The sequence below is a fragment of the Mauremys reevesii genome, linkage group 2 (assembly GCF_016161935.1).
Source record: "Mauremys reevesii isolate NIE-2019 linkage group 2, ASM1616193v1, whole genome shotgun sequence".
NCBI classification, from domain to species: domain Eukaryota; kingdom Metazoa; phylum Chordata; order Testudines; family Geoemydidae; genus Mauremys; species Mauremys reevesii.
In genome coordinates this window covers 212280719-212341666 of record NC_052624.1, presented here as the reverse complement: position 1 = coordinate 212341666, position 60948 = coordinate 212280719, and the positions used below count along the sequence as shown (strand labels likewise).

Here is a 60948-nt window from a genome sequence, read left to right as displayed (position 1 = left end):
AATAAAATAGGTCATTTCAATTTTTCTGACTGAAAATCCAAACATTTTGGCATAATTGAATTTTTTTTACAGAAAATTTTGCTGAAACTGTGTTTTTTGTCAAAAGACATTTTGACTGAAAATTCCTGACCAGAACTTCTTAAAAAAGCATGACCTATTGTAAATGGATATTTGTCTCTATCTTATTATTTCTGTGCCATTCATTGGCTATTACAAGTAAAATTTGGTTTAAACATATAAGAGAAATGATGCTGTTTGGGAATCAGGGCTGGCTCCAGACCCCAGCGCGCCAAGCGCGCGCGTGCGGGCGGCATTTTAACTGGAGGGCGGCAGGCGGGTCCGGCGGACCTTCCGCAGTCATGCCTGCGGGAGGTCCAACGGAGCCACGGGACAACCGGACCTCCCTGCTTGGGGCGGCGGAATTCGTAGAGCTGCCCCTGTTGGGAATTCATTAGCAGAAAGTATTTCAAGAGTATGGTTATACTATCTCAGACAAAACAGGAAGACTCTCTAATGATATACTTCACTTTTAAACTGTAAGCATGAGTCTTCTTGAGTTACAAATAATGGGCCCTATCTTACTCCCAATATTAAAAATTCTATTTATTCCAAAAGAAGCAGGAATGAGACCAAAGAGTTAAATCCTGCAGTTCCAAGGCAGGTAGTGCTCCAGTTGAAGTAACCAGGCCAGATCCTCTGCTGGTGTAAATTTGAATAGCTCCAGTGACTTTAATGGCATTACACCATTTATACCAGTTGAGGATTTAGCTCATACTCTGTAAAATTGCAGGATCAGGCTTAAATATAAAAGCTGTGGACCTGCTTCTCCAAGCCCTTCACACTTTAATGGGAATATTTTGTGGGAATGGCTTGCAGCAGGATTGAAATCTATATATTCGCATTCAGTTTTGCCCTTCTAACTTGAACAGCACTTACGTTGCATATAAAACGACATTATTAAACAACCAAGGCAGAAACCACACTTTTATACAATAATTGAAGGAAAGCAAAATTAAACTAAATATCTCTTAATGAGGATTAAACTATATGCCATTACCAGCAATAATAAGTCTAGCAAAAGTGTTTGTACAGAATTTTTAATAAACTGAATAATTTCTTACATTTCCAAATGCATTTTTGTTCTAGAATTTGTAGTCACCTAAAGACTTCCATATCTTACTAACAAAACTTTAAAAAAAAACTGAAATTACACAGCAAGAGAAATTAATATTCAGAAATGCATTGGAAGTGCAGTTTGAAAGCAAATAATGTTGTTGCTACTTGATCCATGAGAAATCAAGTGTTAAAAAACTACACTAGGATATTCTTTCATGACACTTCCCTAAACATCAAACTACTGTTCTTTAGAAAGAGTTGGCAGAAATTATTACTAACAAAGAAAGGCAACTACCATATAATCAAAATAGATCCAGGTTTTTTAACATTTTCCCCTTTTTTTAAAACCATTTCTATTCCTAGACATGCAAGAGACTATAGCTAGTTCAAACACTGATACATCATACAACATTCCTGTTCAACAGGGTAAAAAAAAGAATACAACAAGTGTTTCTGAAACCTAATTTTACAACTAGTGAATATCATGGGGGGAAGAATATTTTTGATTTGCATAAGATGATTAGAGAAATGCTTACACAACACTGATATTTTGCAAAAAATCCTTTTTTATATCAAAGTCATTTTTGTTAATAAAAGCTTTTTGATTAGTGAAAAAGGCAACATTTGATTTTTGTACTGAACTTGATAGTTTGCAATACTCAGTCATGAAACCATAAGCCTGTGTACAGTAGTAACCTGTTTTCCTTCTTCAATGAACAATCCTGCAATCCTTACTCACACTACATAGGACTTACTGTTGAGAAAAATTTCATTTAAGTCAATAAAACCTAAGTGATACTCAACTTGAGTGAGGATTGCAGAATCAGGTCATAAGAGACTGTACACCAGCATTAATGTGTAGAATATGTAGCACAACAAATGGCTTTATAAGAGGTTTGAAGCTGGATACAATACCATGGGAGAACTGTTTTGTGACGCAGCCTTGGGCTTTATGATAAACTTCAGGAAGCCACTGGTATCTGTAGCTGTAATGTCAGTGCAGAAGGCACTGCACATTGTCTTTGACAATGGGCCAATTTGCATTTCAGAAAGCATATTTTAGAAAAGCCTTTAAATGACATCAGGCTCAGAAACTCTTTATCCAGATCTTTCTTATGAGATAAATCAATCTAGGTAGGTGACTAAGTCTCCTCCATTTTAACCCATGGGAAGTGATGTCAGAGATCGATCCAGTGATTATCCTAAAACAACTCTCGTAAACTCCTCAATAACTTACCCATCAGCATTGAAGGAGCAAAGCAAGAGGGAAAAGAAATACAGATTTTGTAGTTTAGTGACAAAACAAGCCTCATGAATAATTTTATTGTATTTACACTAAAGTATTGTTGTGTACACTACAGTTACTATACTTTACATATGGTACAGAATTGAAACAAGGTAGCTACTATATTTCAGTATTTTGTTCATTCAGCTTCATGTATTCTATGATGTATATATGCAGTTAGTAAGCTATCCACAGAGGCACTAAGCAATGGATAAAAGATTTCCAACTTTTTGTTAAGTATCAGCTGAAATTTGGGGCCAAATTTTTACTGTTTGTATTTATTTAGTATCAAGTAAATAGAGATTTTGGCTGAGCTGGCATCTTGTGGAAAAATAAGAACCAAGCACCCAATTTCATTTAGATGATAAAATCCATAAGGACTTCCATGTAGTTTTCCCATTTAACATATTCAAATTCACTTTTGAAATACAATGCAAAGTACAGACATGATATGAAATATCTAGTCTCTGTACTGTGTGCTAGCAAAACTATGTTTTCCCAAGTAATCTTTTCTTCTCCTGAAAGACTTCTATGGCCAAGATCAGAATTGACACTGACTAAACTGCAATTGTACCCACAGAACACGAAGCTAAGATGATCTTTCCTTGTGATTTGTTAGTGCAGAGAACTAGTAAGATATAATATAATACTCAGAAATTGGAGACTATCTTCTAGTTAATAGATGGCAACAAGCCTGACTAAGAACCTCTGAGTCACCGAGGATAGCAATCATGGCTGATTAGACTATGGTAGTAAGTTTAGTGGAGCCATAGATGTGACTAATAGTTTCATACCCTTACCAGATCAGATGGACTAGCTGTGGTGTGTTTTGAGTCAAACCCTTCAGGATGGAAGCCTTGGCATTTACTGAGAGGTGTGGTGAGTAATGAGAATATACTGTATTTTTATGCTTGTAACTATTTCTATACATTGTATTATGTTAGTGGCAAGGGAATAATTTATAAGTAACTTCTTGTAAAACATATAGTGACAACATGCAATGTAAATTTGATGCATTTGAAAGTGATTAGTTAAACATTGTGTTGACAAGTAATGACCCTTTCCCGAGACAGCACTGCACTACTGCCATGCTACATTGGGGGCAGTTAATCAGTAAAAGGCCTTTAATCCCAGTTTAAATAAAGGCCAACGATATCATGACAGGTCATAATAGGATAAAATATCTCAGCATGGGCACCATGTGAAATTCAGGCAGCTCAATACTATATACATACAGTGAACCCTTCTCACTGACACATTCTGATACTAAGCTCTTTCTCCTGGACCAATTTTAAGCTCATTTTACCTTAGCTGAGTAGGTATTGGAAATGGATTTCCAATATGAAATTTTTGCTCTGGATAGACTCTGCATAAGTCAGTCAGTCCTGAACCAAAGGAACTGTTCAAATTGATCCTAAATATTTAAACACAGCTCCAGTGCTGTTCCATTTTCATATTGCCTGAGAAATATGGCTGGGAAACAGAGAGCAAGCTGACTAATCTATATTAGGAGGGTAATCTTTTGAATGAACAATACTCTCACTCTTAACACTGACAATATGCAAAAGGCCACGTTGTGGAAGAGGAGTCACCATCTGTTTTTAGCACTGCATTTGTAATAATAAAAGAAAATATTTAAAGTTGCTTACCTGAACTTTCCCCCATTGACAGTGTTTCTGTGTTTCACTTTGAAACTGGAGAGCTTTACGAGATTCTTACTCAGACAAGAATCACAAGAATTTTAGTACTATTTGCTAGTTATAAATAATAAAAATATACTTTGGTATATTTAGTGAGAGTTAAAAATTTCAATGTAAATCATGATCTCTGCAGAAAAATGTACTGATAGAAGCCTTACTGATTAGCATACTGTATTGTGCTGTATTTTGTTACCCTTCTTCGAGATGTACCAGGGGAGACGGAGCCAACTGTCTGGCTAAGATGAGTGTCAGCGCTAAGCAATTGACCAGTCATGCTGCTCACGCCCCCCATGCTGCTCATGCCCCCCATGCCTCCCATGCCCCCCATGCCGCCCACGCCCCCCATGCCGCCCATGCCAGGCCCAGACACTACTCTCTCTGTAACAACTACATTATGTGCATTTGATAGCTCAGAAGGAATAGTTAAATTGCCTGGCAGACCAGAGGCAGGTCTAATCACCCGTTCTGTCACCACTACATTTGATGCATCTGCAAGATCAGGGATACTCAAAGAAGGGGGTAGCCTTGAACCAGGTGCAATTACCCTTTCTGTGACTACAACATTTGCCCCATCTGTTAGATCAGGAATATCTAGAATGCCGCGCAAATCAGAGGCAGAGGCAGGAGCAAGCACCCTTTCTGTTACAACAACATTTGATGCACGAAGAGGATCGACACTTAGTGTGGGTGGTTGAAAAGTTGAGCCGGATGTGTAGGTCTCAGTCACCATTACATTACCATGGAGCAAAGGATCAGGTTTAGGCCTTGCAGGCTGTAGGGTAGAACCAGATGTGTAAGTGTTTTCGGTAACAATTGTTGTACTACCAACAGGGGGAGGCATAGATGAAGATTCATTAACGATGATCGTAGTTCCAGGTGGTGGCAGCTTTAGATCACTTTCAATATTGGGAAAGGTAGCACTAACACCTGGAATGGGTTCGATGACTTTGCCTAAACAGATTTCTGCCAAGGTCTTAAATTTTGGTCCTAACGTATCTAAATAGGTGTCATCAATATCTTCTCCAATAAAACTGCAGCAGCCAATGGAACCAACAGGTGTACCTATTCCTTCATGATCATATATTAGTAGACAATCATTTGCTGGTCGGCCTTCATCTTCATCTGCATAGGCAAATGCTTTCTGAAGGAAAAAAGGGGAAATGAGAATTAGACTGACTTTTTTCACAAGGAATTTAATGGTTTAGTGTCAAAAACAGGAGGAAGAGATGTTGAATATCTGAGGCATAATTGGAGGGATCATTGTGATTTGCCTGTTAACAAGTAGGCCCCTGAACCTTTGGTCATGGTGCATTATCTTCCATCTATTGTGCCTATTGCAGAAGAGCTGCAGAGCTATGCCTCTGTAATATTTCAAGTGGGCCAGAACTGAGGCAGCTGATTTGTGCCCTGTGGGTCTTCATCTACCAATTATAGATTTCTGGCATGCATGAACTCCCAGGAAGAATGTGACCTACTGTGATAATACCGCAGAACACAGGTCACTACAACTACAAGTGGATAAAAGCAGTGAGAAAATGTAGTCATTAATATTTGTGTGAATTTTTAATAAAATGTCTACTTATCAGTATTTGTCACCCTTTTATGCTTGCTTTCTGTGAACATTTAACCTCTCAAGCTTTTGCTCAGGCAAGTACTTATAAAGAATGAAATTTGAGTTCAAATATCCACCAAAAATGAATTTTGATAGCATATTTGTTATAACATTTGAGACTCAAAGGTCATGTTGTTAGCTAACATAGTCCCATGATATTGTTTCTGTTCCACATTTAAATGACTTATGTAACTAATGAACATTGTGCAAACTGAATTTTACATTTGAATACACAATTTGCATTTCACACCATGTTGGTTAGTTACCTTAGTCATCCATTCAGGGAACAGAGACAATAAGAAAAGAATAAGACAGTGTGAAGTAATAATATTCACAATTCATGAACTATGCACTAACCATGCATTATTTGATGAAGAAATTCATGAGAAATTTTGAATATATATTCAAGAATTTAATGATCTATTCATAAATAATTTACAAACAGAAAAAAGGTGACATTCATCAAATACATGAATTGCTATGAGTTATTTGTCAGCTCTAATCCTAACCAAGGCAATGATAAATCATATTAATAACCAGTTTGACAATTAATGAAAATGTTCACTGTATCCCTTAACAAGGGGACTTTAATGCAAAATGCTATTGAGCATTCAGATTTATTATATCAACAACACATAAAGCAATTTCATTTATCATTCCTTTTTTTCTTATCAATGTACACAGTGGGCTTGATTGTCCTCTCAGATACACCATTTTATACTATGTAACTCTTTTGATTTCATTGAAGTTACTTGTCAGTTATACAGGTGTAAATCCAATTAGAATCTGACATTATATAGACAAATATATTAAAAATCAGGTAGATAAATTACCTCCGAGAAGTAGCTGTCTAAGAAAGCCATATTCACTCCTCCTTCTCTATATTCTCTTAATGTCCCTCCAATTGACTCTTTTTTCCCCATTGTTCCATAGGCAGTAGCTGCCCCATAGCCACTAGTTGTTCCATAACCTACAGCTGTTCCGAGCCCTGTAGTTTCTTCACGTCCTGAAGTTACCACTGCTCCTCCTCCTCCATATGTATTTGTATAAATGTCTGAAAATAGAAAACAATATTATCCTACAATACACGGTGAAGAAAACTTTCACTGAAATTAATTGCTTACCATTTCGTACTACAAACATTAAAAAAAAACCTAGTAAGCCATCAATTAAGGGCAGTTTGGGCTAGTGTCAATCACAGATTCACACAGGCATGTGCTATAGTGCTAAATAGTGGAATTGCAATAAAAATTAAATGCATGCAAATATACACTTACAATCTTCCTGATTTTCTGTAAAATTCTGGGGCTGTATTTGCATACACAATACAGAATGTGCTTGAAAAAATCCTTGATTTGCATATGCACATGATAGGTGACTATGTAGTCATGTGTGTGCATATATCAGGGACTTGCATGAGTATGTCTGATATTGTACTTTAATATATGGACATGCATAAGTGTGCACCTATAATCTTACTGAAAATCAGTCCTTAAGTTTACTGGATGTTAAGAATAGAAAGTCCCTTTTGTCTTTGCTGTGCATAATTGTTCAAAAGCAGTGTTTCTGGGGGGGGGGGGGGATAAAAGACAATAGCTAAAGTATATAAATATAGTATTCCTAATGCAAAATGAAAAACTCCTTTTAAAGTTCTGTATGTTGTATGGAATTTTCTTTTCTCCAGAAGTCTTTATATGAGATCAATCAATGAATTGGTCTCAAATGTCAACTTGTACTAAAACAATTAGTTGCTCAGTCACTATTGTCTTGACTATGATCGTGGTAAGTTATACACATAAATTTTGCTCTCATTTATACCCAGTCACCTTTGTTGATCTTAACTGATGCTCGAGTTTGGCCCATAGGCTCTTGCAAGAGGATTGAAGAGAAGGATTGGAATGAAGTTGCAAATGTCTTAATCCTATAGACATTATTCTGGTAAAGCTCCCCTTGACATCAATGAATAAAAGTTCCCATTCTCAGAACCATAAGATTTCATCTTTTGATTTATCTTGAGGGTAACAAAATTTTTGTCTATAAATGGCCATCATAGAATACGATTTGTGGAAGGGAATTCCTTGCTGGCATCAACCTAGTGGAGGTTGCTGCTGTGTCGGCCATCCTCACCTCATGCTTTGGCATAGGGAGAGTACTGGGGGAAGGAAGAGCCATGGTTAAACTGATTCTCCACTGGCATAAGATCTCTAAGGGAGAGGTGTAAATTAGAGCATCACAAAGGCTGCTCTAGCGGATGTTGTGTCTGGGCTGACAAAGGATAAGGGAGCAGAAGCTAGCTCCCTGGCAGCTCCACCCATCTTGGTACCAAACATTGCTTAAAGTCAGGAAAGATCTGAACTCTTTGACTATTACTGAGAATTACATTATTCCAATACTGAAAATGATTTTTGCTTATATTTCTTATGCTGTACCTGAAATAGTTAATATTGATGAGGAAAAAATAATTTGCTAACTGGAATGTTAAAGCAAGATGTATTTGGGCTTGAAAGCACTGGCAAAATTTCAAAAACAATTATTTCTTAAACACATAGCTAAGGCCCAAATCTACCTGTATCTAAGGCTTAAACCTTACTCACACAAATAGCCCTTTACTCACATGACAAATTCCACTGACTTCAATGAGACTATTTGTATGAGTAAATGTTCCAGGATTGGGCCCTTGCTTGGAAAAGGAAACCTTTTAAATCAGATAATGGCCTTTTATATCAAAAGGACATTCCATGCTGAAAGATGGCTCTCTGCATTACAAAATTTAGAGAAATTGAGTGTCTACTTACCAGAGGGGTCAACAAAGTCACCTGCAGTGGCAACTGGATGTGGTGCACTGATGCCTGTGATAGCCTGGAAAATAATAATTCAGCTATTTAAATATTCACTAAGATCACCATTTGGGGTGAATTTCCATTTTTTTCTCTTTGTTTTTCTCTTGTTCATTTTTTAAATTTGTAATTTACAAGAAGGGAAGGTCAGCTGTAACACTTTACAAATTCTGGGCCTGATCCCTGCAACTTTACTCAGGTATTCACTCAGGCATCTTAAGTCCTATGTAAGTCAATGAATAAACTTGCATGTGTAATGGTTTGCACTATCAATTCCTTTATTTAAAAAAAGACACAGCACCACAATCACTGTCCCAACTCTAGGCATTACAATAGAATTAATTCTAAGTACAAATAACTGTGTTTTTACAATCTATGAACTGACCATGTCTTCAGGATGTGCTCCTTCTATTCCCCATGAATGAATTGCTCCTTCTGTGCATTCAGGTACAGGCTCGAATCCAGCCCCAACTCCACCTGCAGGTCTTGCTCCATAACCACAACAGTCACTCATTGCCATCAAAATTGGAAACACTAATGGAGAAAGAAACAAAAATTATCTTTTTAAATGTATGTCCATTTCTGAGTATATATCTACATCTAGATCTAGTTCTTCAGATATCTTTTTCCTCAGAGGGCTGGTGATCAGCACTTTCTGAAAATCTGATTCCCTTAAGATGTTTCAAGTTGGGAACTCAAAAACTGGGACACTCAGAATCACTAGTGACTTTTTGAAAATGCACATATTATTTTGTCATCAGGAGAACTTCTGCTCCCACTTGCAATGGAGTAAATCTGGAGCAGAGTGGAGTTACTAATCCAATTTACTCCAGTATAACTGGGAACAGATTTTGGTCCATACAGCTATATCAGCTGTATGGACCATGGACTATGGTCCGTGGACTGTATGGACTATGGACTATGTTTAAAGTTATATAACACTTTAAAACCAAGCAGATGCAGGTTCAGGGTAACTTGAATCTACATGTATTAGCAGACATTTACCTCTGAAGTCACTGTCAGAGCCTAAGCAAAAAGAAATTAAGGTTGCCCTGGCAATATTAATTCAGACCTCTTATGTATATGCATTATGAGACAATCGTTAATTACATGATCACCTGCCTTATTCACCAAATGGGTATATCTGAATACATCACAAAGATTATGGAGAGGTGAGGTGGAAGTATTATCACCACTTTACAACTGGAAATACTAAGACAGAGAGAGAGAGATTAAGGTCAAAATATCCATTGCTTTTGGGTGCTCAACTTGAAGACCCCTCAGGCCTGATTTTTCAGAGTACGTAACAATTTTATATGTTCAAAGTATAGCTACAATTGACTCCAGAAACATGTAGGAACTCCATGGCAAAGATGGGGATATAATCCACTTCTCCAGGGCAGCATTCAACTGCCTTAACTATGAGGCCCTCTTTTCTCTTCTTAGAAGTTCCTGCCTCCTTCACTATATACCTTCCAACTTCTAAAATGCATAAGGCAAGAGTTCTACAGATAAGAGACTCATTCATGACACAACTGGTTACATGGATTGAGAACTGGTTAAAAGACAGGGAAAAAAAGGGTAGGAATTAATGGTAAATTCTCAGAATGGAGAGGGGTAACTAGTGGTGTTCCCCAAGGGTCAGTCCTCAGACCAATCCTATTCAATTTACTCATAAATTATCTGGAGAAAGGGGTAAACAGTGAGGTAGAAAAGTTTTCAGATGATACTAAACTGCTCAAGATAGTTAACACCAAAGCAGACTGTGAAGAACTTCAAAAAGATCTCACAAAACTAAGTGATTGGGCAACAAAATGACAAATGAAATTTAATGTGGATAAATGTAAAGTAATGCGTATTGGAAAAAATAACCCCAACTATACATACGATATGCTGGGGGCTAATTTAGCTACAACGAGTCAGAAAAAGATCTTGGAGTTATCATGGATAGTTCTCTGAAGATGTCTACGTAGTGTGCAGAGGCGGTCAAAAAAGCAAACAGGATGCTAAGAATCATTAAAAAGGGGATAGAGAATAAGAAGGAGAATATATTATTGCCCTTATATAAATCCATGGTACTCCCACATCTTGAATACTGCGTACAGATGTGGTCTCCTCACCTCTAAAAAGATATACTGGCACTAGAAAAGGTTCAGAAAAGGGCAACTAAAATGATTAGGGGTTTGGAGAGGGTCCCATGCAAGGAAAGATTAAAGAGGCTAGGACTCTTCAGCTTGGAAAGGAGGAGACTAAGGGGGGATATGATAGAGGTATATAAAATCATGAGTGATGTGGAGAAAGTGGATAAGGAAAAGTTATTTACTTATTCGCATAATACAAGAACTAGGGGTCACCAAATGAAATTAATAGGCAGCAGGTTTAAAACAAATAAAAGGAAGTTCTTCTTCACGCAGCGCACAGTCAACTTGTGGAACTCCTTACCTGAGGAGGTTGTGAAGGCTAGGACTATAACAATGTTTAAAAGGGAACTGGATAAATTCATGGTGGTTAAGTCCATAAATGGCTATTAGCCAGGATGGGTAAGGAATGGTGTCCCTAGCCTCTGTTTGTCAGAGGGTGGAGATGGATGGCAGGAGAGAGATCACTTGATCATTGCCTGTTAGGTTCACTCCCTCTGGGGCACCTGGCATTGACCACTGTCGGTAGACAGATACTGGGCTAGATGGACCTTTGGTCTGACCCGGTACGGCCATTCTTATGTTCTAACCCTGACAATCCTGTGCACTGAATAAGGCAGAAGTTCTGTGGATAAAGTAGTATGTGATCACATAATTAAAGATTGTAGCATAATGCATATGAACAAGAGGGCCAAATTAAATGTTCACAGGCAAACTTACTTCTGGCATTTCCTAAAGTCCGAGTTTGACTTTGCAACCTTAACATTCTTTTAATGCAGTTTTAAAAATGTTATTTCCTAGGTTTTTTAAAAAGCAAACTGAAAATTTCCATCATGTGGAACCATATGGTCCCCACATGAGACACCAATAGGGTAGAGACATTTACCACTTCAGACCACAGCGCATTCCTCTACCACTTGAGATAACAAAGTCAGTGGTTGCAGTGGTAGTCCTCTATGTGGACTAGTCACTAGAAGGGGATGACATACATACTTGCCAGTGGGTTTCACAGCTATTTGCTAGACACCATGTTGAGACTCAGGAATAATGGGTTCAGTTCCAGGTTCTGGAGGGGAGTGTGCTCTAGTGGTTATAAACCCTTCTACCCCTGTGCATCCAACATGTTCCTCTTCTTGCTCCAATTCACTTGGCACATGTCTGTCAATCTCTGCTCCTATATGCTCCTGCCTCTCTCCAGCTCCCTGGCTCCTGCTTCCTCCCTCTCTGTTCATCCTGCCACCATGCCTCCTTCCTTCAGCCCCTTCTGAACCTATCCACCTCCACCACTCAGCTCCTCCCTCATCTACTCCAGCTCCTCCCCCCTCTTTTCTTTTTCCCACTGCTCCTATTCTTCTTTTCTCCCCTCCATTGCGCCTCACCCCTCTACATTCCAGTCAGGTTGTTTCTTCCTTTTCCTCTTTGTTGCCTGAGCACCAGCATGGGATCACTGAGAGCAAAGGAGAGTTCCCGTGAAGCTGAACATAGTGGACTTCAGCTGCCAAGAGGTGAAACTGCAGGAAAAGTTCTGCTACGGGCTCTGCAGTCCTGGACTGAAACATGCCTAGCAGAGATGGAATCTGAAGAATTTAGCCACCAAACTCTTACAAGTCTCTACTGAGAAAGTGAGAAATGTGATTTTCAGGGGCTTATTACTTGGCTAAATTTGGTCTGATTTTCATGGGGACAACAAAGCATGGAAATGTAGAGCTTCTCAATCAAATAGTTATAAGAATATTTTAATATCTGCACAACAGTGTATTTCCTTTAACCTAATTCTCAGAAACAGCTGAATTGTTTTAGCTGAAACTTTCAATGACAACAAAAATAAATCAGCCTGAGGCAGAAATCTGGCATGGAAAATTTCAGCCTGAACAGATTAAGTTTGGCAAAATTATAGGCAGCGTCTTAAAATGGAAAAAAAAAAGTGTCAGACTACCTTAACTATAGGTGTTTCTATGGTGGGTCTTATAATTATAAATAGGCTCATCAGTGATTTGTATGCGAAATGTAGGCATTTGGGAAGACACATGAAAATCTCAAAACCTGGGGACCAAGATACATAAGATGTAGTCTATTTGGCCCCACATTTATGGCCTTCTCTTCCACTTTTGGTTCCCATTGATTTGTCCTGTTGGCCTAATGTTTGAATAGGATGGTTTTCAACATGTTTTTATTGTGCTTTACTGAATTATTGTACCCCAAGGATCTTGCTGAAAGAACACTTTATAAATAAATTGATTATACTGAAAACCACAACAAAGAAAATACATGTCCTGTTTGGGAAATTGAATGTTTAGAGCCAAGGAACAGACAAGTTAGGGATGGGGGATTTCTTTGGCCATTACCTACAAATAAATAACTTGTCATTTCTACTGACTTTAAGAGGAGTAGTAAAATGCAGGGGAGTGGGCTGTGGGTTATACAAAATGCCTTATAACAATGGGCCAATGCAGCTAGGTGATGCATGCAGGTCTGCCCATACATATCACATTACAGAATTAAGGCCATGGTTTACCCTGGCAGCTATTGATTATGGAGGTGGTTTTAGAAGGCAAAAATGGGGCAGCTAGGCACATAACTTTCACTGAAAGTGAATGGGTACCTAACAGCTATTTTTATCTTTGAAAATCTGCACCTATTTTTATTTGCCCAATTGTAATCAAAGATTTTAAAATAAAGTACTAAAATGGGAAACAAATTAATTTCCTACTGTAGATGTAACCAATATTTGTGAATCAGGCCATTTCAAAACGTTGTTAGAAGGACATTCAGAATACTCTTCATTTCTGACCAGCATGTTAAGAGTGGTCATACTGCTGAAGATTGTCATCTGTGATTCTGGCATTATGGGAGGTTATTTCTAAAGTTCATATACCACTTTTACTGCTGAAACACGACAGTGTGGATGGATTCATTCTTTTCCTCCCCAGACCACAACTTCCATTGTTTGAAAAATGAGGACATATTTAAATAAGTGATGTATTCTAGTTGTTCTCACAGAAAGTATTAATTTTCATCAGCATAATGATCACCAGCTCAGAAATTGACTTATACATTAGGGCCTTGATCTTGCTACCATTGAAGTCCAGGAAATTTTTTGTTCTGCCGTTACTGAAACAAGGATTGGGTTCTTATTAGTTTTTGGTTTATTTTCAGTTTAGCATTGACCGCTCTTTTTAGAAATGTTTTGAAATAAGGAGGCTCATTTATGTTACTGAGATAAATGCAAGTTGTGGTAAAGTTTTAGAGCCTACTTTTGCCCAGATTTTACTGACTCTTGATCCTAACCTCCACACTTCTTTCTGATTCTGCCTAAACTCCCACTGACTTCAGTGGGAGCAGAATAAGATCCTTATTCTGATAAGGGTAGTGTTCTAGGAAAAAACTATATATAAAAGGATAGAAAAAATAATTTCTGAATAAACTACATGCAAAAATTCATATTATTTAAAGGATGCTTCTTTTTTTCCCACAGTGACACTCTGTGCCTCTGTGTTTTAATGAAAAAAATAAAAAAATATTTTGAAAGAGTAAAACTGTACTCTTTGCACAGAGATATCATTAAATAGCATACCTTATTGAATACTTACACACAAATATTAAGCCTCCAAGAAACATCAGAGCAATAGCAGCACCACCAAGTGTAGTCGTTCCACTCTGCCGGCCGTCTACATAAGGGCCAGTATATCCATAATCATCAGTATAACCGATCCCAGTATAAGCAGATGTAACAATACTACCACCAATAGTGACCAGACCACCATCAATTGTCACATCATCCCTAACGTCTACGGGAAGTGGTTCTGTAGCACCACTAGTACAAATTAGGCGGCTATCACAAAGACAGGCTTGCAAAGGAATTCTCTGTGGTCGTTGACATATTCTGCCTTGGTTATCCATCACATGGACATAGACATCATAAATGAAAAACTCGATATTTTGAGTTCTCAGTTCTACAGAATAACCTTTTGAAAAAAAAAAGAATAAAAGAATTATTTAAATTAAGAATTCTGCTTTAAATTTGCTGTTTTCTACATCTTTTATGGCAATTCATTATTATGGTGTTTACAATACAGAATAAGAAGATTGAGAATAAAATGATATTCTCATGCTGAACCCGCCTGTGTTTCTGCCCTGGCTCTGCTGCAGACCTGATCTGTGATATTGGGCAAGTCACTTCACTTGTCTGTGTTTAAATGGATAAAACAGAAAAGGATAGGACAATGATTACTCTTACTATATATTTGTGTAATTTCTATTACATTGGGCCCTAGATCCCAGTTGGGGTTCTGGGTGCTATTGTACTATAAATAAAATAATGTATATTCAATTCAAAATTTAAACTGTGTTGTTTGGTGTAACATGATGGCAGGTTCTCCTATCAACCCACCTTCTTGGCAGGTTTTGACTCTGGGAGATGCTTAGTGAACCTTCTTGACTATGTTGCAAGTGTGGTTTATTAACTCCACCCTGGATATAAGGAGATGGGGCACTCCTCTGAAAGAGAAATCTAGGGAGTTGGGTATGGAGATTATTTTGAAGTGACTTGTTTATAAACACCCCCCTCCCCAGAAAGGGGGGGATTTGACCATATACAAAATATGTGGACTTGTATTTACAGCATGGTTGGAACACCACTTGCTAACAGTCACTCTTTAAGTCATGTGATATTGTTTCCAATCCCTGGTTGGATGTTTTACATAGCTAACTGAAAGAGTAATCTGTGACTATTACAACTTAAAATAGAATCTTAAAAGCACATTGTAATTTATGTAACTAATGTATTAAACTAATGTAGGGGACACTCCTTCCATTAAAGTCAGTGGCAAAAAACTTCAATGGGTTCAGGATTGTAGATTGTAATACAAATTGTATTTGCAATTCTAATATACTCATTTCATAAATCAAGTATTCTGTTGAGCAAGAAATTAATGGATATCATCATATAATTAATACATTTGGGATTTTCATGACATGTGCAGAACTCTTTGGGCAATTGACAAAACAAAATAATTACTAGATTAGCTTTAGACCCTCTTCAGCTATATACCCTGTACACCATAATTACAGTGCAGCAAAATAAAATCAAAAGCATAGCGGTTCCATGGAATCTTCATATAGGTTTATATTTTAAAGCTAATAATTTTAGATAAAATGCAAATAATGAGCCTCTTTCTCATCTTACACAGCTGAAAATCAGGAGCAACTCCAGTTAGTTGATGAACTATACCAATATAAAAACTATGCAAGTGAGATCACAATGAGGCCCAATAACTGTATAGTCAGGGGCGGCTCTAGAGCCCAGCGGGGCAAGCACCCGCCTGGGGCGGCCCTTTCCCAGGGGGGCGGCAGGCTGGGCCGGTGGACCTGCCGCAGTCATGCCTGCGGGAGGTCCACCGGAGCCCCGGGACGACCGGACCTGCCGCAGGCATGACTGCGGACGGTTCGCTGGTCCCGCGGCTCGGCTGGACCTCCCGCAGGCATGACTGCGGCAGCTCAACCGGAGCCGCCGGAGCAGCGAGCCGTCCGCAGCTGCGGGAGGTCCAGCTGAGCCGCGCGACCAGCGGACCCTCCGCAGTCATGCCCGCGGCAGGTCCGCTGCTCCCGCGGCTCGGGGGCGCCTCCCGGGCATGATTGCTTGGGGCGGCCAAATTTGTAGAGCCGCCGCTGTGTATAGTTCATCTTAATTTCTATTAGACGCTTGATTATCATTGTCATCAATCTTACACATAAACAAGCAAGCAAGAAAACCCTAAATGAGTTTTTATTTCTATGACTTACTATTTTATAAAAATTTAACTTTACTCACCATCTATTTGTCTAATACTCCATAAACTTCTTGCAGGCTGCTTAGCTATGGTAAATGTAAAGGGAGAACTATATGTATCACCATCCAGATCTTTTGCTGTGATAATAACTGTTGGAGAACTCATACATACTTTTCTCATTTCAGTACTAAGAGTTGGACAGTTATAATTGGAATCATCAACTACAAGCACAATGGTACCAGTGGAAGTTTTTGCAGGAACATCTGTCAACAATAATTGGTGTTAAAGTAGTATTCAAGGGATTGTAAATGCCTGTCAAAATGTGGACAACATTTATTTCTCTTTTATATCACAGTCTAAAATATTAATACAGCATGATAAATAACGCTAGCAATTTTCTTAAAATTACAATTCAAGAATCAAAATTTCTAACTCAACACAAGCCTAACTTTATTTGTTCACACATTGATGGTGTGCTAATTAAAGTGAAGGGGTCCAAATCTGCTCTCAGTTACACAGGTGTAAATCCAGAGTAGCACCATTGACTTCAATTGATTTAGTGCCCATTGAAGTCTCAATGAAATCAATGGGACTAGTTGCATGAATAAGTAAAGATTTGCAGGAATGGACGTCACTTTGGATTTCCATGGATGTAAGTGAAAACAGAATTTGGCTTCACAACTAAAGATGGTTGAATAATGGGAAAAATGCATGGGCATTTGTTTCTGATTATTTTTTTAATTATGGGAAATTTTCAACATTTTTCCAACTCATTGTTCTCAACTGACAAACACAGGCCACATTAATATCCCAAATCAAACTTATATTACAATTATTTGCTCCAGAAGCTAGAGCTTTGGGCTGTTCAGTAGTATATTTGGAAGACATCCACATTTTTTGCTGGTTCTAAATCTTTAAATGATGATGATTAACATTTATTATTTCAGAGCTCTCAAAACACTCATAAGAACATAAGAACATAAGAAAGGCCGTACCGGGTCAGACCAAAGGTCCATCTAGCCCAGTATCTGTCTACCGACAGTGGCCAATGCCAGGTGCCCCAGAGGGAGTGAACCTAACAGGCAATGATCAAGTGATCTCTCTCCTGCCATCCATCTCCATCCTCTGACAAACAGAGGCTAGGGACACCATTCTTACCCATTCTGGCTAATAGCCATTTATGGACTTAGCCACCATGAATTTATCCAGTCCCCTTTTAAACATTGTTATAGTCCTAGCCTTCACAACCTCCTCAGGTAAGGAGTTCCACAACTTGACTGTGCACTGCGTGAAGAAGAACTTCCTTTTATTTGTTTTAAACCTGCTGCCCATTAATTTCATTTGGTGACCCCTAGTTCTTGTATTATGCGAATAAGTAAATAACTTTTCCTTATCCACTTTCTCAACATCACTCATGATTTTATATACCTCTATCATGACCCCCTTAGTCTTCTCTTTTCCAAGCTGAAGAGTCCTAGCCTCTTTAATCTTTCCTCGTATGGGACCCATCTCTAAACCCCTAATCATTTTAGTTGCCCTTTTCTGAACCTTTTCTAGTGCTAGAATATCTTTTTTGAGGTGAGGAGACCACATCTGTACACAGTATTCGAGATGTGGGCGTACCATGGATTTATATAAGGGCAATAATATATTTATATATATAATATATATATATTTATATATATAATATATAATAATATATTTTCAGTCTTATTCTCTATCCCCTTTTTATTCCTAACATCCTGTTTGCTTTTTTGACCGCCTCTGCACACTGTGTGGACATCTTCAGAGAACTATCCACGATGATGCCAAGATCTTTTTCCTGACTCGTTGTAGCTAAATTAGCCCCCATCATGTTGTATGTATAGTTGGGGTTATCAGATCCTCTATGTCTTCAAAGGTGGCAGCCATAAGAATAAATAGCACTCTAGCCTTTGGGTGCAGTACTAGCTGAGTTTAGAAGGCCTGAGCTCAGGACTACTTAAGGCTGGTAGCGATTGATTCATATGTATTAGTCACGCTTGATCTCAACTAACACTTGGAGGAAAGGAAACTAGTTGCATAATTTTTAGAACAGCCTATGCCTGCTAATCTTACTCATGTGTGATCCCATTGAAGATACTCCAGTGAATAATGATTTACAGAATCAGACCTATATTAGGGCTACTTAAAATTTTTCATAAAAACTGATTTCATGGCTAATTGGGTTTTCAGCTAAAGAGTGGCTGCTTTCTGTGCAAAAATCTCAATTTTTCCATTAAATATTTCAGCCAAAAACTGAAACCTTATGGCTGAAAATGAGAGTTGCAGTGGCTTGGGGGAGTTGTAGTTTGCTCCTCATGCCCCATTCTTCTTTATGGGAGGGAATCCCAGATGGATGACATCTCTCATAATGCATCAGAGTCAGAGACTCTATGATGGACAGCTTCTTCTCACCAAGAAATGAAGTATGATGCATTCTGGGATATGTAGTACAGCTGGGGATCCCAGCCCATAGAGGGGAATAAGGAATAAACCTCAACTCCCATCAAATACTAAAACTCTCATTTTTGGCTGAATTATTTTGGTTTTCCAGTTTCTGTTTAAAAAGCAAAATTTTTCTTGAAACTTTTTGATGAAAATTACAGTTCTTTTCATTTTTTGTTGAAGATTTCTACGTGAAAATGCTTGGCTTTGGGCCAGCTCCATCTTATACTTTTTGTTCAGAGAAATAGCCACTTTAATAGGATAGGAGACCAGTATTATAGGGCCAGGACTGTTCTATAAATAAACACAAAATGACAAAGAGTAAATCTATTTTCTTACCTCCTGTAATAGCCAGCAACTTTGCTCTGTATAACCCATTGACTACATAGGATGACTCCCGATCAATAATTTTGTTCAAAAAGATTTCACCAGTTGTGGAGCTGACTCTGAACCAGGCACCTGGATCATGTCCAATCCGATATCTGTTTTTGGTTTACAAAAACTGCTCAGGATTATGTTTAATGTAAAGTACTACAAACATGATAGTACCAGATACTCAGCTGGTATAAATTAGCATAGTTTCATTGGTTTCAATGGAGATACAGCAATTTCCATCAGCTGAGGATGTGGCCTCAAATTTTGTTTTTATGAGAAAATTATTAACTTAACATTTATATTGAAATAAAGTGTAATGTGTTGGAGAAATACAAATATACTAACAGGTTTTATAAACTATGATATTGCATAAGAGTACAATGTTCATTACAGCTTTAAAATATATCTTACAGCAGCCTGCATACTACCTTTCCTTTATTCAGTATAATTAGCACAGGGATCGGCAACGTTTGGCACGCGGCTCACCAGGGTAAGCCCCCTGGTGGGCCGGGCCAGTTTGTTTACCTGCCATGTCCACAGGTTCAGCCGATCGCGGCTCTCACTGGTCACGGTTCGCCACTCCAGGCCAATGGGGGCAGCAGGAAGCAGCAGCCAGCATATCCCTTGGCCCGTGCCGCTTCCTGCAGCCCCCATTGGCCTGGAGCGGTGAACCACGGCCAGTGGGAGCCGCAATCGGCCGAACCTGCAGATGTGGCAGGTAAACAAACAGGCTCGGCCCGCCAGGGTGCTTATCCTGGTGAGCCACATGCCAAAGGTTGCTGATCCCTGAATTAGCATGATAGAAAATCAGCCATGTAATACAAGAATAATTTTATTCAGGAGATCTGGTGACATTTTAAACCTTGCAAGCAGACCTAATACAATTTGTCATCAGAATCCCCTAGTATAAGCTCATTATACTGTAATATACTGCTACATACTTGTTAATTTTAAAATATTTGTCACTTTAAGATACTTCCATGTACGCTAAAGTCTGAGTTCTAAAGTCCTTAATCTGGCAAATATACCGTTGGCTTCAAAAAGAGATTTGCCCGAAAAATACCTGAATATGGATTGAAAGATTTGGCCCTATATTTCCCCAAATCCATGCTGTGGTTAACATGACATCCCATTCTAATAGTAATGTAGGACCTAATCCTGCAAACTCTTCCTAACACCAGTGAGTACCACTGAAATCCCATTGAACAGTAGGATATCACATCATATAGTTATCTGCCTTTTTATGTTATCGTCTGCTCTATGGAAAATTTTCGAACTCTCTCTTCCTATATATGTAAGTTGGTATGTATTTAGGTAAATATATATTCACTAGGAACTAATCCTGCTCCCATGGAAATCATCTGCAAATTATCCTGTTGATAATCTCTATGTACAGACAGACACAAAGTGAAATAAACTGCAAAGTTATCACTGATTTCAATAGGAATACATTATAGGATGAGCTGGTAGTGACCTCTATATTTAAGCTACTCTTACTTTCCATTATAAAAATATATTGTGATTTTAAAATTTTTCCTCTTATTATTATTACTGAGAAACTGACAACTACATTGTTTGCAGCAGACCTTTCAAATTTGGCAGGGAGAAAACCCCAAGGCTAGATGAGAGACTTTCATTGTCTAATTAATTTCTATTCAGGTTCAGCTCAGTTATAAACTGTTAGGCACTAACATTTCCCCCCTTTTGCATTTAAGTCTAAAGAAAATTTGGGCAGTTTAGCAAAATAACATGCAACTAAACATGAACATTCTAAAGAGCTGGGCCCTTGCTGCCACCAAAGCATGCACTGGGAATGCCTGGCAGCCGCCAAAGCACAGGGAAGTAGGGAGAACACCTGGTATAGGCTCCCCTCTGCCAAATTCCCCACTGCATGCTCCAGACCCAGCACATGTCCCTAGCAGCCCTTCTCGTGGCACAGAAAGGGGAAGGTGCCACTCACTTTCCAGGAAGTGTGAGAAAAATTTGGGCTAGGCTCCCCATTACCACCCTTGGGATCCAGGGCATATAATCAACAGTACATTCGTGGGGAAAAGTATTTTCCTTTTGTAGTTTAAGTAGTAGAATTCTGTGCTGCAGAGATAAAAATCCAAGGTTCACCTGCTGATGATACTTGAGGGGACTTGGGCAGTTTCAATTGCACATAAAAGAATTTGTTTTTATATTTTTCTAAAAAGGAAATGACAAAAAAGCCTCTTTTTAAAAAGAGAGTTATTTAAATTGCAAAATCAAACACTCAGAAGTTAAGAGAGGCCAGATTCATGGTTACCTGTGCAAACTTATTTTGACCCCTTTGTGCATATGTGTTATGATATAGTTTTTAAAGACATGATCTCATACTATTTTTTCCCATAAGACTCCAGCCTCCTTCAGTGACTAGACTGAATGCACAAGGAACTAGAATTAAGGATTCCTGGGTGACCATAACACTGACATTTTCTAACTTTCGAGTGTTTGACTTCACAGAATGTATGTTCTTTTAATGTAGTTTTTTTAATGTAACATATTATAAATCCTCAAAGGACAAACAATCAGATCAGACCAGATAATCTCATGTGACTAAAACTGATTTAGCACCATGTTTTTTCCTAGCAGCTAATATTCATTAGGACCAGCCAGCTAGACATTGACTGGGCAAGGTCCCATACTCATGAAATTATTTGAATTGTCTTTGGCAATACAGGGATGTGATGAATACAAAACTGTCTCTTTGGAATATACATTGCTGTGTAATGTCTTTTAGAAATGAAGAGACAATATTGTTGCTGACTTTCCTATATGCTTTGTTTAAAATGTATCTGTTACCTGTTAGGATGAAACATTTTCAAATTATTTAAATGGTTATTTATTGCTTTATTTAGGTTTTGAAATCTTTCTTGTTTTGAAATGTGAATCTGCCCCAGGCTCTGATTCTGTTCCATGGTCTGGAATAGAGGATTCCTTCCACTCCCTGGGTACTCAGGTGCTCACATCATTATTCAGGCTGGATGCTGGGAAGAGGATGTTACTCACAGAGAGTAAAGACAGTCTTACCTGACATTTGATGCAGTTTTTCCAGTTTCCACATCAGTGGCTGTATATATTCCAACCATGTAATTAGACATGGCAGCTATTGATAAGCTTCTTGGCAGAAAAAAGCTCCTTGAAGATGGACTAAAGCATGGTGGTTCTATCACATTTTTTACACTTATTGTTAGCGGTGTTCCCATAACTTGATACTGAGTAGCAACTGAATGGTGGAATGCAGCTTTGTTTCTAACACCAAAACTCAGTGGATAACTTTGCATGTATTCATAATTCAGCGGCTAAAAATGTTAGAAACAAAGAAATAGGAACTTAGTCAAATCCATAAACTCTCAGTTCATTCATTAATTTTAGATGAATGAACACACACCCACCCCTCTATTCCCAGTAGATTCTCTCTTACTGCCATTAGAAAGGGATGTCCTTTGACTGGACAGCAGGGAACAAGAGAAGTCCAAAACAGATGCATGACAGGGATGGGGGCTGCCCCCGTCTTTGGTTCTCTGCAAAGGTGGTTGGGGCCAGCTGATTCACTGCTGCGGGGCCTCTTTTGTCTATTGAAGCAAGCCCAGGATTTTTGAAAGCCACGTACTCTTCAGCTTGGAAGGTATTCTGAGAGTCAGGGCTGTCTGGGGGAGATCTGCGAAAGGTACTACAGCTAGGAAGCCATTAAAGTTAAAGCTGAGCAGGATCCCAGGACCAGATGCTTGTCCCGCTGAACTCAAATTACACCAGAATGCAGCCCAGAGTAAATCTTAGGAACCCAACAGGGGAGACACAATCCCAGCTGCAGCACTCCAAAGATGTCAACAGGAGCAGCCAGGCTGCTTGCCTCATCGCTGCCAGCTTGCTCCAGCTCCATGACAGTAGAACCCTTACACTGTGAAGGAGGGAGTTGGCGTGTACCTGACCTGTAAAGCTCCTACATTTTATGAGATTGGGGGTTCTGATCCAGCAGACTTGGTAGGGGCAGGAACCCCTCTTCAAGTCTCTTTCTGCAGCTGATATTTTTTCTTTAGCCTCCTTGCTCTTCTAGTTCCTTCTATCCTACTTTTCCAAGCCTCTGGTCGGTCTTTTATGTGCCACAAAAGAGAGATTTATGTGGCTGCTTTACAAAAGAGGAGGATTATGTGACTATTTGCATAGTCACATAATCACATAGTACATGGGGCTTTGCTCAGAAAACTATTATCACTCTAAATTTAGTTTTCTAATTCTAAAAACAAATTAACAAAATATTTATGCTCCTATAGATATATCATATGCTTTAAGACAAAGCACATATAACTATTAATGGGGGAACCTAAAGAAAAAAATCCATATTCAAACTATTGTGCTTAATCAAAGTTACATTAAGCTGAAAAAAGCCAAGAAATATAAAGTTAAAATTGACATCCCCTTTTTTACTCTTTGTTTTTGCCACAGTGGCAGGAAGGAATGTTAGCCTTAACTTTTATTTTCTTTGCTCTTGCCAATGTGTACTGCTATATGAATAGTATATAGTAGCTATGTAAACCACAGCTCTGGTAAGGAACATGAATAGGGGCATCAAAAGCAAACTGTAAAGACAAGGAGAACACAGTCATTGGCACTATAGGGAGTGTCCTGATGAGAGGCTCTCTCATGGAGGCATACCATGCACATCCCTTGTGTGAGATGGTGGGAATGGGAAGCAAGCTTTGAAACAAAGGGTTCCCACCACATGCAAAAGCTATATAAGGCAGGGGAGTGACATCATCATGGTTCTTCATTGACTCCTCACCCAGGAAGACTCCTGGAAACACCTGAGGAACAAAGACTGAACTGGGGGCAGTGCTGGACCCAGGCTAAAGGGATCTTTAGCTGGTGAATGGAACACCCTGGGGATTCCAAGCTGTAAGCAAGTGCAGCTTGCCCCTTAAGATTCTGCAGCCTGCTGGTATCCTCACTTAGGGTGATGATACAAGCCAAGAAATATAAAGTCAGTCAGTCAGTGTGAGATGGTTGTGAGGCCATAGCCCCTTCCTCAGCTAGGGGAAAGAAAGTATCCATCTCTACTCTCAGCATAGGATTCTCTTGCAACTTATACACAGGGAGTGCATGATTTGGGATTCCTTTGCATTTTACACACACCAGAATCTGGCCCTTAATGATATGGAAATGTCATTTTAAAATCTGTGAATTATAATACTTAGACATCCTTACCTTAATAACCCTCAGAATACCCTCATTAGTTGCTGGATCTGTTATGAATTCAAAGCAGTTGTCTTCATTGCCAGATATAAAGAAAAATTCTGCCAACCAATTGTCCGAAAACTGTTCATCAGCATCCAGAACTTGTATCCGTAGCAGTTCTGAACTGAGTGAATTTTCCACAATAGTTGCTGAATACTAGAATGACAGATGCACACTCTGTTAACAAGCACTGAAAAGATATTTTGTAATGAAGAAGCACTACAGAGAAGCATATGTTAGTTTTACATTTCTGAAATATGTTATCTTCACAATCAATACTAGTTGTGAAAATATCATGTGCCCCACATAAGGTGTGGTTCTGATTGCTGATTCAAATGTGTGTATTGCCTCAGATGTCTGTGAAATCATCCTGGATGAAGTCAATGGGTGTTTTCCATGAATAAGGACTGAAAAAATCCTGCGCATGGACTACATAATTTGTCCCCCACTTCATACGCATGAACAATACCCTAGCTGGTTTCATGAGATGCAAAAGGAACCTGTGCATTTGCCATCAGAATTGTGCGTGTAGACCAGAGGTGCTGACTTTTGTTTTTGCTAGTGGATGCTTTTGAAGAGGTGTGTGTGTTTGGGGGGGGGGGCACTCTGCAAGGGGGGGGGGCTATTTTCAGCATATTTATACACTTCTTTCATATTCTAGTTATTGAATGTGTCTATCATTGGTATCTTTACTATTTTAACAAAGATTCAACTGTTATGAACTACATAATTACATTATCATGACTTACCATATATTAAGATCATGGCAATCACCTACAAGCTGTCTTCACTAACAGTTTAAAGACATTATGTCTTACTATAGCTTTCTGGATGAAACTGTCAGGAATCTTAATTATATCTAGGTTCCCTGGTATTATTTTGATACACGTTAAGGACAGCTACATTATTCTGTTGTCTCTGATCCATTGATGCCTGGAGATAATTTTTAAGTCTTCTGAAGCAGGAGAATGAGCATTCCACAGTTCAGGATTATACAGGCACAGTGAGAAGGATTCTTATGAATTTGCAGTACTCTGGAAACAGTGCTTCCAAAGTACTGCAAATGACTCCAAGATCTCTTTCTTGATGGGTAACAGGTAATTTAGGCAACATCCTTTTGTATGTACAGTTGGGATTATATTTTGCCATGTGCATTACTTTGCATCTATCATTGAATTTCATCTGCCATTTTGTTGCCAAGTCACCCAGTTTTGTGAGATCCCTTTGTAACTCTTTGCAGTCTGCTTTGAACTTAACTATCTTCAATAATTTTGTATCATCTGCAAACTTTGCCACCTCACTGTTTACCCCTTTTTGCAGATCATTTATGAATATGTTGAACAGCACTGATCCCAGACCAGTACAAGCCCCTGGGGGGAGAAGGGATAACCTCTATTTACTTCTCTCCATTCTGAAAATGGACCATTTATTCCTACCCTTTGTTTCCTATCTTTTAACTGGAGTGCCTGGGAATGCTTTCAGGATCATCTAATGATCCTTAATTTAATTTAATTTAATTTAATGACAAGCCTTTTGTTATCTTAATCACCCTGCCTCTGTTTATAAACAAACTCCCTGCCCCAAGGGCAGAAGTTGTTAGCAGCACAGAACTCATCACATTCCATACTCAAGCTCAGACTCCTGGGTGCTGAGCAGCCACTCTTTTTTCACTCTGGGTGCTTGACCCCAGAGCACCCATGGAGTCAGTGCCTATGCTGTAGACCATGGGCCAGGTTGTGGAATGCTTACCTATGTTGGTGAGCATTAGGACTATTCATAGGAGAAAGTTCTCCTGAGAATGAGTAAGGGCTCCACTGATTATCTCTGTGATGTTAGGCATAGAAATGTTAGTGATGTTATTTTTGATGGGGAAAAAAAAAACTTACTGAACTCTGTGAAAGAGTTGGGAAATTATCGTTGACATCAAGAACTTTAATAGCACAATTACAAAGGGAGGAGATTCCATCTGCAGCTCCATCGCGGTCTGAGGCTTTCACAACAAGAGAGTAGCTGCTATGTTGCTAAATTGGAAAAAAAATGAACACATTATTTACAAGTTAAAACATAATGAATATTAATTTCTTGCTGCTCTTTTCAAATACACCAATTTGTTATAGATACACATATTTGCTATAATACAGTAAAAAACCCATAATGTATCTATTATAACAAAATAAAGCCTTTTCAATCTTCTATTTCACTTTTGTAACACTAAATACATTATTCTCTCTCCCCCCTCTCTCTCACACACACATTCTTTCAGACTGAATATTAACATATTGAAGCTTTTACCTCTCTGTCAAGATAATTTGCTATGTGAACTTCTCCAGTATGTTTATTTAGAATAAACATTGATGCACCTGCAGGTTCCTGACTCTCTATCTTGTAGGCAATTTTGGAATTCAAGTGATTTGGTTCATCTGCATCCATGGCAATTATTTTCATCACCAGAGTATCTAGGAATTAAGACAATATCACTTAAATTGGCATAAGAGCCCTATTTTGTTAATTTAAACTACTCAGCAAGACAAGCAGTCATCAAAACACAATAATTATATTACCTATAAGGAGCTATGTTTAATTTCATTTACTAAGAAAATAATAGAAAGTACTTAATTTAGTAAAAGGATGGCTGTACTTATTCCAAGTGAAATCTATAGGTTTGTGATCATGAACATCATTTACACTCCATGGAAGTGGTTATCATGATGTGATAAGCAGGGGTTTGGAAACCGATATCATCAGTGAATTTTTAAAAAGGTAAAATCAGGATTGTAACTATTTATGATTTTTCCCACATTAAGTGATTTTTATTTAAAGATGAAGATATATGTTGGCAACTCTAGTATTTTGAAATGCCAGCAAACAATAAATTAAGTATTGTGTTGTTTGTTAAAGATGATATACTGCACATATAATCACACTATATTTTTAAAATTGTATTCTGATCTCACATATATATGTAGGCTGCATAAACATCCATTTAAGTTTAGAATAACATAGTAACAACAAATTAAAAGTTTGTTTTAATGAAATCATGAAAATCAGACTTCATGCTGGGGTTTTTGGAGAACGTCTTCATATTCAGTAGTTTATGTTGATGCCTTCCTGGAATTTTGTATATTCATTATACTTTGCAGTATTAAGTACACCAAAACCTGCTTCCATATTTCAGTCTATCAAATGAGTTAATTTTATTCACAAGGCTTTAAACTGGACAGCTGTGTTATAAGTTTCCATGGTTAAAATTTTGCCTTTAATGTCAATGGTTAAAGTAGATGAACTTTGAAATTCTATGACCTGAGTTATGCAGGAAGTCAGACTAAATGATCACAATGGTTCATTTGGGCCTTTAAAAATATGAATACATGACAATAAGTAGGGGGAGTTCACTAATTTTTTGGCTGTATGTTATCATGGATGTTGATATCACATGGTTAAACAAATTGCATCATTTTGTGCAAAGAGACAAGACAGGAGGAAAAGAATTGGGGCATTTGAAAGGAATTCACGTCCCTAAGCAGGCCTATAGCACATAGTGTGGAGCTGTGAAGGGGAACAACCACTTTGCTCTCAACCATCCTCTCCACCCACTTAAGGATTGCCAGGAGGGGAAAGGGAACTGACAGAGCCATTAGGTGTCCCCTAGTTTCCTGCTTCGTGCATGGTACAGATATGGCAATATGTCCCTTTTTCATAGGAGGAGAGAGAATGCTGGAAGAAGCAGACTCTCCCACTTTCATTTATTGACTTCCAGGGCTTGACTTCACTGCAAAATTGCCTTGTATTGGAATATGACTTGTGAAGAGTTGAGCTAACTAAATGATGCTTCCCATAACATTGGGATCAATATAGACAAGGACAAGTTGTGGTCAACATTGTATCAGCTACTTATGGCTAAACCTGGTCACAGTAAGCAATTACTTTTTAAAAAATGCTCTCTTAAAAAAGCATTACAAATTAAGGGCATGTGAAGTAACTTGCAGGATTAGGGCCTAACAGAAAAACAGTTCAGAATTCTTCTAATATAAAAGTTGGACACTGCCAAATATAAGTGTCCTTAATTTAAATAGCAGTAAGTGGTTTTCATCAGTTTTGTTTTAAGTCACAGTATTGGCTATCACAAAGTCAGGGCTTTGAACCTTCAAATGTATAGTCATGTGAGTAATCTTTATAGTCCCATTCAGTTCAATGATACTGCTGATGTGTACAAAGATTATTCACATGAGTAAAGTCAGTAGGAATTCTCTTGGTAGTAAGCCCTGTACTTAGTAGAAAGGGTTTGCCGTATTAGGATGTTACTTTGCAGTTGCCGTCAGCCACATTTTTAGTTATACAAACACATATTTTCAGATCAAGACACATGGGGAAAATTGTATTATTTATAAATATATTTGCCCTCACAAACAAGTAACCAAACTTAAAAAGAAAAAAAAGAACCGATTTGCCTAAAAAATTCTAAATGCGACAAGAATTTGTTAGAAAACATTATGAGCAGCTGAAAAAAGGTGTGGCAATTGTCTTGCAGTCTCCACTATTGCTAAGGCTACTGACAATTGCTGTAATATGTGCACAAAATAGTTACTTACTCTCCATAGAGCTCTCTTCAATAGATCCCATATACATTGCTTGTGAAAATATTGGCGCATTGTCATTTATATCCAGAACTCTGACTCGAAGGTCCAGAGGCGGTTCTAAATCTCTACCAGTAAGTGCATGTTTAGCAAAGCAGTGAATCTGGATAAAGAGGGTTACAAATATATATAGTTTAAAAGAAGAAGAAGAAACAAACTCAAATTTTGAAAATAATTATTAATTGAAATGTCGCTTCCCTCTCTGTCAGCATTCATCAAAAGATGGTATGAAGTAAAAAGGAAAGGAGAATATACTGTGCTAATAAATGGATTGTACAACACTTACAACAAATTCTGGGGTCACCTCTCGATCAACTATTGATGTTATATTAATTTCTCCAGTTCTTGGATTAACAACAAAGATCCCATAAGGTTGCTTATCAATCCCTATTCCAGAGATGCTGTATACAACTGGTTGGTTTTCTTCGCAATCTGATCGAATCTACAACAATAAACAAATGGAAAATATTATGTTTATCACAGTTTACTGAGAACACAAGTGATGGCATCTCCCCTCACAAAGCCTTACAGAATTTTCAGTTACTCTCCTCATGGGCCCCGCAGACTGCATAATGTCTGAATTCTCTTTAACATGGTGGGCTGGATGTAGCCCCTTAGGGTATGTCTACACTACAAGACTATTTCGAATCAACTTAAGTCGAATTTGTGGAATCGACCTTATGAAGTCGAATTTGTGTATCCACACTAAATACACTAATTCGACTGTGTGAGTCCACAGTAACGGGGCCAGCGTCGACTTTGGAAGCGGTGCACTGTGGGAAGCTATCCCACAGTTCCCGCAGTCCCCGCTGCCCATTGGAATGCTGGGTAGAGCCCCCAATGCCTGCTGGGGGAAAAAATGTGTTGAGGGTGGTTTTGGGTAACTGTCATCATTGAACCGTCAATCACACCCTCCCTCCCTCCCTGAAAGTGCCTGCGGGCAATCTGTTCGTGCACTTTTCTGCTCAGTGACAGCGCGGGCGCCACAGCACTGCGAGCACGGAGCCCGCTGCAGTTATGGCCGTTGTCAACTCCTCACACCTTATCGTCCACCTCTTCCACAGTCAGCTGCTGAGAAATCGGGCTACTTTTCAATGGTGCTGCGAGCACTGGTGGACCACGGGGGACGTTTTACCAACATCAACGTCGGGTGGCCAGGCAAAGTTCATGACGCGCGTGTTTTCAGGAACTCTGCTCTGTTTAGATGCCTGCAGGAAGGTAGTTTCTTCCCGGACCACAAAATAACTCTTGGGGATGTGCAGATGCCTATAGTGATTCTCGGGGACACAGCCTACCCGCTAATGCCCTGCCTCGTGAAGCCCTATGCAGGCGCCTTGCACAGCGACAAGGAACTCTTCAAGTACCAGCGAGCAGCGAGCAGCGTGACCTGTGACTGTTCAGTTTCTTTACAGAGAAGCTGAAGCTGCCACTGTTTCTTTACCAAGTGACTGTTGACTAGCATCTGCAGTTACATACCCCGTCCACCCCGCTTCCCCCACTTCCAACACATGTTTAAAAATAAAATACATGTTCCACTGTAACTTTACAAAGGTTTCTTTATTGATGACTTTGCGTTAAAGGGTTGAAACTGGGACGCAGACTGTGCTGGGTAGGGTGTGCGGTGATGTAAAGACCGCCTGTAAACTCGAGGAATGACAGGCTCCTGCTCCCAGAGCAGTCTGCAGTGCCGGACTGGTTGTTTCAACGGAGCCTGCCATCCCTCCTTTTTGGGACTCTGTGTGTGGGGGCTAAGTGGCCTTGCTGCCGGTGCTGCTGAGCTCGCCCCGATGTCCAACCATGAAATGTGATTCAAACTGTCCAGACAGGAAAAGGAATTCAAATTTTCCCGGGGCTTTTCCTGTGTGGCTGGTCAGAACATCCAAGCTCGGACTGCTGTCCAGAGCGTCAACAGAGTGGTGCACTGTGGGATAGCTCCTGGAGCTACTAAGTTCGATTTGCATCCACACCTAGCCTAATTCGACATAGCCATGTCGAATTTAGCGCTACTCCCCTCGTCGGGGAGGAGTACAGAATTCGAACTAAAGAGCCCTCTATGTCGAATTAAATGGCTTCCTGGTGTGGATGGGTACACGGTTAATTCGAATTAATGCTGCTAAATTCGAATTAAAGTCCTAGTGTAGACCAGGCCTTAGAGAGCTTTCTAGTGCTGCTCTTTCAGGATATATCTACACTTCAGTTAAACACCCATGGCTGGCCTGTATCAGATTACTCAGACTTGCGGGGCTTGGGCTGTGGGGCTACAGAGTGCAGTGTAGACATTTGGGCTTGGGCTGGAGCCTGGGATCTGGGACCCTCCTGCTTTTCTGCCCCATTGCTTCCCTGCAGACTAGTCAGACACTATCCCAATCCTTGCTCTCAGGGATTCCTCAAAGTGGGTGGGGAAAGAGAGCGCCATTATGAAGTGATAGTGTAGCTGGCATCAGACAGAATGTATGCTGCCCTTCCCAAAAAATGGAGCAGCATTCATGCTCCACTTGTGCTCTAGGAGGCCTCTGTACTGCCACAAGAACACTCAGTACCACAGTCTAGTCCACAACTTTCTGATCTTATGTGGGTATGGTAATCTCAGTAGAACCAGCAGCTCTAGAGCTCCTTCCCTCTTATATTTCCAGGTCTCCACCAGTTAGCTCAGTTAGGTCTCTAGCTTCATCAGTTTTTCTTTGCAACATACTTTCTAATCAATAAACGACACTTACTTTGGCAATTGGATTTCTCCTTGAATTATCTTCTCCCTCCCTACAAGCTGCAGCAAATTTAATCCATTCCCGTTTTTGTCTTCTGAAGGTTTTCCATCGTGCCACACCATTTTCATTCCATTCTTTCACCTTAGGTAGATGACAAGCAGTCTGAATACAGTTGTAACGAATATAGACTGGTAGGATTTTAACAGTGTAAAGTATGGAAGACAGTAGATAGTAAACAGTATGAACATTAGTATAGACTAATGATCTGTTTATAAAGTTTATAGTCCCAGAGCCTAAGCCTGCACATCCTTACTCTTGCAAGTTCTTGCTCATGTGAGTAGTCCGCTGGCTTCAATAAAATTAGGAGTTTGCAGGACCATATCTCTTTCCTTAGCAGGTCAACATTTAAGTATTTTTTTCAGGTTTTATGGTCCAAAAATATCTTAGCTTACAAAAGCCTTTCAATTCTCTATTTCATTTTTAATGATAGTTACATTTTCATTGCTCAGAAAATCTGCTCTTTAATAACTATTTTTATAAATATATTACCTCTACATGAAATCCAATGCTGAAATCCAAGAATACCTGCAAATACAGTAATACAGTTAGTCGAATACAAAGGTTGGGTATCTTTCACTGACAAATCTAAGAAAAATGAACTGAGCCATATTTGGCGCTCAATCTGTGTGTTCCACACAAGGAGTTCTGCATGTGAAATGAGTAGATATATCCTGAAAAGAGCTGTGCATAGATGATGAAATTCCTTTTGTCTATAAAAAGCCTGAGTAATCTGGCTTTAAGTGGGTAAACTGTGGGACTGAGAAAGCAAAACCCAGTCTCTACATGCCATTAGGGCACAGGGCTGCAGCAATGCCCCATGCCTCATGTGCTACCCTAGCACACCATGACACTTTGTGAGGAGGCTGCTGAATTGCTTGGGCATTCCCTTGACACATGACCTCTCTCCAGCCTGCTACCATCACTGCTTTCTGTGCCTTTTCTGTACAGATTCAATGTGGAGCTTAAATGGTATGGAGGGCTTTGTGTTAGTCCTCACATCAGTGTGACTTTTACCCAGATTTCTTTTCAAGTTTGGACTAAAGGAGCAATTTCACAATAGCTAACTTATGATCATGTGTTGAATGGTTTGATCACAAATAGTAATATTTTTAGAATGTAAACACTCCAGTTAAGAACTGTGATGTAGCCACAGAAGCTATTCACCCAATGGCCCAACACTGCTCCCATTTCAGTCAATGGGAGATTTGCCATTTACTTCAGCTGGAACGGAAACTTCAGTGGGGCTATTTGCCTGGATAAGGTGAGCATAATTTTGTCCTAATGCTACGAACAATGTTCTGGACTTAGTTTTTTTGTTGAAAAAAATAATCAAAGGAACACAAAGCCAAGAGGAACAAAGAAATTAAATTGATCTGAAGAAGGAGTGCTAGTGCTATCATTTCTATCAGAGAATAATAAGAAAAAGCAAAGGACAGTTTATTCCATCCTTCAAGGGGGAACTCCTCAACAAAGGCTCTTTCTGTAAAAAAAATTAAGAGCCGAGTATGGCTTATTTCCTGTATGGGAAATGAATCCCTTCAATAGATCATGGTGGTTTTTGCAGGGAACAGGAGGAGTTGCACAAGTTCTTCCTTTTCTTCCCTTAACTATGGAAGATGTTCTGATAAAATAGAAAGCAAAGGTCAAGCATTTCACCGATTTAAACCCTCTATTACATCATTGACATCTATGGGTAATATAGGGCATAAATCATTATGGCACTTGCCTGATATACTAAGCCTCCCTCCTCCCGATGGATCAATTTGCATTCCCCAGCCTTAAATCCACCACACATATAAAACATATAATACAACAATTAATATTTTCCATTTCTTTATGTCTTTATTTCAGTCCTTTACCTAACTTAATCACTCACCAATGTTTATATATTAAAATAATTTGGGGTTTATATAATCTAAACAATGACTGCTCCGTCAAATGTCAAATATATATCAAAATACTTTTTACACATTGTGTAGGTTAGACATAACATTTCTTCTACAAACAGGACAATACCAGCTTTTTAGTATCAGATTCTAAAATAAAAAAAGTTTTCAACATTGTAATAACTGACTTATAAATAGGCATGAATGGAGTTGTCTAGTGACCTAGACTCGGTAAAATGGGCTGCTAAGAAATATGATAAATAAACTTTAGTTTGCAATAAAAACAAGGAGTTGACAATCTTAAATTTCTCAATAATTCATCACGTTTTAGATGTTTGTCATAACAGGGGTGGTGTGAACTACAGTATTGGTAAAAAACGCAGGACTGAATAATGGCAACCCGTGTTCAAGTCCTGGCATTACTACTGTCTTGTATGACTTTGAACAAGTCACTTATGGTTCCATCTTGCCTGGGTCCACATTAAGGTTGTGAGAAAGAAGTGCTGAGCCATCATGAGAGCTGCTAAAGATACTGGGCCTAATTGCTATTGAAGTTAGCTGAGCAAATAGTACAAAACTGGGCTGTTAGGGCCAGATCCTACCTCCACTGAAGTCAGAGACATCTATTGATTTCACTGGAAGTGAAAGCGAGTCCTTTAAAGGCTGCCAACAATTTTATATTTAGAAAAAAATATGAAAATCTGTTCCCCCTCTACTTACCTTCTAAGACCCTGAGTTCAAGGATCAGAGTTTTCCTTGTAAGAACTGATCACAACACAAACATCTAAAACTGAGTATTGTGTTCTGCTTTAGCATTACTGATGTCTTCAACTCCTGATGCTGTGGCACAGAATCCTAAGCTTTATCCTTGGCAGGTAAGTGAAGGATAAACTATTTTTCAAACATTTTATTAGAAAATATAATTCATATTTCATAAATGTCTGTTCATAATTTAGAATCCTAATGTATTTTTAAATTTAAAAATTTAAACCTTCTTTAAATGTGCATAAACAAAATTAAATAAAAAATATCTCATCTGATCTGATTCTGTCAGAGTGGGTTTCTCAAAGAGAGGACTACAAGACAAGGTTATTATAAGAGAGATTTATTGGTATAAAGGCTGCAATTGTTCTTACTAGATTCATTCCAAAGTTCATACCTAGGCCAATATACTGGCTTGGTTTAAGTATAGGGGGATATGCTCTGTGCCACTCTTCATATCATAGACTCATAGAATATCAGGGTTGGAAGTGACCTCAGGAGGTCATCTAGTCCAACCCCCTGCTCAAAGTAGGACCAATTCCCAACTAAATCATCCCAGCCAGGGCTTTGTCAAGCCTGACCTTAAAAACCTCTAAGGAAGGAGATTCCACCACCTCCCTAGGTAACCAGGGACAGTTCTAGACATTTCGCTGCCCCAAGCACGGCGGCACGCCGCGGGGGGCACTCTGCCAGTCGCCGGTCCTGTGGCTCTGGTGGACCTCCCGCAGGCGTGCCTGCGGGAGGGTCCGCTGGTCCTGCGGCTCCACCGAAGCCGCAGGACCAGCGGACCCTCCGCAGGCACACCTGCGGGAAGTCCACCGGAGCCGCGGGACCAGCGGACCCTCCACAGGCATGCTTGCAGGAGGTCCACCAAAGCGGCGGGACCAGCGAACCCTCTGCAGGCATGCTGCCGAAGGCAACCTGCCTGCTGCCCTCCCGGCGACCGGCAGAGCACCCCCCGCAGCATGCCGCCTCAAGCACGCGCTTGGTGGGCTGGGGCCTAGAACCGCCCCTGTAGGTAACCCATTCCAGTGCTTCACCATCCTCCTAGTGAAAAAGTTTTTCCTACTATCTAACCATATGAGAAATTCTTACTTATATGGATGTTTCCATTGAAGTAAAAAAGATTAAGCTCTGGATGGAAAGCCCAGGGAAGTAAATGGAAAGATTCCCATGGAGTTTAGTGGGCTTTGGATCAAGCCCTTACTGAGTAAGAAAATACTCATGTGAGTAAAGATTGCAGGCTCAGATCCAATGTGACGTTGCTTTAAGTGAGAAAAAGCTCAGGAGGAAAGAGCCATTTTTTAAAATAAAATTTGAAATACAATTTAGTTTAGTTAACTGTACACTTAAATATAGTATACAAGTGCAATTTGTACAGTACAGTTATCAGTTCACAGTGTCAGTTATGGATTTAGGCCCTGATCCTGCATCTTTTTCATGAACAAGGACTTCTAATGTGAGTGTTACAGGATCAGAGCCCAATTTCCATTTGGCATTGAAAAGGCCCACCAATGTGAGTGGCTCGATGGAGTTGTGGACCTTCTCTTTTCTCACCATCCTGGGCTATCTTTTATAGCCTTCTCTTCCCTGAAGCCCTGCTACCAAGCCCATCTCTCAGTGTACATATGTACTACTGTGCAGTAAGTCACCACAGTTTCATTTGCTCTGCATTTTAAAGAAATGGATTTTATGCCAAGTGTTGTGGAAGATAAAAAATAGTAGTTGTCACAGAAGTTACTATGTAGCCCATGGTAATTTCAACTCATGCATCCTTCCTGTAAACATTTTTCTCCAACAATTTACTGAATGAGTGTATTGTCAGAAGCTGGTCACTTAATACCGCTTGCTTTATTATTTTTTTTTAAATCACTTTTCTCCACTGGCAATGAGGTTCACAAATGGCACATTTGCTCCCTGGACTCTAATTGGCCATATTATGAACTATTTATGCATGTTGGGGCCAGTTACAAAAGTAGTAGGACTGCAAGGAATCCCACTGAAATCAGTGGGACTGCCTGTGTGACCGCGTACCACTGAGTAAGGAAAAGGGCATGAGGAAAAACCCTGCCAAACATGACATTGATTCAGTGCCTATTAGGAGTTGCTTCCTTTGACAGAGCTCCTGTGCAGCCCCTTTGGGAATTAAAATGGAACCCTAAGAGACAGTGCTGGTAGCCTCACTGCTTCCCCTTCCTTAGGATGAAATCACCTCTGGCATGCAAGCAACCTTGTTGGCCCAGAAAGGTGTACAAGAGTTAGTGAATCTTGTCCAGTGTCTGTATTAATTGGTGTATATTATAAGACACAACACTGTAACTTATATTCCATATGTTCACATACTCTAAGCTATTCATTAGAATTCCTTTCTTCAAAATGCATAATCACAGGGTTGTGTTAAGGATACAGTATTACCACTGCACAATAGTTGTGCTACCAAATAAATCTTAAGTATTAATTTTTAAGGTTATGAATATTCATAAAATCTTTATTTTCAGCCTTGCCTGACCTGTAGATAACACAGCTGGCAAGCCATGACGGATACAAGTTTTACACTTGAGATTTTTCCTTTGCTCTTGGGCCCCCAACTAGTTGGGAATGTTCTGAACGTGCAGCTCGGAACTGTTGGGGGAGGAGAAGGATTTCACGCAACTATACTCCATATTCACAGTTTGGGAATGGGAAGATTAGCTTCACCACTGTCCTCTAGTGGCTGCTCAACAGAAGAAAAAAAGCCCTGAAACTACTTGTAGGTAATGGAGGATCTCCTACTTAGGAGATGTTTATTTTTTGAGTCAAGAGTCCTCATGCTACAAGTCCACATTGAGCTTATGAATGTGAAGTCTGTATATAATATAATAATAATGATGCTCTCTTATATAGCACTTTTCATCAGTAGATCTCAAAGTACTTCACAGTCTTTAGTATATTTATCCTCACAGTATATTTATCCTGGGAGGTAGGGAAGTGCTATTATTACCATTTTACAGATAGGGACCTCAGGCACAGAGAGGCTAAATGACTTACCCAAGGTCACACAGGAAGTCTGTGGTGATATATCAATATTTGGTCTATTACACCAAACACCTACAGAGTTAAGTGCTGTAGTATCTATTCAGCCATTGTTTCGTTACATGTACAGCAACAGACACCACTGAAAGGGTACAAGGTGTGGGGAATTTTGGAGCAGGTAGGATGTTGATTAAAGGGGAAAACTTGATAGCTTTGCTGGAAGGCTCAGGGGTTGAGCCTTGGTTCCCTTCAGAGTGCCATCAAGATTTTTGTCCTTTCAAGATCATGAGCCTGTGTGAGACTTCCTGCTGAAGGGAAATCCATAGAAGAGCGAGTAGGTACTTGAGGGAGGTATTTGCTAGACTGGGGTGGGGGATGCGAGGCTGAAAAAAAATCATCTTTATTGGCACAATCTTAAACATGTTTATGTTTAGTCTGTCTCAAAGCTTTGCAATTCAGTTGGATAATATGAAAGACCTGTGCCACTGGCAGTGGAGAAAAATCTGCAATAACACCATTAAAGTCACTGGAGCTACTCCAGATTTATACTGACATAACTGGGAGCAGAATTTGGCCCTTAGCATTTATATAGTGCTTTGCATCTTCAAAGCAATGTACAGACATTAACTAATCACTAGCTGACTGCCAAGCAATATTATAATGTGCAATTATGGAATCCTCCCTGCTCCACCTACTCACATCCAAATGACTGAACATGCCCATAACTCCTTTTTTGCCCTGTTTCCCAACATCATTCCTAAAGGGCCTGATTCTATTCTCTTTGAAGTCAAGAGGAGTATTTGTTGATCTCGTTGGGAGGAGTATTGGGCACTCACACTCAATATATTAGTCATCCTTGTGCCACTGTGGTTATGTTTGTGTCAGGACTTTAGGTCATATACTGCACTCCTTACTCAGCCAAAACTCTCACTGAGTAAAGACCTGTGAGAACAAAGCCTTCCTTTCATGAATGTCTATTTACAGAGTTCTGTAACTCAACCATAAAAAAAAACCCAAACGAAACCAAACCACTGTATGCTAAATACTGAGCTATAGGGTTGAAGCTTAGGACTGAACTTTCCCCCTACATATTTAAACAACCCACATAGTATCGTCTAAATCAAAACAGAAAAGCTTATTTCTCATTGCCATTAGCTTACTCGTTGTCCTGTAATTAACAAATAGTTTCATTTTTAAGGGGAAACTTTGTACGATGACTTTTCTGGTAGTTGTTGTTGATGATGTTAACTTTAAAATGGCCAGATGCTTTCTGTGATATATTGGAAGCTGAAAGGTGATACTTATACATGCTATGTTTTCCCAACCCTGGTCCCACTGACGTTAATGGAAGTTACACTCCCCACTGCAATGAGAGCAGAATGAGGCCCAAAGTTTCATTCACTTTTAAACATTTGTATTCATGGAACTAAACACCTTAATAAGTTTGTCATCAGGATTTGTTCTCCTCTATCCCATAAATAATACAGGCCAAATCCCATAGAAATTCTGTGGGGTTCCATTTCTTAACTGACATTAACCATCTGAAAAATGAATGGAGAACTAACCCAAGTAAAGGCTCTAAGGACAATTGGTTTTCAAACTTGAATTTCGTAAGTTAGGTACTTAAATCCATATTTAGGCTCCTAAATAAAAATTTCCAGATTTCCAGTGGTGCTTACAACCCACAGCTTCCAATTCAGCACCTCTGAAAATCAATCCACTTTTATTTAGGAGACTAAATATAGATTTAAGTACTTAATGTTAGACACTTTGAAAACTTTGGCCTAAGTTCCTAAAGCCAAAGTCTTCCCTTAGATACATGTTGCAGCTTCCATTGGCGTTAGTGGGTGTTCTACAGGCATATCCATGGGGAGGGTTTGGCCCCTGCAGCATATTGTAATTATCCAACCAAATTATGAGTGGACAATGAAACCCATATCTTTGCAATTAGAAGAGAAAGTGAAGAAAATATATGGAAAAAAAGCGGCCAAGCAAGACAGGTGGTGAATTTAAGATTGTTATAAACTGACCATCACATGGTATCTGGAAGGAGATGAGTCATACTGAATCAAACATACAATTTCCACAAAACATGCCTGGGCAAGTACAACAAACAAAATCCAGTTCTACACCCTCTACTCATGCAAGTAATGACTTTGAAGTCATATGAGTAAGGGTTGCAGAATCAGCCCCACGAATGGGGACATGTGTACTAAAAATTTAATACTTGCAGAGCACAGTCTGTTTCTGGTAAAATAAGGTTTTCATTTCAGAACGCATTCAGAATACTACTGGGTGTATATTTCTATAGCATTTTTATTTAGCTTAATTTGTTAATAATATGCTAATCCACCATCAAATATACGCTCACATAGGTGTCTTTCATTAAAAAAAGAAAGAAAAAAAGAGATGGATAACCTAACCTCTAAATCAATGTGAGTTTTGGGTGAGTTGGCGAATTTTGGCTCCTGGCCCGTTCATCCAGGCCTGCTAGCGGCTTACCCTTTTTGTTTACCTGGAGCGTTCACAGGCACGGAGCTCCTCAGCTCCCAGTGTCCGCAGTTTGCCATTCCCAGCCAATGGGAGCTGCGGCAAGTGCCACTTCCCACAGGTCCCATTGGCTGGGAACGACAAACCACAGACACTGGGAGCTGAGGGGCTCTGTGCCTGTGAACGCTCCAGATAAACAAAATGACAATGTATTAGATATTCAATTCAATGATTCCATAGAGTTTAAAATCATCAAATTTTGGTGTAGACCCGTGTATAAGCTGACCCCTGCTCTTTGATGTGTCACTTTTTTACCAAAAATATTTGACTTATGAACGAGTATATATGGCAATCTCTCTACTTTTATGTGTACAAAAAAGCCTCTTTCTTAGCCATTTGGACTGAGACTGAATTAAAATAAGATCCCTGTAAATTCCAGCAATGAACATTTGACCAGTCCTTCTGTGACAAGAGAAAGACATATTCCACTGGCTGTACTTGATATCTCTGCATAATGACCATCCATACAGCTAACACCTGCCAAAATGCGGTTAGTGTTTATATAGGCTTTCACTTCTCCTGGTTGAAACTGAAATCCTGACTCAGTCACAAAACTATGGTAACATTTATGTATTTTTTAAAAAAAATTAAAGTGCTGCAGTGTTGAAAGAGATTATTTTTCTACAGTAAAATGTGCACTCGAATGGACGGTAATTTATAGTACAGTAATAGTTTATGTTCACTGAAGTTCCAAACATGAATACCTATTACCATGTGATTTAATAAACCTCATCTTACCTAATGCTGATAATGTTAAATAAAAGGCTAAAATTGTTATTATGACACACAGTATTCCAGACCTGGAAGAGACCTGTATGTTGCATTAAACAAGCAGAAACTAATCTGAATCATAACCTTGTCTGGTTTTTGCCAAGCCTTAAAATTATTTACTTGGCCGCTGCCCATGTTGATTAGTTCTACTTTACTGAATGCAAAGCTAAGAGCTAAGGTTTGCTTAATCTTTCCAAAATAAGCCCCAGTATTTTTTAATTCTATGTCAATAATCTGTTAGACATTGTTAGTAGTATTATTTTAAAAAGTTACTATAGGTGTACACTTCGTTGTATAGATTGTGTGAAACAAACTCCACAAAACAAACCATTGTACAGAGAATCTACTCTTGTTAGGTTTTAGGGCCTTATAAGTGTCTTTAATTCTAGAAAAGCAAGATAAACTTTGAAAAACAAATCCCAAACAATAAAACAGAATATGATGCCAGAACAGATAGTCACAGAATCCTCTGTGATCCTCTTTTATATCTCTCTGGTTTTAGTTAATTTCAGCTTCCTGATGCCTACACCTTATACAACTATTCTGCCTTACTACAAGCACTGCTTCCTTTTTTTTGCAATAATATAAACAAACACAGTAAGAGAACAACACCCCCAATGTAAGGATTTCTTTATTCTCTACTTTTATACACTAATGCTACTACGTTAATGTACCAAGCGGTGATGGTTCCTTGCAATATTAAAAAATGGGCCAAATCCTGCAATTGTTACTCAGTCAAAACCTCCACTGAATTTAATGAAATGGGAGGTGGAAATGGTTGCCTGAATAGACTATAGGGTTTGATCTATTGTGACGTAATCTTAGCCATTCTTTTTTAAAGAATGCTGGATTTTTCCCCATCAATACACTGGACAAATGAAAACAAACATACAACCTAATAATAATAATAATAATAATAATAATAATAATAATAAAGAAAGAAAGCTTGTTAAGACGTATTTATTATTATAAATAAGTCTTGCATCAATAATCAGAATGGTACAATGGGTACAGTTATACTCAAAAGAAATAATTCTGATAACATTAAAATTAAAGATGGGCTGTTTTTGCAGAAGCTTTTTAAAAGATTCAGTTGAAAACAAGCAATGGTTAGTTTCTAATGCACAATGTTTAAAATTGCCTTATTGATTAATAGGAGTTTCAATGTAGTTAAAAGTGGAGGCAGCAGTAAATGTAATCATCTGTAGAAAAGGACTTTGACATACATTAAAAGAGCTTACAAATATTGTTTTAAAATTCTACTTACCATTAAAATGAATAGAACCACAGTTGTTCTGAAGGGGAGCCAATCCATTGCATCTGATTACTCTTAGATACAAGTCCAAGTGAGTTGTGGTTACCCTGCTGTTCCCTTTCCCCCCCTCACTTTGGTGTCCGTGTAAAAAGACACTTACTAGATGTTCTTACACCCTTGCTCTGGAGGCGTTCTGCTTCCCTCTGAAGGAAGCACTGAAGATGGTGTATAACAGAGTCTGTTTCCCCACCCAAAAATCCTGGGTTGGTCTCAACTGAAATGCTTGACAACATCATTATTGCTCCCAGGTAAAAGCTTAGAGACACACCTTAATTCTTATTGCAACAAAACCCTTTGCTGGATACCAAAGAGACCATTTGAAAGAGAGAAGACAAGCTTTACTGGGAAGATACCGAGTGCATTAAAAGTTACAGCATGATAAATAATTAAAATGTTAAAAGATCACTTCAATGCAGTTAGAAGACTTCTCCTTACTGCCAGTAGACTAAAGGCACATAATTAAATTTAGGAATATTATTGTAAAGAGAATGAACTTTAACAACTGACTAGTGCATCTGAAAATACATATCCATTTCCTATAGAAGAGTAAAACCAGTATCTGTCTTCTGGGCCAGATGTAGCCCAGGCCCATCTACACTATATGTGCAATTAGGAAGAATAAACTAACTTGTCACAAGCAAGATCATACAATATTTTGATAAAAAAGCTTTCTTTATTGGGTTATAAAAACATCAGAAGTATCTAGGATAAGAAACCAAGCCCTTGTGATCCTATTAACTGCTGTGCTTTGACACTATCTTTTTTCCTGCCATGGGCCAACTCCTCCTTGGTGCTACCAACTGGAAGCAGAGATGCTGCAGAGTACATCCTCTGAAACAGGAATCCTACTGACCATGGTTAGCTCTCTCATGGCAGGCCAAGGAGATGTGGTGTGGAACTCAGTTGGGGCCGGACTCTGAGTAGCCCTTGCACAAGTGTATGAGGGAAGAAGGCCTCAAGGAGCTTTCCTCTCTTTACACCCAACTGAGGGTGGGCCAAAATTGCACTTGAGAATACAGAGAATGAAGAGACTTCACCCCCAGGTGCACAAGCCACCCCACAATGGACAGGAAGAAGGTGGGGTAATAGCCCCACCTTCTCCCCAAACCAGCCAATCTTCTAAGGAAGGTGCAATGGGTGTGCCCCTGTGCACTTGGGGAATTCTGGGAGCAGTCTGCCTCCCTGAGGCACAATGGGCCTGATTTGCAATGTGCTAAGAATCTCTTGAGATGAGTTCAATGGGAGCTGAGAGTGCTCAGCACTCAGGAATTGCTCAACACCAGTAGAAGTCACTCCCAGTGCCACTGAATGATCTTGCTTGTAGCCCATAGGGCTAGCTTGCCTTTATTATATTCACTGTCTTGCCTTCATTATACTCTCTCTCTATTATATTCAGCAGTAATGCAAGGAACCTACAGGCCTGTACTCTATAACACATTAGCTTCAGCAGCTAACATCAGGCTTGAAGCCTGTGAACTCTGGCACAGATAAACAGCCCAATAGAAACTTTCAAGTTTTGGGGAACTGAGAATAGAGGATGTAAGGGGGATTTTTGTTGGAATTTACCATAATGACACCAGCCAACCCCAGGAACATGGGCTAACATCTGCAGATAGCTGATCACAAGAGAGCCATGGCAACGAATTGATGTATATGATAATAAGTTGAGAATTCATATACCAACCTATAGGAAAAGGGCAACCCAACATTATTAGGGTGAGGAAATACAAATAAGGAAGAGGGGGAGAAACCTCTACTGAATATGAATTATACATAGCAGCATCAGTGTAACATTATTAAAGTTGTATCCCAGCCTGGCTGTGAGAGTAGAGAGATGTAGCCCCTGGCAGGTGCTAGAATGATGGCCACTGTTGATGAGGAGGAAGGTGATGGTGAAGAGGAAGACAGTGGCTACCATTTCAGGTTTCAGTGGCTAACTTTTGCATGTGAGTATATAGATATTAGGATGTACATTCTGTATTATCTCTATCTACCTTACTGAGTAAGAGTGTTTGTGACTTTGCTAAATGTAGGAATAAACTATCATAATATAGAAGGGTTCCTATAGTGTGAGTGTTGCAACTGTGCACATAATACTGGGCCTAATCTTGGGACAAGAACCTATCAACACTCAAAGTGATAACTGGGAATTCTTAAGTAATCAATATAATTACTACATAATCTATAGCTTGGACTATATGCTTGCTCTGCAGCTCCACACCGCCCCCTACGTAGGCCCAGGGCCGGCTCCAGACCCCAGCGCGCCAAGCATGCGCTTGGGGCGGCATCCCGCGGGAGGGCGGCAGGCGGCTCCGGTGGACCTCCCACAGGCATGCCTGCAGAGGGTCTGTTGGTCCCGTGGCTCCAGTGGACCTCCCGCAGACGTGCCTGCAGAGGGTCCGCTGGTCCCGTGGCTTCGGTGGACCTCCCGCAGGCACGTCTGCGGGAGGTCCACCGGAGCCGCGGGACCGGCGACCGCCAGAGCGCCCCTGCTTGGGGCGGCGCAAATCCTAGAGCCGCCCCTGCCTAGGCCGTATCTAAAAGGGTCAATCTGTGTCCCTTTGTCCTGAGCAACTTAAATTACATCAACTTAAGTGGTAATGTAAACAAGCCCCGAGAGCGAAAGCAAATTATGCTCCTACTTGCTGTCAACCAGCATTTGCTATTGACTGCAGCATATCTGCTATCCACTCAGGGATAGGGGCTGGGATAGACATACCGCTAATTCACTGACCAGTACCCCCTGGGGACATGTTGCACAGGCTGATGTACTTAGTCAGGCTCATCTCTTAGTGCTCTTGTTTATGCTATAGAGCAGTGGTGGGCTACCTGGGACCTACAGGCTGATTCCCACAGCTCCCATTGGCCTGAAACGGTAAACTGAGGCCACTGGCAGCTGCGGGCAGCCATGTCTGTGGATGGTCAATGTAAACACTGACTCACGGACTGCCAGCAGATTACCCTGACGTGCCATGTGCAGCCCGCAGGTCCCAGATTTTCTTCAGATTGCCCACCACTGCTATAAAGGGATTTAATCCTGTTCAGGGCATAGGGAATAAAGGCTTCATATGCTTCCTGCCTCAGTCCTTTGTGCACCAGCAGAGGAATGACCCCAAAATAATGCTATACAAATACTTTTGTATAAACTAACTTGCTGTAAAAAAAAAATTAAAAAAAAAGTCCCTCCTTTCTCTTTGTGGAGTGTTTTCACTGAAGGCAAACTTGCATGGGGTTCCTTGTTAGGTTTACAGTAACTCCTCACTTAACATTGTAGTTATGTTCCTGAAAAATGTGACTTTAAGTGAAATGATATTAAGTGAATGCAATTTCCCCATAAGAATTAATGTAAATAGAGGGGTTAAGTTCCAGGGAAAAAATTTTCACCAAACAAAATATATATATATTATATAGATATACACACAGTATACATTTTAAACAAACAATTTAATACTGTTCACAGCTATGATGATTGTGAAGCTTGGTTGAGGTGGTGAAGTTAGAGGGTGGAAGAGGGAGGGATATTTCCCAGGGAATGCCTTACTGCTAAATGATGAACTAGCACTCGGCTGAGCCCTTAAGGGTTAACACATTTTTGTTAATGTAGCCTCTCACGCAAGGCAGCACGAACACGGGAGAGGGGAGACAGCATAGCAGACAAAGACAGACACACACCTTGTGTATGGGAAAGAGAGAGAGAGGGGCACACTGCCCCTTTAAGTAAGCTGACCCACTCTTAAGTGCATTGTCTTTTAAAGTGGATCAGGAAGTTGAGACAGCAGCTGCTGCCCCAAGCTCTCTCTGTCTCTTTCCGTCCGTGTCCTCTCCCTGCTCTATATGGAGAAGGGGTAAGTGGGGTGCAGGAGCAGGGGGGAGGGGGACACCCTGACATTAGTCCCCCCCTTTCCCTCCCTCCACAGCAAGCAGGAGTCTCTGGAAGCAGCTTCAAGGTAGAGGGCGGGAGCAGCACATGGCAGTGCGGGGAGGGACAGCTGAACTGCCCAGCAATTGATAGCCTGCTTGGCAACTGCAGCACAGGGAACTTAGGGGAGCGGGGAGCTGATAGGGGGAGCAGATGGGGGGCTGCAGGTCCACCTTCATTACAAGCCCCCATCAGCTAGCTGCAACGGGCTGCTCTTCCTGCAAGCAGACAAAGCAGGTGGCTGCCAAATGACATTAGAAGGGAGCATTGCACAACTTTAAACAAGCATGTTCCCAAATTGATCAGCAATGTAACAACGAAACAACGTTAAGCTGGATGACTTTAAGTGAGGAGTTACTGTATTTCTAATTGAAGAAAACAGTAATCAGTCCATTGTTTTACTAGCCATATATATATTTTATACCAATAGCAACTCAGAATATTTGCTGATGAGTGAATTATACTCATTGGGTCAAATTTCAGTAGTGTTTTAGAAGCCTAAGTCTCATTTTTAAAAGTGACTTAGGGCCAGATTTACAAAGATATTCAGGTGTCTAACGATGCAAATAGGCACCTAGTGAGCTTTACAAGGAAGTACTGAGGGATCTGGGGGTCATAGTGGATCAGAAGCTAAATATGAGTCAACAGTGTAACACTGTTGCAAAAAAAAAGCAGATGTATTAGTAGGAGTGTTGTAAGCAAGACACAAGAAATAATTCTTCCGCTGTACTCCACATTGATTAGGCCTCAGCTGGAGTATTGTGTCCAGTTCTGGACATCACATTTCAGGAAAGATGTGGACAAATTGAAGAATGTCCAAAGAAGAACAACAAAAATGATTAAAGGTTGAGAAAACATGACCTCTGAGGATAGAACAAGAAGCAATAGTCTTAAATTACAGCAAGGGCAGTTTAGGTTGGACGTTAGGAAAAAATTTCCTAACTGTCAGGTTGGTTAAGCAGTACAATAAATTGCCTAAGGAGGCTGTGGAATCTGCATCATTGGAGATTTTTAAGAACAGGTTAGACAAACGCCTGGTCAGGGATGGTCTAGATAATACTTATTCCTGCCATGAGTGCAGGGGACTGGACTAGACAACCTCTTGAGGTCCCTTCCAGTCCTACGATTCCATATTTTATGCAGCCTAAGTCCTATTGATTTCAAGGAGTGTTTGATGCCTAACCTGCTCAGATGCCTTTGAAAGTCCAAACAGGCCTCTTAATCTGGCCTAAGTCACTTTTGAAAATTAAATTTAGGGTTCTAAGCCACTTAAGTGCTTTTGAAATTTTTACCTATTATGCTCACTTTAAAGATCACAACTGATTTCATACAGCAAGAAGTTGGGAGAAGTACCAAATGTCTTGAACAACTAACTTATCTCTAGTAGTGGCTAGTTTTCACAGTTCAGCAATCTTTAAAAAAAAAAGAGAAAAAAAGGACTCGTTTCAACTAAGAGACATTTTAGTGCTTACTAAATTCTTTTTTGCCATTAAAGGAGCCAGTTCTGTAGACGGAAAAGGAAATTAACTCATAGATTTTCTTTCAAATCCAAACATGATTTATTATAATACTTAAAGACATAGGAGTATATATTCTTTTTCAGATCTGTTATATACCAGTGTATAGTACCATACTTGTCGGACAACAAAGTACTAGAAAGGGACCCAGAAATGCTAGAAATATGAGCAAGGAATAGCAAAATTAGATTACATTCAACATGGAAAAGTTAGTGAATGGAAAACATTGAAATATTGGGTCAATACAGCCCTGGTCTAAGGAGGTACAACTCTACTCAAGCAGAATCTAGGGGTACGTCTACACTACGGGATTATTCCGAATTTACATAAACCGGTTTAACAAAACAGATTGTATAAAATCGAGTGTGCGCGGCCACACTAAACACATTAAATCGGTGGTGTGCGTCCACGGTCCGAGGCTAGCGTCGATTTCTGGAGCATTGCACTGTGGGTAGCTACTCCGTAGCTATCCCATAGTTCCCGCAGCCTCCCCCGCCCCTTTGAATTTCCGGGTTGAGATCCCAGTGCCTGATGCAGGAAAAATCATTGTCGCGGGTGGTTCTGGGTAAATGTCGTCAGTCACTCCTTCCGCTGGGAAAGCAACGGCAGACAAGCATTTCATGCCTTTTTTCCCCTGGATTGCCCTGGAAGATGCCATAGCATGGCAATCATGGAGCCTGTTTCGCCTTTTGTGACTGTCACCGTATGTGTACTAGATGCCGCTCACAGAGGCGATTCAGCAGCGCTACACAGCAGCATGCTTTTGCTTTTGCATGATAGCAGAGATGGTTATCAGCCATATTGTACCATCTACCATACCATAAATTGGTAATAAGATGATCGTGGCTACCAGTCCTTTTGCACTGTTCCATTTGCTGCTGTCATAAGTGCCCCTGGCTGCTCTTAGCCAGGGCGCAAAGCAAAATTGGGAATGACTCCTGAGTCAATCCCTCCTTTGGTATCTAAAAATAGAATCAGTCCTGCCTAGAATATGGGCAAGTGTACTAGAGAACCACTGTATCAGAGAACCAGAGAGCACAGCTGCTCTGTGTCAGATCCTGCAGAAATTATGAGCTGTATTCTATTCACAGGGGGTGCTCCTGCAACAACCCCACCTGTTGATTCTGTTCTTCCCTCAGCCTTCCTGGGCTACCGTAGCATTGTCCCCCCACTTGTGTGATGAAGTAATAAAGAATGCAGGAATAAGACACAGTGACTTGTTAGTGAGATATGAGTGGAAGGCAGCCTCCAGCTGCTATGATAGTCCAGACAGGACAGTAAGGAGTGTGTAGGAGAGGAGCCCAGCATCCCTCTGCTAGTCCAGGGGCAATTGAATCTTTTCTTTACACATGAAGGGTGGGGGCTGATGGAGCTCAGCCCCCTGTTGCTATGACGACGATGGTTATCAGCCATATTGTACCATCTACCAGGAAAAATTAGGACCAGGCGCCCTTGATCAACCTAACAGATGCTGGTCAGCATGGTTACCAGTCCTTTTGCACTGCCCCATGTGCCAATAGGCTGATGACGAGGATGGATACCAGTCGTATTGTACCATCAGCCAGCCATAGCGTGGGGGGAGCAAGGATGTTGGTGTTGAGTGCTGCACCATCGTGTCTATCTGCAGCATTCAGTAAAGATAGGGTGACATGTAAAAGAGTCAAGAGAGGATTGTTTTCCCTTTCACTTCTGGGGGTGGGTAAATTGCCGAGCTATGCCCTGACCCACCGGACACTGTTTTGACCCTAGAAGCATTTGGAGCTCAGCCAAGAATGCAAATGCTTTTCAGAGACTGCAGGAACTGTGGGATAGCTTGAGTCCTCCAGTCCATGAGCGTCCATTTGATTCTTTGGCTTTCCGTTACGCTTGTCACGCAGCAGTGCGCTGAGTCCCTGCTATGGCATCTGTCTGGAGATATTTAAAAAATGATTTTGAATTTCGTCTTCTGTAACGGAGTGCTGATAGAACAGATTTGCCTGCCCTTACAGCGATCACGTCCGCATCGTCCATGCGGGAGCTCTTTCTTTATTTTGATTTTTAACTGCATCACCACCCGTGCTGATCAGAGCTCCACGCTGGGCAAACAGGAAATATTCAAAAGTTCGCGGGGCTTTTCCTGTCTACCTGGCCACTGCATCCGAGTTCAGAATGCTGTCCAGAGCGGTCACTGGTGCACTGTGGGATACCGCCCGGAGGCCAATACCGTCGATCAGTGGCCACACTAACCCTAATCCGATATGGTAATACTGATACTAGCGATACTCCTCTCGTTAGGGAGGAGTACAGAAACCGGTTTAAAGAGCCATTAAAATCGATATAAGGTGCCTCCTAGTGTGGACGGTTGTGGCGTTAAATCGGTTACGCTCCTAAAACCGGTTTAAACGCCTAGTGTAGACCAGGCTTATGGCACAGAAATGCAGTGACAGGGATACACTTGGAAAGCATTAATGCTGAAAGACACATATGACTGATAATAATACTATAATAAAACATTGCACTTATGTGGCTCTTTTCAACCCATGTTCTGAAAGCACTTTATAGGTGGGTAAGTCTAATTTTCCACATCTCACATGGAAGGGAAAAGGAGATGCAGATTAAGGGGCCAGTTGTGGGGAAGGACTGGTCTTCCTGTTTGTGGCATCCACAAAATTTGTGCCTTCATGTTTGTGGCAGCACATTGCAGGCAGAAGTCTGAGTGCTTGAGCTTCTCACTACCCAGTTTGTACCATCAATCATGTAATTAGAGGCACAGGTACTTAGATTTGCCTCTTCATGTCAATAGCAGGAGCAAAAATTCAGGCAAAATGTTGTGGCCAATTGCACCTGCAAAACAGAGGTTGGCCCTTTGAAAATGCAATCCTAACCAAATTAACCCAAATCACAAGGGTACTTTGTGACAGAAATGTGATAAGCCTGTCCTTCTCCTTACAGATTGGACAGCAAACTCAAAAATTACCCGGTAATGGGATATATAACTTTAAAAAAAGGCAGAAGTATGATTTTTGTTCAAACACACAGTGGCATCACAACACAGACCAGGAAAACAGTCACTGTTTGGAGAGAGCTGACTGAATAGTATTAGACTATTGCCACTAGCAATCCTACCCTAGCATCGATTGTTTTGCTTAGGGGGCTGATGAGTACAGGGAGCTCCTGCTGCTGCAAAAGGAATAAGCAGGTTCCAAGGTCTCCCTCAACCAAGGCTAATTGACTGGGCAGGGAAGAAATAGAAAGCCATGTGGGAGCCAGGAGTAGAGGACCTGGGGAGGGATAGCTCTGTGGTTTGAGCATTGGCCTGCTAAACCCAGGGTTGTGAGTTCAATCCTTGAGGAGGCCACTTAGGGATCTGGGGCAAAAAATTGGTCCTGCTAGTGAAGGCAGGGGGCTGGACTCAATGACCTTTCAAGGTCCCTTCCAGTTCTAGGAGATTGGTATATCTCCAATTATTACCTAGGGCCAAGATGAGGTGGAAGAAAGATGCTAAATTTCCATTTCAAAGCAGGAAACTCCTGCTTCTGCCCAGGAGTGAGGATAAGCAGATGACAGCTCTTTTCAAGTCACACCTTCATCTGTCTGCCTCCTGAGCCCCATGTTTCAGTAGCATCCAGATGTGGGGAGAAAGCCACCTGCTCAGCAAGGACAGTAGTGGGCAGCAGCTGCCTCATTTGTCAGCCACCATCTGATGCAGCAACTCAGGGACTCAGTAATGGTGTTTGTGCTTGTGGGTTTACCCAAATATTCTTGTGCCCCGAAATACAGTTGTGGTCAGACTTGTTTAAGAGGAGAAATTAAAGGAACTAAATATGAATAAAGGATGAAGATGGGGCTGCCAGGAGGTAGAGGAATTGTGTAAGGTATTCCAAGAGGGACAGGATAACCAGAAGTAATGGGCTGAACTTAGGAACAGGAAGATGTGTGCTGAATATCAGGAGACAATTCCTAATCATGAGGACTATTAAAAACTGCAGTGAGGCTCCAAGGGAGGTAATGGAAGTCCCAACGCTAGAGAAATTTAACACTAGACTGGAAAAAGCACTAGAGAACAAAATGTAGGGAAGCAGACTGGGTAACCTGCTACTGTGGTTCAGTGAATCTCTGTCTGTTTAGTTGTTGTGCAGAGCATGTACTAAGGAAAGGCTGGACAGTTCTCAGGGAGCACCTCTCTTCCAAACCCCACCTCGAATCTCAAAATATTGATTTCTGTTTATCACCAGAAAGGGCTCTGCAGACCACTGGTGGTTTATGGCCCATGCTTTGAGAGCCAGTGCTGTAGGTCTTTCCCATCACTAAGGTTAATATTTCAATGTTCCTAAGTCATGTTGACTTCCAATAGGATTTTAAGCTCCTAAATTATTTAGGCTTGGACTACATTTTAAAATTATAAATGGCATAGCTACGTCGATCAAGGGTGTGAAAGAACCCAGCCCTCAGATTGACATAGCCATGCCATGCTCACCCCCCACTGCAGACAGAAGAGTGCTTCTGCTGCCATAGCTGGCACCAGTTGGGAAGGTGGTGTTCCTATCCTATCAGAAAATCTCTGGCTGTGTCTACACTAAAGAGTTATGCCAGGATAGGCTCTGTAGTGTAGACATAAAATTTTTGAAAGCACCAAAGGCTATCTGCTAGCACAATATAAATCAGCATTATATAATCTGTTTAATATAATTGGATTTTAGAATGAGATCCAATTCACAGCCTTCTAAAACTAAATATTCTGAATATTTGTACTTAAAGAGACAGATTTGCAGTCTGGATTCAGCCTGGCACAATTTTGCACTCACAATTCTTTGCATCCACAATTTAGGCTCTTTAGAAATCTAAATACCAGATTTGTGGGTACAATGAAAACTTAGACATGAGACATCTAAATGATCTAACTCACTCTGAAAGTGTTAGGTGGGGAAAAATGAGTTCAGTGTTTGAAAAACTAGCCCAGTATACCACCATATTACTTTCAGGCTTTATTTTTGGTTAGTATTTTGTATTGCTATCAGGGATAAATATGGTCTCACCTTTAATTATTCTAGTAGGCAATAGATGTAGTGAACTCTGTGACTCCCTGCAGTGGTGACTTATTCCTCTGGCCAGCTGGACATACTATGAATTCTTCAGCCTTATGGCTATCACTTGCAATACGTTTTTGAGTGACTGTGATTAAAGCAGCAGACTTATTGTGATTGCAATGCAGAATCATGGTTTCTCCATGGACTTTGGTCTCCAGATGGGCAATTCTATAATCTGTGTAACACATCCAAATTGCCCCAATGTGTCTCTAGGAAGCTTATATGGGATGGATGAAGAGGGGCGTCTGTACCTCAATGCAAAATGAATACATTATAAGGTCTCCAAATTTGTAAAAATGACTCCCAGGTCTTATCGAAAACAAATTCTTCACATTTAGAGAGCTCAGGGGATGTAGACACTCGAGGAAGTTGATTGACCATATCTACAGCCTGCTCATATATTGTTCTATAATTGTAAAGGTCAAACCAACAGTACTGATGAAGAATTTCAAACAAAAAGATTGTGGGTCCTCCCTGGAGGACATGTCTTATATGACACCATAAAAGCAGGCTTTCCATTTGTGAAAGATGTATACCAGCTCTCATGTCTCATTCTAGATAACAGGAAATGTCTCATACCAGCACTTAGGGCCTGGTTTTCCTCTCACTCAAGTCAATGGGAAAGCACAGTGGTGCAAGATCCCACCCTTAGAAATTCCTAAAGCATCACCTTTCAGCAGGGAGGCACCCAGAAACACAGATGAAAGTAACTTAATCACTGCTTGATGAGAGTGCCTCAGAGGGAAGTGTCTGTTACCCATGGTGAATGCCATATCTGAGGGAACCCTACATATGGTAAATGACAAACACCATAACTATATGACGGTTTAATAATAACACTAATGCCACCTAGCTCTTGTATAGCACTTTTCATCAGTAGTTCTCAAAGCACTTTACAAAGATCAGCACCTGTATCCCCACTTTGCAGATGGGGAAACTGAGGCACAGCGAGCTGAAGTGACTTGCTTAAGGGCACCAAGAAAACCAGTGGCAGAGCCAGGGAATAGAACCCAGGCTCTTGAATCCCAATCCCATGCTCTAACTACTAGGCCATACCACCTCACTGTAGTTTTCTGTTGCATTTAAAGATATAGCAAGTATCACATCTGCCATTAAAGTGGCCTCTGGTACACATAATTTTACATCTCTGGAGTTACAGGTCTCTTCAGTATTATTTAACCATTATGGCACATGAAAAGTTTGCAGTACTTGAGGTGCATGGTTCATGGTATGTTTTGCCTTGTTGTTGTGAATCTCACTATTGTTTCAATAAAGTTGCACTGTGCCCAATAATCTCTCTTGGGTGAACAGTTAGCCCAACTGACAATAGTTCAGCTGTCAAGTGCCCATTTCGTTGTCAGTCTTTTCAACCTTAGCACAATTTACTGCCCACCAAAACAGCTTCAAGCAAAGGAAGGTTTTTTCTTCATATCCCCTGGGGTTAAAAACACCCTATATCCTACTATTGATGGAGTTTTTCAAGACTGGACCATCACACAGGCAGTTTTTCAATTTCTAGACATTCTTTGCAGGCCTCATTCCATTCCAGCTGATTATAATTATTATTAATAATAATTTTTCAGCTCCTAAAGGTGCGTTAGGCGTTTCTGAGTAGACAATGAAAGGCACAGTCCCCGCCCCAAAGAGCTTGCAGAAATCAAACATGACATAATGTGTGGGAGGTGATGAACAAAAGGGAGGGGTGAGGCATTAGAAGGGTTACAGCAATATGATCGCACAGTTACTCACTTTAGGACGCCTACTTCACTATCAGATCTCTGAAGTAAGCAGTGATGGAGGAAAAATAAGGAAGATATGTTTGATATCAGCCCACAAGTCCCTAGGAAGCTATGGCCTGCTACTTCTTCCTCTGGGACAGTATCTCCTGAATGTCCTTGACCTTTTCCACACGCATTATAACTTTCCCTTTCCCTATTATATATAGGTAAGGTACTTTACCCTTTGGTGAAGCCTCGCTTGCGAACTCAAGGCTTTACCATCTAGCCAGCTGTTCAGATTTTCTCCCACATAGTGTACAGATATATTAGATGCTCCTGCCATGACTCACTGTAGATAATGCCCAGGCATGAAATCCTGGCCCTACTGAAGTCACTGACAAAGCTCTCATTAACTTCAATAGCCAGGAGTTCACCCATATCCATAGCTACAAAACAGCTGCTGCTGACACATGAGGGCAAGCCCCTTGGAACTCCCCCATGGTGGCAGCAGCAGAGAAGTGGCATCAGAAGGCAGATCAATTGCTGAATGTTCAAGTTCTGCAAAGAGAAGCAAGATCTGTAGCAGAGAGACAGCTGGAGCTCCAAATTCTAACAGCAGGTGAAGCTGGGATTTGAACCAAGATCTCCATAACAAGAGATGGACATAGAAAGAGTGGTTGCATCTCCCTTAAATCCAACAGCACAGATAACTGTCCAGAGGTCGGTCAGTTTATGAGGCATAGGGGTGAGGAAACTAGGCAGATCTGCAGGCACTGTCATTATCTATTAAACCAGGCGTCTGAACTCAGATCTCCTCAGTTCAGAATGGCCTGTTTCCACTCTGGTTGGTTGGTATCCAGGAATGTTATAGGTGACATTCCTGACTCACAACCACTCGTAAGAACTTAGAGTTTGGGAATATTAATCCTGGGCATCCCCAGCTATCTGGGAGCTATTGGTATTTGTCTGCACTCCTCTTTGATCCTATTGCTTCTGCCGTGGGTGAAAGAACTTTTGTCTTTAGCAGGTGAACTGTCTTTTGTTACTGGTCCACTGTTCCAACCAGGAGAGAGCTGCAGGGGGACTCATTCTCATACATTACAAACAGGGGTGAGAGTTCTTAGTGAAACCAGGAGGAAGAGGAGGCAGGTAACAGCAGTGAGTATTTTGTGAATTACCAGGGCTACCGACTATTGCATTATATCACTGGAAAGCTGGAATTCTCAGTGATGGCAGCCAGATCCACATTAGTCAACAGATTCACGAGGTCTGGTCTGCCAGTAGTGATTTTGGGGATGCCATTTTAGGAGGGCCAGATAGGTGTGGAAGCAACAGCTGTAGCATCAAAGAGCCAGAGAGTCAGGGAATAGCTGGCAGAACTAGTGTGTTTACTAGTGAGTGCAGAGCGAAGAAGTGGATGTGGGGTAGATGAGAGTTGAGCCAGTGGGAGGAGCTACAGAGGCAGGCTAAGAGAGCCGGCTTTATGAAAACATGCCTTTTGAAGTATGCCTTTGATCTCTAGAATGGCACTTTGCATCTAAAAAGTTAACTATGTAAGAGTGGGACGCACACACAATTTAGGGCACAAAGGAGCTCTTGGAATGATCTGCTCTGGATACAACTTTAATTTCTATCCCTAATGGATCCCAATTCCAATTGGCCTTTACAATTGTTACTTGTCCAGGATTAAATATAGCAAAACCCAGTGCACAGTTTCTGTTTCATTCCATGCTGTTACGGATCTAGGCTGCTGCACATGAGAGGAAAATAACTGGTTTTTGTGGTTTTCCTTTCTATTAAAAAAAAAAAAGAGTAGCTGTTCTGATGGAATCTGAAAACAGACATGGTACATTTAGACTAGTGGACGGAGGACATATGAGTGCAAAATAAATGCAGTTTTTTTTCATAGTTTTGCAGTGTATACCCTGGTTATTCAGATAATATATGTTAGGCCAGCTACACCTATTCCAATATTATGATGAAGGATCAAGACATTTGATAAACTGTCATAGCTTACCTGACCGGCTCTGGGGTGTGATGAGGTAGGTATATTGTACTATCTCCACAGCAGTCTCTGTCAGTACTTTGAAATCTTCTGGAGGTGATCCAGCTAGGGCTACTACTCTCATATATAGCCAGAGACAATCCCTGGCATAAACCCCTCAAAAGACAGAGTCATATCAGGGATGCAGTTGAGCCATTGTATTGCATACTAGTGAGTAGGTTTGTGGTTGAAGGACCTCTCCCATTTGTCTAACTTCAACAGGAGTTGAGAAAACTCAGCTTCTCATAGGATTAGACCTTACAATTTGAGAAAAGATGAAAAGGAGTTTATGTGAAAATAAAGATAATGGTATTAGAATACTGTCATCCTTGACAGTATTAGATCAACAACTGCTTTTAGCAGAAGCTTTCAGAGAGTTAGTCTTTGTAATGTTTATGCCCAAAATATAAGAGCTAAGGTACAAATTAATAATGTCAGGATTACAGAGGCAAAATTGTTAGTAGGAGCATCAGGAGCTCTGAAAGCTGCCTTGTAATAAATACTTCTACTGTTTTAGTATTATAACAAATAAATGCTATTATTCTTTTAATATTATAATGAGCATCAAAAGCAAATTGAGGTTATTATTATTCATACACATTTATGTTGAAATAGCACCTGGAGGCCACCATCAGAATCAGGCCCCATTATGCTAAGTGCTGTAAAACCATGTATTAACAAACAGTCCCTGCCCTGAGGAGTTTACAATGGAGAAAAGGAATTTGCAGTTTTAGACAGGCTTTTACAATCTAAAGTCAACATTTTTTCCATTGAAAATAAAGCCAAAGAAACAAAAACAAACAAACAAACAAAACCAGAGAGTTTCCAAACATGTCTTCCCTTTTTGCTCCCACTATTTGTGGACACACTTTAGATCATCTGTATATCTCTGGATAGTACTGCTATGTGCCTAGAAATCAGGTACACAGATATATTAATAATCTAAACAGCAAAGAGTCCTATGGCACCTTATAGACTAACAGACGTATTGAAGCATGAGCTTTCGTGGGTGAATACCCACTTTGTCGGATGCATTACCATTACATGCATCCGACGAAGTGGGTATTCACCCACGAAAGCTCATGCTCCAATACGTCTGTTTGTCTATAAGGTGCCACAGGACTCTTTGCTGCTTTTATAGATCCAGACTAACATGGCTACCCCTCTGATACTTAATAATCTAAACCATATCCACAATTACTTGGTCAAGATTATAGTTGTGGAATCTCCAGCAGTGGAGATTTTTAAGATCAGGTTAGGCAAATACCTGTCAGGGATGATCTAGATCGGTGCTTCTCAAAGCTGGTCTGCCGTTTGTTCAGGGAAAGCCCCTGGCGGTCCGGGCTGGTTTGTTTACCTGCCGCGTCCACAGGTTAGGTGGATCACGGCTCCCACCGGCTGCAGTTCACCACTCTAGGCCAATGGAGGCTGCGGGAAGTGCAGCCAGCACATCCCTCAGCCCGTGCCACTTCCTGCAGCTCCCATTGGCCTGGGATGGCAAACCGCAGCCAGTGAGGGCCGCGATCGGCCGAACCTGCGGACGCAGCAGGTAAACAAACCGGCCCGGACCGCCAGGGACTTTCCCTGAACAAGTGGCAGCCTGACTTTGAGAAGCACTGACCTAAATAATACTTAGTCCTGCCGTGAGTGCAGGGGACTGGACAAGATGACCTCTTGAGGTCCCTTCCAGTCCTACAATTCTATGATTATGTCCCAGGGATTTAGCCCATACTTAGGGGCAGTGTAGGGTAGGAACTGTGTCTCATGGAGCCATAACTCTTTTCCTGCTACCCCACTGCTGCAGGGTGATAATATATTACCCAAAGCTTTTAAAAGTGATTTGACCTGTCTCTAAAATGAAGTTCCTTCCATCTAGCACATAGAAGAGAAACACACACACACACCAGTATATTACACTGTCTAGGCAGAACAATGTCCTAACACGAGGGACAATGGTCAATCCCTCTCCATGAGCAGGAACCCCAGCTACATGCAAAGCTATCCAGCTATCCAGTTCCCTTCTATTTCTGGACTACTGCCTCCCTCAACTCACTCTCTAAGCTTTGCAAATGGAGAAGAGAACTCTTTCTAGGCTTCAGGAAAGAGATCACTGCCTTTCTGTTTTCTTCAGACTTTTGCAGCAGCTGTAGAAGCTTTGGAGCTCTGTTTAAAATATAAATAATAATAATAAAAAAAAATTCAACAAAAAACCCAAAAGCTTCAAGCCTACAATGCTTAGGGCAACAACAGAAACCTCTGTGGACCAAAGAGTATATATTTTCCTTCCAACAGCAATTATAACTTAAATTCACTATACTGGCTCAAGCCAAGTTCTACCTCTTTCAGTGGTAATGTATGATTATCTTAAGGTTTTGCTACTTCACACACCCCTCTGGAGTTCTGCCACGATGGGCAGAGGACAAGCAGACACACATACTGCCCTAGGTCTATACATGTAAGCAGCAAGATCTAAGGCAGGATCCATCTTGCAGATCTGAACATTCATAACTTTATGAGACTAGCAGGATATTGTTGGATCACTTCTTTTACATGGGAGCCCATAATAAACCTCAAATGTTTAACTTGCTGGACTTTCCACAGATCTTAAAGGGAAAATGTGGCCATCAAATGCATGTCTAAACTCACAGAAGTTTAAGGGAACAACTTCACCCTATTTGCATGACTATAGATTTTTAATTGAAAAGATTGCAGTGCCTAAACATATAGGTGAACACAGTTAGTCAGACTTATTAAATTCAGTGTAAAAATGTATATAAGCATTTGGAGCATGGCACTCAAATCCCCATTTATTTAAAAACATTTTCTGCTCCTTTTGTAAAGAATGCAGTTAAAAGCCCTTAGAGAGCTGGTTGACCTGTACTCTGTGAACAAGGATGGGTGGATGGGCCGGTGTTCAGTGCAGGAATGGTAATCAGCCGCATTGGCAGAAGGCATCTGATCTGAGAAGGGTTGCACCCTACATGTGGCACTGATGCCAGGCAGCCAGGATGGCTGACTTACTCCATGCTTTGGATGATAACTGAGGGAAGAAGGCATCTCTCTTTATGTTCATGATTTAAAGAAGCAAGGCACTTTTGCAATTGGGTTCTGTTTAAACACCCTGTGCCCATTAGCACATATGTATTGTATCAGTAATGAGTGTCAGTGTTACCGTGGTACTTCATACATGTGCACTGAGCCATTTGTGAGATTACCAGTAAGCATTTAGCAAGGCTGGCTTCCATGACATGTCCCCTCCTCCACCTTTCTGTACATCTGTTTTGGAGGGACTGCCTAGCCCCTTCTCTGAGCCTGACTGGCTCTCTGGCCTCCCACCTCTCGCTGCTTATCTTGTGAGAGAGGGGCACACCTTCTTCCTAGCTGTCTCTGTGGGATTCAGCAGAACTCTAACTACAGGTTTAGTCCAGAAGAGGACATGTGTCCACAAATGCCTCCTGAGTTGGTGGGGAAGGTCCCTAGTCTCCTAACTGCCTCTCTTGTTTTGGGGAGAAAGAAAGAAAGAAAGAAAGATTCACCCAGCTCATTCCATTTGATTCCACTGTACTGCAGCACTAAGATGGCTCCAATGGCTCAATCTATGTCATTGCTTGGAGGGGGTTAGGGAAACCCCTACACTGGCCTTGAATAGCAATGACCAAATGTATTAGAGCACTAGTGCAACAGTTATGTTAGTCTGTTATCCTCCCAAGGCTCAGTGAGCACGAGTAGAGTATCATGGCGGCAGCAATGAGCCCTGATGTCCATGTACTACTGGGAATATAATCCCTTCTTTTAAATATAGCGCCTACCAGGTAGTTGGACAGTAACCAAAGCATTGCATGCAGTTTCTTGCCTAATCTGGCAGTGCTTGCTCAGTAACTGTTGTGTGAATTGTCGGACTAAAACCACAAAAATATTCTAAGTCTGTACAAAAGGACTCTCCCAATCTAATTTCTCTTGTGCCATCAAACTGAAGCCACAAAGAAAGAGTGTGAAAGTAGTTTCAAAGCACTACATATTTTACCATCTTTAGACAGACTCTTCCCATCTCTCTCTCTCACTCTCTCTCTCTCTCTCTCTCTCTCACACACACACCTTTTAATTTCTCTATGATATTTAGCACTCTTTATATATCAAACCTACCTTCAGGTAGTAGGTGGGTGACCGAGACTCCATTTTGCTTTAAATTCCCACTAGATCAATATGATAGATTATAGGCTAATCCTCCTGGGATGCCTGCTTTCAAATACCCCACACCTCACCCCACATCTAGAGACTAGCCAAAGGCAGGTTTCCCGTGCTATGCATCTACAGGAGGAGAAGAGTAAATGTTTCTCTCTAGTTTGGTCTGTTTCTGTGCTCTCTTTTTAAAATGAATAGTATGCTGTTTAAATGCAGCTATAACCAGTATCTGTCTGTTGATCCAAGGATAAAAG

General features: G+C 40.5%; 1 protein-coding gene across 1 annotated transcript; it reads right to left on the bottom strand.

Annotated features, from left to right (window-relative positions):
* Window positions 1–1281: 1281 nt before the first annotated feature.
* Window positions 1282–42358, bottom strand: LOC120399586 (desmoglein-1-like). The gene is made up of 16 exons (XM_039527997.1): window positions 42201–42358; window positions 32442–32477; window positions 31905–32033; window positions 29474–29629; window positions 29143–29290; window positions 26846–27009; window positions 26440–26574; window positions 24524–24709; window positions 22349–22620; window positions 19262–19404; window positions 16498–16719; window positions 14279–14653; window positions 8936–9084; window positions 8509–8572; window positions 6547–6767; window positions 1282–5242 (listed from the first exon to the last, which is right to left on the bottom strand). Exons 1-16 carry the CDS (start codon window positions 42246–42248, stop codon window positions 4256–4258), a joined length of 3435 nt encoding a protein of 1144 aa, XP_039383931.1. The 5' UTR covers window positions 42249–42358; the 3' UTR covers window positions 1282–4255.
* Window positions 42359–60948: the final 18590 nt, after the last annotated feature.

Bases quoted from the DNA above. Each gene is read 5' to 3' on its own strand.
- LOC120399586 (XM_039527997.1), bottom strand. From the start codon at position 42,248: ATGGATTGGCTCCCCTTCAGAACAACTGTGGTTCTATTCATTTTAATG. The intron at 29,291-29,473 runs GTAAGTGTTGTA...CTCTTTATCCAG, and splicing joins AGGTGACCCCAGAATTTGTT to ATTCACTGCTTTGCTAAACA. The intron at 6,768-8,508 runs GTAAGTAGACAC...TTCTATTTTCAG, and splicing joins TGACTTTGTTGACCCCTCTG to ACATTTATACAAATACATAT.